Source organism: Bos mutus, chromosome 4 (assembly GCF_027580195.1).
Source record: "Bos mutus isolate GX-2022 chromosome 4, NWIPB_WYAK_1.1, whole genome shotgun sequence".
In the NCBI taxonomy this organism is placed as follows: Eukaryota; Metazoa; Chordata; class Mammalia; order Artiodactyla; family Bovidae; genus Bos; species Bos mutus.
Genome location: NC_091620.1, coordinates 3,831,291 through 3,903,156, shown reverse-complemented (window position 1 = coordinate 3,903,156; position 71,866 = coordinate 3,831,291). Strand labels below are relative to the sequence as shown.

At 48.6% G+C, this 71,866-nt stretch overlaps 1 protein-coding gene across 1 annotated transcript; it reads right to left on the bottom strand.

Moving 5' to 3' along the window:
* Positions 1-53,109: 53,109 nt before the first annotated feature.
* On the bottom strand, positions 53,110-69,488 carry HTR5A (5-hydroxytryptamine receptor 5A). Its single transcript, XM_070368753.1, is given in 4 exon segments — positions 53,110-53,442; positions 68,748-68,940; positions 68,942-69,173; positions 69,176-69,488. Coding segments are annotated over 4 exon segments (1,071 nt in total).
* Between the last annotated feature and the right edge of the window lie 2,378 nt (positions 69,489-71,866).

The following is a 71,866-nucleotide window of genomic DNA, read 5'->3' as shown; positions in this document are numbered from 1 at the left end:
AGGTGGCCAGCACAAAGGACCTTGGACAGCTGCGAGGCTGGCAGCCAGAGACCAAGATGCCGTCAGGGTGGGTCCCAGTGAACCCTCTGTCTTGCATAGCGTTTCCTCATGGTCTGTGCCCTCGGCCTTTCCTCTGCGAGCACTCAGAGAATGTTGCCTTTGTTTAATCACTATGTCGTGTCCGACTAGTTGTGACCCCGTGGACTGTAGCCCACCAGGCTCCTCTGTCCATGGAATGCTCAGGAGTGGGTTGCCATTTCCTTCTCCAGGGGAATCTTAGCTGTCCAGGGATCAAACTCCTGTCTCTTGCATCTCCTGCATTGATTGGCAGGAGGATCCTTTACCACTAGCGCCACCTGGGAAGCCTCTCGCATTCAGAGAATGCTCTGGTGTTTGTGATTTCTTACCAGTGTCCTTCCTTTAACCTGAATTATCAACCCAAAGGCTTCATCTCCAAATGCAGTCACACTGGAGGTTACAGCTTCCACATGGGGATTTTGGAGAACACAGTTCAGCCCGTAACAGTGGCAGTGGCCCCACTTCAGAGCGGCCGAGGTTAAGACTTGCTTGAGCTCACGCAGAGCCAGAAATCGCTGGTTGTCTATCTCCCAAGCTCCCCTTCTCCATGAGCATGATTGGCTTCTTTGTCTCTAACTCCATCCACAAAAGATAGATAAAAACAAAAATAACCAATGGTCAATCTAACAAAAAATGGAAAATTTTGTTAGTAGGAATCAAAGGCTTCTAGACTGGCTGTCCCACTGGTCTGCTCTTGTCCAGGGCATGGCTCCTCTTGTCGTCTCTTCCATGCCTGGAGTTGGACGATCACGACTGAAGCGACTTAGCAGCAGCACCAGCAGCAACAGTAAATGGCTTACATACCACTTCTAATTACCTGCCTTGAAGGAATCCTAGAAGAGTCAGAGTAAAACTCATTCAAAATGCAAACATTCAGACTCCATCCACCCCAGAACTGCCAAGTCAGAACCTCGAGGCAGGGCAGTAATCATATCTGAACAAGCCTGACGGGGACTGACGCTGGGGAACACTCAAGTTTGCACCCTGGCTCCCCAGCGGTCAGACCTGTCCCTGCAGCTGAACTGCCCTGGGGTCTTGACCTTCACTGTGGCCTCTGGTAAGGAGGTGTAGCTGGAGGCTTAGACATAGGTGAGGAAAGTCCTGTGGCCTCTTTCAGGCTGCAGGGCTGCAAAGTCAGGACAGCATGGAACCAATGGGGGGCCTCCTGGCAAGCCCTTGACTCCTTGGGAAACTGGTCAGACCTGGAGCGTGGCGTGTCCAGAAATAGGGTAGTGGTGTGTCCCTAGACACAACTCACATCAGCCAAACATCGGAGACTGATGCATAAAACCAAATACCAGTGGCTATATTATGTTAAAGTGAGAAACAAGTCTCTATAAAAACCAGCCGGCCCTAAAGGCAGGCCCAAATTATCATCAGAAAGTTGTCGACGGCAGCTGGAGTCAGAACTTGGGAGTTCTGGGAACTGAAGATCTAGTGGCATCAAGCATTCGTGCTCAGGGTGGGGGCTCCCTCCCGGCAGGCGGAGGCTGGTGAGCAGAGACTCACCTGGCACAAGGGAGTGAGCGTCTCACTCAGGGTCACACAGCAGGGGGCAGGTCCAGGTCAGGCCCTGGCTGCCCCCCAGAACTCGGGTTGTCAGCCACCATCCTGAAGCCCGAGCTCAGGTCACACGGAGCCCTGCTGCGGCACACCTCCGTGCTTCTCCTCTGCTTCCCGTGTGTGTGTGTGTGTGCGCCTCTGCACCTGCTTGTGCTTTCGTGAGCCTCCCTGTCCCGCTGGCCTGGGCTTCAGCCCTCACTGTGCATCCCCTCCTAATGAGTGTTTCCAGCCTCTGAGCCCCTCCCCATCCCCCGCGCCGTCCCCCAAAGCAGAGACAGGGCCTTCTTCACCTTCCAAGCCCAGGCCTCTCAGTGCCTGGTACAAAGGAGAGAGAAGGAGGAAACCACCCCAGACCTGCAGGAAAACAGCTGCTTATGCTGTTTAATTGCTTAATGTTCGGTACCACACAGAGCTCTTTCTGGTAAACCTGCTAGAACAATCCGGTACCTTGCTGTTCACCCACAAACGCTCATCCCACCCCCTGGAGCATGTGACTGTCATCCTCATCTATCTGATTAGAAATCTACAGGCCCTGGAAGTGCTGAGACTTTACAGGCCTCTGGGGTTAGGTTAACCTGCACACACTGGTTAGTCGCCATTTCGTAGCTCTGGACAGAAGGCAGCCACAGAGCATCCTTAGATCCTGCGGGATGTTACCCGATCAGCCCCTCTGGAGCATCTCTCCAGGCATCCCTTTCTGGGATGACTGTGAATCTCTGGCCCTTAAGTACCACCTGCACCAGCTCTTCTGCCTTCCTGCTTATTCTCTCTTGACAGTGGGAAACTTTATTTTTTTTGACTCATGCTAACAAAATTTATTTGAGAATTTTGAATTAATTGTTGTTTAGTCACTAAGTTGTCTGACTCTTTGTGACCTGACTCTTTGCAACCCACAGACTGCAACACGCCAGGCTTCCTTGTCCATCACCAACTCCTGGAGCCTACTCAAACTCATGCCCATCGAGTCGGTGATGCCATCCAACCATCTCATCCTCTGTTGTCCCCTCTCCTCCTGCCTTCATTCTTTCCCAGCATCAGGATTTTTTCCAATGAGTCGGCTCTTCGCATTAGGTAGCCAAAGTATTGGAGCTTCACAGCAATTCTCTAATTCCTGTTTGTTAGATGTATGACTGAAACGTGAATGAATGTGTTCTTTTTGGGTGGCTTGGTTATCATCAGCCTCCAGGAAAACCTAAAATAGTGACGAGGCCACAGTGACTCATCACCAGGGTGAGTCACTCTATGATGTCCAAAGGGACATCTCTGTGCTGCAGAAAACTGTGATGGCCAGTTTCCTTCCTAAATCCTGGACAGAAGATGCAGCTGCTGAAAAGAGGGGTGACTGTCACGAGATGCCATGAACCCAGGCTTTCCAAGGGGACCCCTGCCTCCCTCAGCCCCACCTGACACTGGGCTGAGGCGGCGAGCAGGGGGTGGGGGAGGTAGGACTTCACCCCATTCTCACATCGGCCTCCTCGGCAGACGAGGGACAGTCAGGCCCTCTGCCTTCACCAGGGAGGCTAGTCTTGCATCAGGACCGCACATCCACGACCCCTGACTTGCTTCTTGGTCCCTGACTGACCCATCCTGGGGCTCCTCTCCCTAAGAGGAAAGGGAAGACTTACTGACGACACCTTCCTGCCAGGCACCCACTCCTGCCTGGCTCCTGGAGGATCACTGATTGAATAAACACACACGTCTCCTAAGAGCAAAGGATAAATTTCAGGGACAATGTGCTGTAAATGCAGTGTTTTTCTTTTTCTTTTTTAAATAAAGAAACATTTTCCAGAAGGAAAGAAGCATTTTTCCAAATGAAACGGTCTTCAGAGACGTGAATAGGCCCATAGCACAGACTTGCATAGTTACAGAGCCGTTTTAGAATTCCTTCATAGGACCTTTATTTCTGGAAGGGAAAAAAAGATCAGTAAACTTGTTTTACCAAATGAGACGTCTAGACAAAAAGATAAAGAATCCATGTCTGGGTTGGAAAAAACGTACTCGTACCTACGTAACATGGCAGTATTCAACCAGCTCCCCCGCTGTTGTTAGCTGTCAACATACCAGCAGCAGCTGCGGCTGGACCGGCCTCAGTCAGCCCACGACATGCAATAGCTTTAATGAACATAATCAGAGTGTCTCCACCTCTGTTTGGGCGCTGAAAAGACACAGCCCTTTCCTTGGAAGAGCAAATACAAAACACGACAATTACAGTAAGGGAGGGCCCAGTCTAGGAGGAGCTGGGTTCTCACAGCAGCACGTGAAGCAGAGATTACATGCATGTTAAAAAATTAAGATAAGAAAAGAAATAGAATCTGTAACTCACTACATGGTTAAAGGAAGCAGAGGAAATAAAGAAAGCATGGTTCTCCCCTCCCTTCTGTAAAAAAAAGGGAAGGAAAAGAAAACCAGAAACATCCGCCCTGCCCAGGGGATGTCTGTGCCTCCCCAGAATCCATGTGCTGAAACATTATGGCCAGAGTGACGGGGCTAGGAGGCGGGGCCTTTGGAAGGTGATGGGTCACGGGGGTGGAGCCCCCTGAGGGCAAGAGTGTCTGTGTGGAAGAGCCCCCGCAGAGCTCCCTGGCACCTTCCGACCTGTGTTACTGTAGCTGTTGCTGTTCAGTCGCTCAGTCGTGTCCGACTCTTTGCAACCCTATGAATCGCAGCACGCCAGGCCTCCCTGTCCTTCACCATCCCCCAGAGTTTGCTTAAACCCATGTCCATCGAGTCGGTGATGCCATCCAACCATCTCATCCTCTGTCGTCCCCTTCTCCTCCTGCCCTCAATCTTTCCCAGCATCAGGGTCTTTTCCAACGAGTCGGCTCTTCTCATCAGGTGGTCAAAGTATTGGAGCTTCAGCTTCAGCCTCAGGCCTCCCTGTGAATATTCAGGGTTGATTTTCTTTAGGGTTGACTAGTTTGATCTCCTTGCAGTCTGAGGAACTATTAAGGGACTCTAACTCTGTTTTGTGAAGCTGGAGCAAAAGATAGCCATCTAGGAAGTGAGCTCTCATCAGACACGGAATCTGCTCGCACCTTATCTTGGGCGTCCCAACCTCCAGAAGAGTGAGAAAGAAATTCCTGTTGCTTATAGCCCACCAAGTCTCTGGTACTTCATGATAGCACCCTGAACAGACTACGACCCCCTAGAAAACTTGTCCTATCTTGTCCAAGAGGTGGAGTGTCTCCTTTAGGTCCACCCAAGCTGCGTTTACTGCCCTGCAGTGACCAGGTGGTATTTAAATAGCCCCTGCTGGTAAGTTTTGTTCTCGGAATTTAGCCAGGGTTTCCCTTAGAAGGGGCCTGCACAGAAAAGCTTGCGTGTGTTCTCCAGCGATTCCTACTAGAAAGCCAGCGCCACCTATGGAGAAGAGCCTCAGTTCGCAGAGCCTTCATTCACTGATGTGTGCAGATGGGGAGATTCCCTGTGCTCAGTTTAATGGATCTGCTACAGGCCAGGACTTGAACGTGCATTTTTAGCTCACCTACACCATTATTCTTCAGCTCCAAGGGCCCCGCTGGCCTGTGTGTGTGACGGGGGCCCAGCTTGTGTGACAACGACGCTTTAGCAGAGTCTTACTGGTTCCCCCAGGTGACAGCTGGCACAGGTCCCCCGGGGCCGAGGCCTCTGAACCCCGGCCGTGTGCGTGCCTCCGTGCCCATCCTCGGGCCTGAGGCTGGCACCCTCCCCCAGGACTGGACTGGGGAATGGCGACCCTCTGACCCTCCAACCATGTCCCATCCTTCGTCCATCCCTGACGTCACCCTGGCACCACACCCGCCATACGGCTGGGCCCCGAGGGGTGACAGAGAACCTTGTCGAGCGCATCTGGGGAAGGAGAGGATCCGGCATCCGTGCCAGCTGAGGGTGGTGGCACCCGGCAAGCGTCTGGTGGTCCTTCCTGGGGCCAGTGGTCCCTGAAGTCCCCTGACAGTGCGACCTGCAGCTGCTCTAACAAAGGACCACGAACTGGGGGGTGGGTGGGGGGGCTTCAAGCACAACGCTTACTCTCCCTCACTTCCAGATCCAGAAGTTCAGGGTCAAGGTGTCGGCAGGGCCGGGCCCCTCTGGAGGCTGGAGTGGCGGCAGGGAGTCTGTCTGGGCCCCTCTCCTGGCTTCTGGTGGATCTGGCAGGCTTGGCGCTCACTGATCTGGAGACCCGCTGCCCAGGGCTCCGCCTCCATGGTCACAGGACCATCCTTCCTGTGCGTGTGCCCTATTCTCTCCTCGGTCAGGACACCCCCTGCCCTCCACGCCAGGATGATCTCATCTCGAGAGCCTTAACTAAATTACATCTGCCAAGACCCTTTTTCCGATTAGGGTCCCATTTGTAGATTCCCAGCAGATGTATATCCTGGGAGACACCTCTCCACCCACGGCACCCTGTCAGCACAAGCGATGGAACAGTGAACCCCTTGCCCGGGGCTACAGTGTCCTTAAACACCGTGCTGCAATGACAAGAGCTTAATTTTTCCTGCTTCCAGGCCTGCAGTTGGACTGGCTCCACAACCCCTCCGGGCTGTGGGTTGGGCTCAGGTCTGCCCCACGTGATGGTGGATGGTTGGAGCTCAAGAGGTGAAGACAGAACACTCAGGCACATCTGAGGTCTCTGCTGCTGTCCTGTCCCTCAAACCTGCCACCTGGATGAGCCAGAGTGGGGTATGCACGCCTCCGCTTTGGTGGGGAGTGGTGAGGTGACAGGGTGTGAATATGCAATCCCACTGCGGGGGGAGGAATGGGACCAGGCACCCCACTTTCCAGAGGGTGCACTCAGGAGTGTCACGGCTGGGTCGCAGGGTGTGCAGACCCCGCTGACCAAGCAATGCCAGGTGACCCCCAGTCCCGCGTCCACCAGGGCCGCAGGGGGCCCTACATGGCCATGGACCGGCCGACGCTTGGCACCTCCAAATCTCCAGCTTGTGCCAATCAAATGGGTATGAGGTGATATCACGATGTTTTAATTTGTGTTTATCTGATGAGCTGTGGCATGAACGTTTCTTTATTTGCTTAATGTCTCTTTGGATTTCCTTTATGTAATTAGCCTAAAACTCTTCATCCATCTTTCTGTTGTCATCTTTTCCTAGTTGGCACAAGAATGCTTTTTAATTGTTTGTCAGTTTTGGACATTACACTGTCTTCCTCCAGCCCTGCTGTCTATTCCTCATAGTTTTTTTTCTTTTTCTGGTATTTTATTTTAAATTTATATGTAATTTCCTTTTATCATGCCTCATAGTCCTTTATTTAGAAGTTTCATTTAAGAAGTCCTTCTCTGCTTTCAAGGTCACAGAGACATTTATCTGAATTTTCCACCATGAACATTATAGTTTCATCTCTCACACTGAGGTTTTCCTTTTACCCAAGTCCATCTTCCTGTGTAGGGTCTGGTAGGGATCCAGTTTTAATTTTCTTTTCTCCAGGAGAATCAATTTTAATTCATGAAGTTCCTTACACTTTAATTTCTCAATTTATTCCTAAGGAGAGTTTTTTTTCCCTTCTAATAGATGCAGTTATCGTTTTTCTCCTGGAAAAAGACTGGTATGATTTGTACAGAAAATCAGAGCTCTCAGCTGGTAGCTACAATTTCTTGTGAAAATACAGGGTGTCTACTGGTGACCTAGCTGTGGCACCATAAATGAGTTTTAAAAATTGATTTCTAGCTTAGCAGTTGGAGGAATCATTAAACTTGACATTTTGTTTGAAGTTGGAGCCCTTATAAGAACTAAAAATAATTCCAATTTATCCTGTGTCCTGGAAGGGTGATTTCATGGCCTATATACTAAACATAATGAGAGTGAGGCATTTCCAACTCTAATTGCAAAAACTTAATTTCATCACAATAGTGACTGGGGATGTAGTCACTGCTTTCTTTTTGTGTCTTGGTTTTGTTGCTTTCAGTAAAAATGCTGATTTCTCATTCCCCGCCCCCCTTTCTCTGTTTTCTTTTGGATTCACACACCAACTTCCTCCTTTTTTCTCTTTTAATTTGTAGTTTATTGTGAAAAATGCAGAAATGTGAGTAAGCAAATATCTGAGTAAATTCACCTTTCTCCTTTTTCTTTACTGACTTTAGTTGAAATATAACCATATACAGAAAAATGCACAAGTCATAAATGTACAGCAGTATGAATTTCACAAAGTGTACACATTACATAACCACCTCCTGGATCAAGAAACAAAAATTACTGCCCAAGACGGGCCTTGGTCTCTTTCAGTAGTTACCCGCCCTCGCCAGGGGTGGCGCTGTTGTGACTTGCGCGCGCGCGCGCGTGTGTGTGTGTGTGTGTGTGTGTACACGCGCGCGCGTGCGCACGTGCTCAGTCCTGTCTGACTCTGCAAACCCAAGGACTGTAGCCCACCAGGCTCCTCTATCCATGTGGAGTCTCCAGGCAAGAATACTGGAGTGGGTAGCTGTGCCCTCCTCCAGGGGATCTTCCCAGCCCAGGGATTGAACCCAGGTCTCCTGCACTGGCAGGTAGGTTCTTTCCCACTACGCCGCCTTCAGCAGAAAGATTTTGTGAAACTCACCCACATTGTGTTGCGGGTCAGGACTTCACCCATTTGCATTCCTGTGTGGTGGTCCATTGCTCAGATGTACCACAATTTATTTATCCATGTGATGCCTGTAATGTCTGCTACTGTTACCGACATTCATTTATTTCTGCTTGGGCTTGTGGGGGATGCTGCTGCTGTGACATTTTCACTTGTGTCTTTTGGTGTAAGAGTGAGCTTCCCTGTTGGGTATATACTCTGGGAGTGAAACTTCTGGGAGACAGCATGTGTGTGTATATCCTGCCAGACAGTTTTCTGAATGACTGTACCAGTTCACACCCACTAATGTGCGTGCTGCATGCTAAGTCGCTTCATCATGTATGACTCTTTGCGACTCTGTCCATGGGATCCTCCAGGCAAAAATCCTGGAGTGGGTCGCCATGAGTGCATATTCTGAAGTCTTCATATCGGTGCTAACATTTGTCCTGTCTTTTTCATTGTGTCCTCCTTTTGGGTGGGAATTTAATTGGTGTGGTTTTCATTTGTTCTTCTTTGATGACTAACAAAGTGGAGCACTTTTTCATGTATGTTGGCCATTCACCCTCTTTTGTAAAGTTCCTATTTTTCTATTATTTATTGGTTTGGCTGTCATTTCCTCATTGATTTATGAATTGCTAAAAAATATGTTTTCATAATATCAGTTCTTTAGGCATTACATACATCTCCCTCACTTTGTGGCTTGCCTTTTTCTTCTCTCTTAATAGTATCTTTTTATGACTATTATAGAAGTTTCTAGTTTTGATACAGTTCAGTTTTTCGTCTTTCTTCTTTATGATTAGTACTTTGTGGGTCTTGTTTAAGAAAAACATGCCTGTTTCAAAAGCTTGAAGGTATCCTCCTAGGTTTTCTTCTGAAAAACCTTATTTTTTTTTCATATTTTGATCCACATCACTCCTGGAACTGATTTCTCTGAGTGAGTCGTTTGTAACATAGGTATCAAGATGCATTTTGCTTTGTATTTGGATATTTATCAATATTTAACTATCATCATTTATTGAAAAGACTATCCTTTTGGTTAGCATCACTGACTCAATGGAAGTGAATTTGAGCGAACTCCAGGAGACAGTGGAGAACAGAGGAGCCTGGCGTGCTGCCGTCGATGGGGCACAAAGAGCCGGACACCACCGACTAGTGGACAACAACGACGTCCTTTCCCCACTGTGTACTGGGGTCGCTTTGGCTCAAAGAGGTGAGCACATCTGCATGTGCCAATGGCAGACACTTCATCCAGCAAGAGGGCGAGGCTGTGTCCCTGCTTCCCACGCCTTGACTCCGAGCAGGCCTTGCGCCCCATCCTGACAAGAGAATATGGTGGGCCCAGCTGCGCCAGTTGTGGGCTCAGCCCCGAGACACCTGGCACATCTACCCTCATGCCTGGGGAGGCCAGCTGCTGTGTAAAAAGTCTGACTGCTGAGACCGCCATGCTGGAAGAGCGCTCAAGCGAGCCACTCGGAGACCACAGTGGGGGAATGGATGCCCATGGCCAAGGGCCAGAGCTCAGGCCTGGCTAGATGGCCATGGCCAGCTGTTCTGGCCAGTTCCATGGAGTCTGGGTTGCTCCAGCTGAGCCCCAGTCATTGTGGGGCAGAGTGAGCCGCTCGCTGTGCTCTGGCTGAAATTCCTGACGACGACCACTGGGGAGCCTGCCCCACAGTGAGGCCTCTGAAGCAGCTCTGCGTCCTGGTCTGCGGGTCTAATTCCCCTGTGACAGCACCTCAGCATCTTAGTCACTGCCGGTCTACGTGAGGCCCTGGAGTCTGCTTACATGGGTCCTCCAGCGTCCTTCTTCAAGACTGCCGCGGCCATTTCTGGTCTTCTACATTTTACGATATATTTTAGAATTAGTTTGTCACCTTCAAGAAACCCACTGCCAGGGCTTTATTGACACCTCATTGAATTTCAATCCATATTGGGAGCTGTTTGTAATACTGAGCCTTCCATTCTATGAACATGAAGTACGTCTCTAGTCATTAGGTCTGTGATGTCGGACAGTTTTCAGAGCAGATCGTCAGATTTACTCACAGGTATTTGAAGTTTCTGATGCATGTGTGTGTGTGTTTTACATTTATTCACTACTTTTTGCTAGTATATAAAAATACAATTAATTTTTGTATGTTAGCCTTGTATTTAGTGACCTTGAAAAATTTGATTGTTGATTCTAATAGATGAGATTCTTTTGAATCTTCTGCATATAAAATCATATTATTTGTGAATAATAATATTGTATTTCTTGTGTTCCACTTGTATGCTTTTTATTGCCTCTTCTTGCCTTATTGCACTGGCAAGAACCTCCAGCACAATGTTAATAGGAATGGTGATGGCGAGCAGTGAATATCTTTACCTAGTCTCTGATTTCTGAGGGAAAGCTCTCATACTTTGTCACAAGTATTTTGTAGCTATTCTTTATCAGATTAAGGACATTCTCTTTTTTTTCTAATTATAAGAGGTTTTATTTTTAATCATGAAAGGATATTGAATTGGACATTTTGCCATGTTCAAACAGCTTTTGATCAGGGTAAGTTTATACTAGAGAGATACAAGCCAGTAATTATCATTAAAGGTCGCTGTTGGGGACCAACAGGAGAGCTGGGGATCAGGAAAGCCCAGCAGGCTGGGACTAACAGGACGCCCCACGATTTCCACAGGTGGGTTTCATTTACTCATCCACTCAAACAGTGTCATTGAAGGTCTACTGCTGCTAGTTACTGGGATGGCTTCCCTGGTGGCTCAATGGTAAAGAATCCACCTGCCAACGCAGGAGATACAAGAGACATGGGTTCGATCCCTGGGTCAGGAAGATCCCCTGAAAGAAGGCATGGCAACCCACTCTAGTATTCTTGCCTGGAGAATCCCATGGACAGAGGAGCCTGGCAGACTATGGTCTATGGGGTCATAAAAGAGTCAGACATGACTTAGTGGCTAAAAACCACAAAACAAGTTACTGGGGTACGATAGTGCATGGTAAGGAATTGACACTTGTCCAAAACAGGTCACTGGATTCCTGGTGGCTCAGTCAGGTCATTGCCCTTGGCGCCTGGGATCTAGTCTCAGAGCCCCTGGAACGTCCTGCCTGCTAGGAGCACCTGTTTGCCCAGGACCTTGGTCACACTGGACAGTCTGACAACATCCTTAGATGGGCTTTGGCCAAGTAGTGCTGGTAGATCCCCACGGAGACTGGAGACTGGAATTAGCCACGTGTCAATAAAGTCATCCACGTGGCTCAGTCAGTAAAGAATCCGCCTGCCAGTGCAAGAGATACAGGTTCAATCCCTGGGTGGGAAAGATCCCCTGGAGAAGGGAATGGCAACCCACTCCAGTATTCTTGTCTGGAGAATCCCATGGGCAGAAGAGACCCTGCCAGGCTACAGTCCATGGGGTCATAAGAGCCGGACCCGACCTAGTGACTAATGCACCGCCATGTGACGGAGCCCCGTGAAAGCTCTGAAGCTGGGCATGGCTGGCTTCCCTGGTGGCTGTGTTCCATGAACTCTGCTGCCCGCTGATGCTGTGAGGGTCACCCTGTCCTGACTTCACGGGGGAGAACGGTGGATGCTCTGCGTTTGGGCCCCTCCCGGACTTTTCCTTGGTTGATTTTATCTGCAGCTTCTCCCTGTAACACATGGTAACTGTGGGTATAACAGCTTTTATGAGTTCTCTGAGTCCTTCTAGCGAGTTATTACATTTGTGGGTGATTTGGGGAACCTCAAAGTTTGCAACTGATGTCAGAAGCAAGGTACCTTCTGTGGATTGTTCTCTCTAACTGATCAGTTGGCTAACTCTTCACCAACAGTGAGAGTATACGAGTTCCTGCCCTCAGCAGTAGATGGTCTAGTGGGGATGCTTATCCTTCAGGGTCACACTCCCCAAACTGTGTCCAGATGAGGGCCAATGAAACAAGATTTGAAGGTCAGGTAAATTGCCACATCCCTCGTCCTCCACTTGAAGAATCATACCAGTGGTTTCAAACCAAAGCCCCTGAAAAATAGGTGTTAGAGAAGCTGGTTGATATTTTTAGCTAGCTTTCCCAAACATGTCTTTATCTCACGGCATTCTTTATCTTTCTTGATCTGATGCCTGGTAATTTATTGGGGAACAATGTGCTTTGGAAAATGCTGTCCCAGGAGACGATGACAGATAGTGTGTCCTGGGAGCTTCCCAGGTGGCTCAGCGGTAAAGCGTCTGCCTGCAAATGTGGGAGACCCAGTTCCATCCCTGGGTTGGCAAGACTCCTGGAGGAGGGTATGGCAAGCCACTCCAGTATTCTGCCTGGAGAATCCCATGGACAGAGGAGCCTGGCGGGCTGCAGTCCGTGGGGGTGCAGAGAGTCAGACATGACTGAAGCGAGCAAGCAGCAGCTGCAGCAGTGTGTATCTGAGCTCTTCCTGTGTGCTGCGTGCCTTGCAGAATGACCTCATTTAATCTTTACTACATCCCTGAAAGCGTGTTGCACCCCTGTTTGACAAATAAGGAAACCAACCTGCAGCAAGAATAAATATTTCCTACAGAACCGCAGTTTGAAAGGTGGGGCTCAGGTTGGCCTGCCCCTGGAGCCCTCTCCTCCATACAGGATGACGGCCAGCAGACCCCCAGGTGTCCTCAGGGTGGGGAGGAGGGGAGTTTTGTAGGTAGAGGGTCCACGGCTTTATGCAGACATCCTAAATCTTCCATCCCGAGAATCTTGTAAGATGGAAAGCTACAGCCATCAGGGTGTGAGGTGCCCTTCTGCAAACGGACATTTTAGGATTGGGGGCAGAACTGTTCCCATTGACAGGATGCGTCCTTTTCAGGGACACTTCTAAAGAGGAGCCAGAACTTTTACTCCCTTCCTTCCCCCTCGAGCACAGAGCAAATGGTCAGCCTGTGTGACGTCCAGGGCTGAGTGGTGTGGACCCAGCCCTGGGCGTGGGAGGATGTGGAGGTCAGGGTTTGGGGTGGACAGTCCCCAAGGACTGTTCTTGTCAGCAAGGGCTCGGGAGAGGGCTTGGAAAGCAGCGCAGGGGCGTTTGCACAGGTAGATGCAGGGCGAGAAGCCTTGCGGGGGGTGTTTCGTGTGTCTGGTTCACACACAGCTTCTGGTGATTCAGTCCTTTGTCCCCAGGGGAGTCCACCCCAAGGGAGGACCCCTGAGCCCTGCAGCACACGTGGCTGCTATGGGACACACACCTTAAACTCTTCTCTCATCCATCCTCTCAACCGCCTTCTGAAGAAAAAACTGCTGTTGCTAATATTTTCCAGGTGAAGACCTAGCCTCAGAGGGGACAAACGGCTTGCTCAAGGTCACCCGGACGGTGAGGGGATGTCTGGGGTTGGAAGCAGGCTGCCTCCGGTCTGCTGATAATGAGCCGGAGGCCCCGGGGCCCCAGGAGGGTCGCGTCATTCTCTGGAATCCCTGGAGTCAGGTTCTGTTTCTCCTTTTTCCATCTGTTGGCTCCAGCAGCTTTGGCCATATGGTGACGTCAACTCCCAGGCAGGTTCATTTTCTTCTCAGGAAGGGGTGCTAAGATGCCGGGTGTTGCAAACCGCAGAGGCAAAGGGGAGGGAGACACCTGGGGCGATGCTGCGTGGACACAGAAGCTCAGAGGAGGGGCATGCTGGGCATCTCGGTGGGCACGTGGCGTGCCACAAAGAAGCGAGATCCAAGCAGTTCCCACGTGGTCCAGTGGTTAAGACTCCGCATGTCCACTGCAGGGGCAAGGGTTCGATCCTGCATGCCACCGTGTGGCATGAACGAAAAAAAAAAAAAACAAAACCCTGTCAATTCAGAGACATCTAGGATGGGATGGTGAAGCAGGACCCTGACCGAACCAAGGACCAGGCTCACGAGTCTTTATTCAGAGCTCTTTTCACTAGACACTGGCGCGATCTGCAGGACCAGGACTCAGAGAACCCCAAGCACCTGTGTAGAGAGAGACCCCCTTCCCTGCAAAGCAGCACACTCGTCAGCCACACTCTTAATATAATAGAAAACCGGAGCCCTTCTTGCTGCCCAGCGGCAGCCCCAGGGCGCCATCAGCCTGAGTCCATTTTTCATACCTTTGAATCCACCTTCCAGGACTCTGGAAGCTGGGAGTCCAAAGGTCTGGGGTGTTCTTACTTGGAAAATTGCCATTTTTAATGATTTGTTTGAATCTTATGAAATGGCCGTTTTGTAGGTCAGCTTGGCCGCATGTCAAAACTTCACTCGGGTCCAGCGAATAATGAGAGCGTGAATGGTGGAAGGACGTCTGTGATGTGCGAGAGGGCTGGTGGAGAGTGGACGAGCAGGGGGCTGGAGGGGCAGCTGCTCTCCGCGGGCGGAGGGGCTGCTGGAGTGGGTGCTCCCAGGCACGGCGGCAGGGAGGGTGAAGGCGGGGGTCAGAGCTGCGGAGCTGGCGCTGGGGCTTCAGAGAGTGGGTGCCAGTCACGGAGGCCAGGGTGCCTGGCTGACAGTGGCAGATCCCGGAGCAAGGGCGGCAGAGGTGGTCCTGGCTCTCAGGGCTGGGGCTCTGGCCGTTGTTAGATGGGCACGAGGCGGGTGCCGTCAGCACTCCCATCTTCCTGAGGCCAGAAGCGTTTACGGATGTTTAAGGCACTTGTGTGTGTGGACAAGTGCGTGTGTGTGCATGCCAAGTCGCTTCAGTCATTTCCGACTCTTTGCCATCCTATGGGCTGTAGCCCGCCAGGCTCCTCTGTCCATGGGATTTTCCAGGCAAGAATACTGGAGTGGCTTGCCACGCCCTCCTCTAAGGGACCTTCCCGACCCAGGGATGGAGCCCGTATCTCTTATGTCTCCTGCACTGGTGTTTGGGTTCTTTACCACTCGTGCCACTTGGGAAGCCCAAGCATAAGCTAATGTTATTTTAAAACTGCTGTCAGCAAGTCATTTCTACCTTTCCACATTCTGTGTTTCCTTCACATTCTGACTCTTTCAACAAGACTCGACCCCTGAGGGCGCCCTGGCGCTGACCCTTCCTTGACTCGAACTGGAAACATTGAGGTAAATAGAGATACTTTCTATTGTCTGCTTCAGCCTCTGTCTAGGGTCGCTGGCTTGTTCTCGCCTGCTCATTTCCCACCATAGTCAGGGCAGGACTGAGCTCCCGCTAAGTGCAGCGTTAGGACATCACTGGTGCTGAGAACATGAGGCCAAGCTTGACCCAGAGGAACGAGCTAGATTCAGGCCAGAGTGGGGTCCACCCAGACCTCTGGGGTCTTGAGTAAAGACCGGAAGGAGCTAGGAGTATCCAGCACGGAGGAAGTGATGCTGGAGGGCTCCTCAGACCTGCGTGTGATGGGGCACTGGTCTCTGCTGTGTGAATCCGAGAGAGCCTCCGTGTCTCTACTGGGCAGGGATGGGGCAGGGGAGGTACGGACTTGAAAAGAGAAATCACCATCATCACCGATGGCCACCTCCAGGCTGGCTGGCACGCCCGCTCCTGACTCTCTGGTACGTGCTGAGCCTTTCAGGAGCCTTGGTTCTGAGGGACCTCAGCATTCCATGGGCATCAGGAGCTTTGCGGGGCAACAGTGTGGGTCTCATGATGTTTTTACTTCAAGCCGCAGGTCGGGGAGCAGACAGGATGAGTTTAGGGAAAATGAAGTGTGGGAAGGTGGCAGCCTAAACTTGACTCCACCCCGGGAAAGGGGTCCTCACAGGGACTCCCTCCTCGGTTTCCATGGCTACGCAGCATCCTGAAGGAGGCCCTTTCTCGGTAAAGAACTCCTGCTCAACAGTGTCATTTTGTGTAAAAATGTTCCAGAATGCCAGTTAGAAAGTCAGGTGCAAGAATCACACGGTTTGGGGTCCCAAGTAGTTTCCCTGACCTGCCGGTCACCCCTCCCAGGGACCCTCTGCCTCTGTGACGCATTGAGATGCTGTCCACACTGGTCCCGCCTCCTCCCAGCGAACCCTGAACCGACCTTGGGGGGAATCTCAGCTCTGCATCACCTGGCTTCTCTGCAGAGGCTGCCACTCTCCCAAAGTTCGGTTTTGCAAACTTGTAATGTATTTTACAGAATAATGGCTCTGGATCTCAAATTCTTCCTTTCTGTAACATAAAACATCATTTTGTTATACTTTGAGGATAAATGTTATGTTTATTCAACTGTTCGAAAAGATATGTATGTACATGTGTGTGCGTGGGCACTAAGTTGTCTCAATCGTATCCGACTCTCTGTGACCCCGTGGATTGTAGCCTGCCAGGCTCCTCTGTCCATGGGATCCTCCAGGCAAGAATACTGGAATGGGTTGCTGTGCCCTCCTCCAGGGGATCTTCCTGACCCAGGGATCGAACCCACGCCTCGTGCATCTCCTGCCTTGGCAGGCGGGTTCTTTATCATTAATGCCACCTGGGAAGCCCATGCATGTATACACTAAATATCAATGTAAGTTGCCATTCAATTATAAAAATCAATGATTTATTTATCAGTTACTCATTATATTTTGTAAAGAGAACATACTTAGAATCTTTAATAGTACTTTGTTACTGTTCATCTTCGAAATATCCATACATTTTTCACGATTTTGAAACTAAAATGGTACCAGCACGTATACAGACGCTGCAGCTCACTCCTCCCTTCTCGACCTCCCCACCTCCCAGCCACTGCCAGTCCACTTATTTTTCCCCCCAGGTTTTCTTCATGAGTCTCCTTGGTGGGGACCTCCTCGTCTTTGTTAATAAAGCTTTATTGGAACACAGGTGGCCCACCTGTTCACATTTGTCCTGCAGTCCACAGAATTCCAGCCTCAGGCACCAGCCGGCTGGCTGACTCCTCGCCTATATTAGTTTTGCTGGTGATTACCGTAGGTCTTTTGAAGCTGCTCTTGTTCATGTTTGTTTTATTCAACATTTTATTCATTTATTTTTGAGATTTTGTGGTTTTCTCAAGACTGTATTTTTAAACTTTTTCTTTTTTTTTAATGACTGATGTGATTTGACCTCTGCTCTGCATTCTGCTATGTGAACCGTTTAGGGGAAAGCATCTATCTTCTTAAGGCAAGCAGGGATCGAGAGTCCTGCCTCGTGTGCCGTGAGGTCGGCCCACCTTTCTGGCTAACTGGCCGTTTGCAGCACCTTCTCTTACTTGGTCCTTCTGCGTGTCAGCGGGTGTTGATTTTCCCTCCTCCCCCTGGCTACTTCTCACCTTTCCTGGGAATGACACAGTTTCTTGAGTGTATTTCCTGCTTAAACAGATGGAAACAAGTAGACATTCATGCTTCATAAGCTGACAGATAGTATTAATAGAAGAGACAAAACATCCGAACAAGCAAATGTGTCCCGCTCACTAGTATCAATAAAGACTCAGGACCTACACCCCAAGGTAGCACCGCTTCCGTTGCTCTGCACCGCTTCACCATGGGGTGCGTCTCTAAGTCACTATAACTAACCCACATTTCTGTCTGTTGTCTTATTTACCACGTGCTTTCCCTGAGCTAGATGGCAGCTCACCCGCCTCCCGCAGGCCAGGGGTGGTAAGTGGCACAGCACTGGGGTCTGTAAGTATTTCTTGCCCAAGTCAGTGAATGGGAGAGTTTCGGTGGGGTCCTGGGGAGGTCTAACTGTGTTCTAGGGAGCTTGCAGGCGTAGGGGCAGAGCCTGGAGGTGCATGAACTTGGGAGTCCCTGGGCGACGGCTCTCGTAGGTTCACAGGTTACCAGTGTGCCTTGGGAACCTTCAGGAGACCCTCACCTAGGCCAGGCCCCAGACACAGAGCAAGGGGAGGATGGTCGTGACAAGGGAAGGCATACGGGGATTGGGGGCAGGTCTCAGGCTGGGGAGGTGGCTCTCCTGCCACGTGGAAATTCTGAATCCCTGAAACTGAGGGAAATGTGCATGACCCCCACCTCCCACCCCTGAAAGAGTGTTCAGGTTAAGGTCTACCGCGGCTCTGGCAAGCCAGGCTGGCTCTTCCCGACCTCTGCCCTCCCTCCTTCTGGGCTGAAGCCAGCCTGAGCCCTGATGGGCCCCAAGGGCCTGGCTTCACCCTCAGCCGTGCCCGTTTCACCTGGGCCTGCCCGGGACTCTGGGACTGATGCCCAGGAGCCAGACCTCTGCTGTCTCCTCTGTGACATGCCTCTAGGGGAGTCCAGTGGGCACCTCTGCTTATAATCACCTGCCTTAATTACGGAGGGTCTCTACCTGTGCCGGCGGCTGCCGCGTGTGCAATGCACCAGTTGAAAGCACAGGGAAAGGAGAGGTCTTACAGGCGGGAGGGGGAGTCCAGACGGGGCTGCAAGCGTCCGTCACCCGCCTGTCGTCCACCCACCGCGGCCGCCTGGAAGTGGGTGTAATTATTGTGCATTAGATTATAACCTGCAGGTATTTGTGGGCAGTTCAGAGAGAGGCACCCCAAATGACACCCCGTCTAATCAATTCTTTTGAGTTTCTGTTATTTCAAATTGGGCTCTGGTTCCAAATCTTGATATGACCCATGGGCAGGAATTACAACTCCGCACCCCTTCACGGCGGCCGAGCCTGATGTCAACACATAATTGCCTGCCTTTGGCCCATTATTTCCAACAGTCAGTCGAGGGCCCGTGGCTCTCCAGCCTGGACATGTTTTGATGATGTCAGGGCTGCCTGGGAGTTGATGACTTAATTTTCTCTGAAACTGCGACATCATCTGTCACTGCCCAAGACAATGAACATCACAGCGGTGGTGCAGTCACTTCTGATTTGGGGAAGACGGGTGAGGGTGGACACGTCCAGCTCGGTCTGGATCAGCGGAAGGGGAGGGGAGCTGTTTAGCATCCTGGTGAAAATTCTCCTGGTTGGAACGTGGCAAAAAAACCCCACAGTAAACTTCCCCGGGAGGAGCAGGAGCCCTGCTGGCCTTCTCGTGCTTTAGGAAGACAATGTTGATCCTTTCACATCTATTTCTCTCCCTGAAACACACACGCTGGAGAGCTGGGTCACAAAGGCTTGGGACCACAGAGGATGAATCCTCATAGGACTGCGCTGCAGCCGCTGAATCAGGAGGAGAAATCCCAGCAGACAGCGAGGCCTCGACCAGGAGAGCCGTGAGCCCCGCTCCCGTGGTGGTGACAGTGGGGCTGGCGTCCGGCAGGTGTGGGGACACACGCTTACACGATGTCACAGACACTTCTCGTTGTCTCTGGGCCCTCCTTGTCACAGCTTCATTCGCAGGTGGATGTGCTCCACAGGGCGGGAAAGCGGACCACTGGCAGAGCCCGTGGACTCCCACCAGGAGACACTTCGGAATCCCGCCAGGAGACAGTCCCTCTTCCTACGAGGAGCACTCCCAGACTGCAGGCAAGGCTCCGCTGGCCCTGGTGGGGTCGCTTGCTACCCGGAGCCAGTTAGACAATGGGAGGTTGGTGGCGCCAGCCTGAGTCGTGGGTAGAGGGCACCGTGATCGTGTTCTCCCAGGACCATCTTGAGTGGAAAAGCAGTGACACCTGTGTCCCTGAGGTCCCAGCTAGAGCAACGGCACAGAAGAAAACATAACGCATGCACTCCACAAAAACAAGAGCCAGAGGGGACGGTGACATTCCCCCAGGATGGGCAACAGCAGGAAGTGGTTCTACCTGCAGGCCTCCAAGGGGATGGAGTGGTGTCCGAACTGCCCAGGATGGAGGCTGGCCTGGCCCAGCCCAGGCGCCGACAGTGCCGCCCGCTGACGGCAGCCCACAGCGACGCACAGGGGAAGCAGCCGATTACCATCCACTCACCTGCTGTCAGGTACGGTCAGCCTCCCAGAGTCTCTGTGGTGTGGGGAGCAGAGGGCGGAGGATGGACTGGGGTAGGTGGAGACAGTCAACAGAGCACCCCAAGAGAGGCAGTGCTGGGAGGACGAGCTGTTCCCCACAGCTGCAGAGAGGCCGTCTGCAAGGCTGCGGTCATCTCATCACACCGAGCTCCTCACTTGATCATCATCCCTATCTCATCTAATTAACAGGACGTGGATTGTGCCAAGATAACCCGACGAGTGTGAAAGACCCATGAAGACTGGGGAACTGCAAGAAAGGAGACGAGAGGGGCTTGCTCTGCAGCCCAGGGCAGTCCTAGTGGACAGAGAGTGGGAAATCCCGCATGAAGTCCAGGCATCTGGGGTTCCTGCAGTGTCAGCCGCTCAGCAGCTGTCTGAACATGGTTGTGGGGGTGTTCAGTCTCCCCCGCCGGCTGTCCCTGCAGCCAGCACAGCATCTCCACGGCCTCACATCACTGGTGACTAGCTGCCGTGTGCTCCTCGGTGGACACTGCATGCTCCGGCCTCGGCCTGACCGTATGTGCCCTTCCCTCCCACACTAACTGATTGGCAGAACTGAGCAGACCAAAGGGCTGAACGGCAATCACATAAGAGCTTCCTGGAGGCGAGCAGCAGGCAGGAGGTTCCGGGTCCCTGGAGTAAAGCCTCCCCTCAGTTCCCCCGCCCATCCCTCCCTCCTAGGGGCACACAGGGCCTTACTGCCTTAGCTGAGACAGACCTACATACACGGATGCACACTACATGGGCCAAGCCTTTGACCTGTTTCCAGTTAACTTTCAATTTATCTGCTCCTTTCCTGGCACATTAGACCCCAAGAGAGGGCATGCTTCTGAGATGGCCCTGTACCCAGCCATTGTACAGTCAGATTTTTTAAATTAACACTGACTGAGCCCTTTGTACCAGGCTGTGGGCTAGGCATCTAGCATGAAGGTGAATGAAACACTGCTCTGCCTCCAGGTGGGGACCCAGACGGATAAAGAGCAACTGCAGCATCAGGGCACAGCTCTGCACAGGGGAGCTGTGCATGTGTGACTGTGGACACACATGTGAGCAGGTGCAAGCATGTGCACATGCGTGAACAGGTGCAAGCCTGTATACGTTTGTGAACATGTGTGAGCAAGCGCATGTGTGTGAACAGGTGTGAGCATTTGCACATGTGAACAGGTGAAAGTGTGTCTATGTGTGTGAATGGGTGTGAGTGTGTGCATGTGTGAATAGGTATAAGAGTGCACATATGTGAACAGGTGTGAGCGTGTGTACTGTGTGAAGAGGTGTGAGCATGTGAACATGTGTGAGTGTGCACGTCTGAACAGGTGTGAGCGTGTACACGTGTGTGAAGAGGCATGATCCTATACACGTTTGTGAGCGAGTGCACGTGTGTGTGAGCCAGAAGCCCACCCAAGGGGATTACGTCTGCGCTGAGCTCTCAAGGAAAACTAAGGCTTACACGCAAAGGAAGGGGTATCACAGGGACAAGCAGAACGGCTATGAAGACCTGACGAGCGAAAAGAAACGGCGCTCTGGTGGGAGTCACCCTGCTGCTGCTGCTAAGTCGCTTCAGTCGTCTCCGACTCTGTGCAGACGGCAGCCCACCAGGCTCCCCCGTCCCTGGGATTCTCCAGGCAAGAACACTGGAGTGGGTTGCCATTTCCTTCTCTAATGCATGAAAGTGAAAATGAAGTCACTCAGTCGTGTCCATAGCAACCCCAGGGACTGCAGCCCACCAAGCTCCTCCGTCCATGGGATTTTCCAGGCAAGAGTACTGGAGTGGGGTGCCATTGCCTTCTCCGGGGAGTCACCCGGAGCTCCGCAAATCTGGAGATTCACCTTGACACTGAGGGCAGCCCACTTACCCTCTGGACCTGGGACTTGCTTCATCAATACTGACCTGTAACCTGCCTTCACCCACCAAGCTCGCTTTAATTATCTTTACAAACACATGCCTGCCCTCCAAGCCTTAAGAAGTCCAAACAGGTGGATGTCTGTCTCCGCCGTTTCTCAGCACCTTAGAGTCAGCTGAGTGCACCAGGAATTCTGACTGGTTGAGACAGGTTGGGACCCCCATCCTCCCCTGACCCTCTCACTGGGCATGCGCGGTCCTGCCTCCTGACGTCACGGCCGGAAGTTCCGCCGGAAGGCCAGGGCGCCGCCATTTCCAAAGACCGCCTGCTAAGGACCTGGAGTTCGGGGTCGCGAGCAGAGAACGACTATTCGCTGGGTTCGTTCCTCTTTCCAGTCATATTTCGCGGCCCCCCAGCCTCCCGCCACCCTGTTTGTCCGTCCCGAAAACATCCCGGCCCCTGCCGTTCCCCAGGAGGCCTATTCTCTGGGCTTCCTTCCTCGGGCAAACCTCGGTTTCAAAAGGGGGCTCACAGAGTGTAGGGCAGAAGGGTTGGTCACCTCTGTGCTGTGCCGCCTGGGGACGCCCAGGTCCCTCCAGGTAGGGGGCCGGCCTGCCACGTGTAGACAGAGCTGCGAGTCCAGAGAGACGGAAGCTGAGGCCCTGGTGAGGTAATGTTGTAGGGGAGGGCGACGCGCTGGGGTCCTGAGAGGAGGCGCGGGAGCAGGCGTGTATGTGTGTGTGTGTGGCGGGGGTGGGGTGGGGGACGCTCACCTGGACACTCAAGTATGTGTGTGGGGGGGCGCTCGCCTGGATACTCACAGATGTGTGTGGGGGGAGGAACGCTCATCTGGACACTCACGTATGTGGGGGGCTTCGCTTGCCTGGACACTCTCGTGTGTGTGTGTGTACGCTCGCCTGGACACTCATAGGTGTGTGTGTGGCAGGAGGAACGCTTACCTGGACACTCACTGGTGTGTGTGTGTGCGTGGATGCTCGCTGGGACACTAATGGGTGTGGGTGTGGACACTCACTTGGACACTCACAGGTGTGTGTTGGGGGGAGGAACGCTCACCTGGATGCTCACTGGTGTGTGTGTGTGTGTGTATGCTCGCCGGGATGCTAATGGGTGTGGGTGTGGATGCTCGCCTGGACACTCACGGGTGTGGGTGTGGGTGTGGACACTCAACCTGGACATTCACGGGTATGTGTGTGTAGGGGAACGCTCGCTGGACACTCATGGGTGTGGGTGTGAACGCTTGCCTGGACATTCATGGATGTGTGTGTGCAGGGTGGGATGCTCGCCTGGACACTCAACGTGTGTGTGTGTGGGGGCACTTGCCTTGACACACTCGTGTGTCTGTGTGTGTGTGTGTACGCTCTCCTGGACACTCACAGGTGTTGGGGGGGGTGGCGCTCACCTGGACACTCACGGCGGGTGGGGGGTGGTGCGGTGTGTGTGTGTGTGGATGCTGGCCTGGACACTCATGGGTGTGGGTGTAGGGGGAGACACTTGCCTGGACATTCACAGGTGTGTGTGTGGGGAGGGGGCACTCGCCTCAACACCCTCGTGTGTGTGTGTGTGTGTGTGTGTGGGGAGGGAGGGACGCTCACCTGGACCGTCACGGGTGTGTGTGTGGGTGGGTGGATGCTCACCTGGACACTCAACAGGTTGTGTGTGTGTGTGTGTGGACGCTCACCTGGACACTCACGGGTGTGTGTGTGTGGGGTGATTGCTCACCTGGACACTCACGGGTGTTGGTGGGGGGATGCTTGCCTGAACACTCACTGGTGTGTGGGTGGGGGATGCTCACCTGGATACTCATGGGTGTGTGTGGGTGTGGACACTCACCTGGACATTCACGGGTCTGTGTGTGTGTGTGTAGGGGGACGCTCGCCTGCACACTCTCGTGTGTGGGGCACTCGCCTCAACACTCACAGGTGTGTGTGTGGTGGGGACGCTTGCCTGGATACTCACAGGTGTGTGTGTGGGGGTGGATGCTTTCCTGGACACTCACAGGTGTGTGTTGGGGGGTGGACGCTTGCTTGGATACTCATGGGTGTGTGTGGGTGGGGTAAGCTCACCTGGACACTCATGGGTGTATGTGTGTGGGTGGACGCTTGCCTGGACACTCACAGGTGTGTGTATGTGGGTGGACACTCGCCTGGACACTCACAGGTGTGTGTGTGTAGGGGGGACGCTGGTGTGCTGGTGTGTGTGTGTTTGTGTGTGTGTGGTGGGGACACTCGTGTGCTGGCCTGGATGTGGCACGGTGGGAGGAGGAAAGGCCCAGGGGAAGTGAACTTCAGGGAAGCAGGAGGAGGGGTAGTGGTAAGGAGAGGGTGAAGGTGGGAGAGGAACCAGGAGCCACTCCTGCGGGAGCCCAGTATGGATTCCGCACTCGGGGAGGCCCTCCCTGCCCCTGTCCCCATCATCTGCCGGTCCCTCAGCTTCCTCTCGTGCTCACCTGCGTTTCTGTCCTCTGCAGCTTCCCCTGCACTTGCTAGAAGGAGGCCGGATTCCTTTTGCCACTTAGCAGGACTTCTCTGTTGAAACGAGGTGTTCCTTTGTTCGTTCTCTCCTTGGCTGTGATCAGGCAGGGCTACCATCAAAATCATTTTGACCATTGGTGGGCACGTGACCCAAGTAGGCCAACAGGATACTTGTCGTGCAGTTTGCAGCGGGAACACAGTGAGAACAGAGTGACCAAAACACAGTTGGTGTTGATGTATACACTGCAGCATGGAGACCCTGGGAAGCCTATTCACCCGCCGCGCCCGGGGGCGTTCCTCCTTCCCACCTGGTTCTCTAGAATTGCTCTCAATTCTGCATCCTCTCTAGGTCCTTCCCTTAAGTGTCTTCCTGCCTAATGTGCCTGGTTTCACTGTTTTATTTTGTTGGCTTCGCTGTGAGGCTTGCAGGATTTTGTTCCCCGACCAGGCCTTGAACCCAGGCCAGGAACCCAGGCCACATCTGTGAAAGCCGGAGTCCTCACCATTAGATCTCTGGGGAACTCCCAGGGACCCACTGTTCATTGCTGAAGGGGCAACAGGAACCCTGACTGAGTCCTGACCAGTTTGGGAACACCTCCCCACCCCTTCCATCTCTTTCTCTTTGCTCCCCTTCACCTTGCATTTCTAACTGTAAACTTGTTCTGAAATGAAGAGAGTCCTTTGAGAGCAGGCCCAAGAGCTTGTTCTGGGTCATGTGGGGACCCCCTCCTCAAAGTAGGGGCTTGTCTCACTCCCCCAGCAGGAAGAGCTGCCCTGGAACAGACACTGGGCCATGCTTCAGGCCTGGGCATGCAACTTTTATGAACCCTGACCCCAGGCCTTGGGATGCCCCAAGCCTCTACCTCTAGGGCAGGCACCCCCAGCACCTGCTGCCTGGCATCTTGATGTGCTTCCCATGGACAGAGCAGCCTTCTCATGCTTGCCCCATGCAAAGGTCACCAGCAGGAGCAGTGCTCCTGTTCTGCCACTGGCACCCGACCTGGGGCCCAACAGAGCCCCACCCAGCACACCATTCTTGGGGAGCACATTGAAGGAGGAGGCCATTGCTGACAGTCTTTGGTTTTCACTTTCCCAGTGAAGATTAATTTCTCACGCTATTCTGTGAGACACACTGGAGTTCACTCTGAAGACCGAGGCTTCACTACCCTTGTTTTCAGATGCTGTTCCAGCATGGTTCTTGCTGTCCTTTGTCTTAAAAGTGTCTTGGTTTGGACGGTAAGTTACAGCCATTCCACTCAAAAGGGGCACAACACAGATGAGACGATGCCCTGCTGGAATTCCCTCATGGTTCCCAGTGCAAATGTGCTGTGTTAAATCTCATCTGTGTGCGTGAGTCCAGTGCTAACTTAACAGTTACCTCTAAAAATTTAACAGTGATAGCAGTTCTGTTGAGTTAGACATGTGAGAATGTCATTTCTAAAAAGTGCTGCCTGCCACCTGGACTTGAGCATTTACAGAAGCAAAATCACCCTGCAGCATTTGTGTTGTGGTAGAAGGCTATGATTGTGATCGGGTGCCCCTGACCTTGTATGTTGAGAGTGGCAGTTTATCTCATTTCTCCCCACATCTACAAGCAGGGCAGGAACGGGATGAATATTGTAGTTGTTTTTAAAGAGAACTAGGGATACACTGAAGACTCCTCTACCGAAGGGCAAAGGGAACAGTCAACAGAGTGAAAATACAGCCTGCTGAATGGGAGAAAATATCTGTGCATCATATGTCTGTTAAGGGGTCACTTTCCAAAACATGAAAGGAAGTCCTACAGCTGAACACTAGAGAAACTGACAGCCTGATTTTAAAAAGGAGAAGACTTGAGTAGACATTTCTCCAAAGAAGACATGAAAAAGGCCAACTGGTAATATGGAAAAGGGCAGGATGTCACTAGGCATCAGAGAAGTGCAAATCAAAGCCATAATGAGATACCACCTCGTACCTGTCAGGATACCTGTTATCAAAAAAGTAAAAAGTGTCAGCAAGGATGTGGAGAAATTGAAACCATTAGACACTGTTGGTGGGAATGTAAAATGGTGCCACTACTATGAAAAACAGTATGGAGATTCCCCAAGAAGTTAAAAATGAAACTTCCATATGATGCAGCAGTTCCACTTCTAGGTATTCATCCAAAAGAATCAAAACTAGGATATCAACAGACACTTGTACATTTGTGTTCGTGGAGGCACCATTCCCAAGTGGAAGCACCCAAATATCATAGGGAAGTTCTGCATCAGTGCAAACCAGTGAGTGAACATACTGCTGATCCAGGGGAATTCCCCATTGGTGCAGACCAGTGAGTGATCATGCTGCTGAGCCAGCGGAATTCCCACATAGCGCAAACCAGCGAGTGAACACACTGCTGACCCAGGGCTCTTCTCCAGAGGGCACACTGAACACACTGACTTGCTAGGTAGATATCACTTGATAACAAAGATTTCTGATCATGCCTGTCCTAAGGGAAACATCGGCTAAACTCTGTGGATAAAAAACACTGTTCATGTTCATCAGTACCTGCTGTTCAAACACCAGGTAGTCATAGCAGGTCTGTAAAAGCTGCAGCCTTGGAACTTCTACAGTGTTAGTGATCATCTTTTGCTTCTGGTGGAAGCACTTCATACCTTGAAAGTATATTCTGGCCTTTCTCACTAATCAAGGATTGAAGAAAGGATCAATGATGGTTGGCTGGGTTGGTGGATGTCCCCAGCATCTGCACCCTTTTCACGCAGCTGGGGCCTGTCTCTGGACCAGGAGTTACCTGCCGCCTCCACAGAGATGGCTGAGGCCACATCTTCTTCCCTTCACCAGGAAGACCCTGTGCCACAGTGGTGGAACCAGGCTGAGAACCTAGTTGTCAGGCCCCCTTTATTTCCTACATTGTATTGTTTTGAGATGATCGCTGATGCAGTGAATCAGAAGAAGTCCTGAATTAAAAATCACTTATGGGTATCTTTGAGAAGATTTAGGGTGAGGCTAAAAAAAGCAGTAAAGCACAGTTCTGGATATATTTTCTAAGAAGTCATCAAGGGACGTCTCTTTAACCTGACAAAAATAGGTTCATCTCAACCACAGAACCAGTATAAAGTTGGTTATTATTTTAGGTTCTATAACTGAAAAATCCAAGACAAGAATCCAAGCCCCAAACCAAAAAAGTTAATGAGAAATAAGCTTAAAGAATTGACAAAATTCATGCAAGGGGTGTTTTTAAATACTCCTGAGGGATACAAAAGACAGTTCAGCAGACTGAAAGTTGTACCATGGTCTTGGGTAGGAAGACCCAATGTCTGTGTGCATCCAGCCCAGATCTCCCTCTCAGGACTAAGGCACTTACTTGCTGAGCTTCTAGGAGTATTGTCCTCAGAAGCTGCCCTTGGCCTCACCCGAGAGTAGCTCTCTCCCTGAGGACAGCTGTCCTTGCCAATGAGTGGCTGATCTCGGGTATAAGGGCTGAGCCCCGCTTGCCTCATTCGAGCGTGTCTCTGAAGGGCTATCCCAGCTTCAGAGCTCGCCGTGGGATGGCTGAGCTCTCTGCAGCAGTTCAGCTCTCTGCACAGTCTGTTCTGTATGTTGATCTGAGAGGAGTCCATCACTCTCTCAAAGATGCTGATCCAAAGAACAGTTCAGTCGCTCACTTGTGTCTGACTCTCCACGACCCCATGAACCGCAGCATGCCAGGCCTCCCTGTCCATCACCAACTCCCAGATTTCACCCAAACTCATGTCCATCGAATTGGTGATGCCATCCAGCCACCTCATCCTCTGTCGTCCCCTTCTCCTCCTGCCCCCAATCCCTCCCAGCATCAGGATCTTTTCCAATGAGTCAGCTCTTCGCATGAAGTGGCCAAAGTATTGGAGTTTGAACTTCAACATCAGTCCTTCCAATGAACACCCAGGACTGATGTCCTTTAGGATGGACTGGTTGGATCTCCTTGCAGTCTAAGGGACTCAAGAGTCTTCTCCAACACCACAGTTCAAAAGCATCAATTCTTTGGCACTCAGCTTTCTTCACAGTCCAACTCTCACACCCATACATGACCAGTGGAAAAATCATAGCCTTGACTAGATGGACCTTTGTTGGCAAAGTAATATCTCTGCTTTTGAAAATGCTATCTAGGTTGGTCATAACTTTTCTTCGAAGGAGTAAGCGTGTTTTAATTTCATGGCTGCAGTCACTATCTGCAGTGATTTTGGAGACCCAAAAAATAAAGTCTGACACTGTTTCCACTGTTTCCCCACCTATTTGCCATGAAGTGATGGGACCAGATGCCATGATCTTCGTTTTCTGAATGTTGAGCTTTAAGCCAACTTTTTCACTCTCCTCTTTCATTTTCATCAAGAGGCTTTTTAGTTCCTCTTCACTTTCTGCCATAAGGGTGGTGTCATCTGCATATCTGAGGTTATTGATATTTCTCCCTACAAACTTGATTCCAGCTTGTGCTTCTTCCAGCCCAGTGTTTCTCATAATGTACTCTGCATATAAGTTAAATAAGCAGGGTGACAATATGCAGCCTTGGCATACTCCTTTTCCTATTTGGAACCAGTCTGTTGCTCCATGTCCAGTTCTAACTGTTGCTTCCTGACCTGCATATAGGTTTCTCAAGAGGCAGGTCAGGTGGTATGGTATTCCCATCTCTTTCAGAATTTCCCATAGTTTATGGTGATCCACACAGTCAAAGGCTTTGGCATGGTCAATAAAGCAGAAATAGATGTTTTTCTGGAACTCTCTTGCTTTTTCCACGATCCAGAAGATGTTGGCAATTTGATCTCTGGTTCCTCTGCCCTTTCTAAAACTGGCTTGAACATCTGGAAGTTCACGGTTCACGTATTGCTGAAGCCTGTCTTGGAGAATTTTAAGCATTACTAGCGTGTGAGATGAGTGCAATTGTGCGGTAGTTTGAGCATTCTTTGGCATTGCCTGCCTTTGGGATTGGAAAGAAAACTGACCTTTTCCAGTCCTGTGGCCACTGCTGTTTTCCAAATTTGCTGGCATATTGAGTGCAGCACTTTAACAGCATCATCTTTCAGGATTTGAAATAGCTCAACTGGAATTCCATCACCTCCACTACCCTAAAATTTTTTCCCATTCAGATCTTCATCTCAGAATGTTCCCTGGGGAGACTGGATTACACAGTGTCATCCGATTTTATGTAATTTCTCCCTAACAATTTATAAAGTAATCACAGTAATCATAATTTTGAAATTAATGAAAGGTGGTTGCAAGAAGTGTCCTATACCAAACTTAAAGCCTTTTATGGTTAAATTAGACCAATGGAATCGATCAATAGAACATAAGGGAAAATTCAGACTAGACCCACATTCATTCATATAGAAACGGTGTTAAAAAAAAAAATGCCATCTCAAATTAGCGGGGAGAGTAGATTGTTCAATAAATGGTGTGTTATATGTGTTAGCTTTCTGTTGCTGCAGAGCAGCTCATCCCCCAAGTTTGTGTCTTAAAACACCACGGTACACAGGCAGTAAGTATCTCACATGAATTCTTGGGTCAAGAATTCGCCGGTGACTCAGCTGAGTGGTTCTGGCTTAATGTCTCCTCTGAGGCTCAGTGCAGCTCTTGGCTAGGGCTTCAACTGAAGGCTGGGGCTGGGGCATCTGTTTCCATGGTGCTTGTCCACACGTGTGTGTGTTGAATGCTGGCCATCAACCGGAGACCTCAGTTCCTCCCCATGTGACTTCTCCACGGGGCTGCTTGAGTGTCCTCACAGCCTGGCATCTTGTGCCCCCAGAGCAATACCCAAGAGAGAGCTATGCAGAAGCTGCAGTCTCCTCCATGACCTGGTCTCAGAGGCCATAAACCTTCACTTCTGCCACATTCTCTTACTTAAAAGTGAGTCTTTAAGTCTGACCTTCACTCAAGGTGAAAGAAATTAGCCTCACCCTTTGAAGGGAGGAGGGTCAAAGAATTTAAAACAACCACAGTGGCTGCAACGGCGCACATACCGTGGCCGAGAGGAGCTACCCACCCCTCGAAGCCAGGGGCGGCGGTCGGGAGGGGCTACTCCATGCCTGAGGCCAGGGGCGGCGGCCAGGAGGAGCTACCCCGCGTCCAAGGAGCAGTGGCTGCGTGGGCGCAGGAGGGCCTAGAGGAGCTATTCCACATTCAAGGTCAGGAGGGGTGGTGGTGAGGAGATACCCCTCATCCAAGGTAAGGAGCAGCAGCTGCGCTTTGCTGGAGCAGCCGTGAAGAGATACCCCACGTCCAAGGTAAGAGAAACCCAAGTAAGACTGTAGGTGTTGCAAGAGGGCATGAGAGGGCAGACACACTGAAACCATAATCACAGAAAACTAGTCAATCTAATCACACTAGGACCACAGCCTTGTCTAACTCAATGAAACTAAGCCATGCCCGTGGGGCCACCCAAGATGGGCGGGTCATGGTGGAGAGATCTGACAGAATGTGGTCCACTGGAGAAGGGAATGGCAAACCACTTCAGTATTCTTGCCTTGAGAACCGCATGAACAGTATGAAAAGGCAAAATGATAGAATATTGAAAGAGGAACTCCCCAGGTCAGTAGGTGTCCAATATGCTACTGGAGATCAGTGGAGAAATAACTCCAGAAAGAATGAAGGGATGGAGCCAAAGCAAAAACAATACCCAGTTGTGGATGTGACTGGTGATAGAAGCAAGGTCCAATGCTGTAAAGAGCAATATTGCATAGGAACCTGGAATGTCAGGTCCATGAATCAAGACAAATTGGAAGTGGTCAAACAGGAGATGGCAAGAGTGAATGTCAACCTTCTAGGAATCAGTGAACTAAAATGGACTGGAATGGGTGAATTTAACTCAGATGACCATTATATCTACTACTGGGGGCAGGAATCCCTTAGAAGAAATGGAGTAGTCATCATGGTCAACAAAAGAGTCTGAAATGCAGTACTTGGATGCAATCTCAAAAACAACAGAATGATCTCTGTTCATTTCCAAGACAAACCATTCAATATTACAGTAATCTAAGTCTATGCCCCAACCAATAATGCTGAAGAAGCTGAAGTTGAACAGTTCTATGAAGACCTACAAGACCTTTTAGAACTAACACCCAAAAAAGATGTCCTTTGCATTATAGGGGACTGGAATGCAAAAGTAGGAAGTCAAGAAACAGCTGGAGTAACAGGCAAATTTGACCTTGGAATATGGAATGAAGCAGGGCAAAGACTAATAGAGTTTGGCCAAGAAAATGCAGTGGTCATAGCAAACACCCTATTCCAACAACACAAGAGAAGACTCTACACATGGACATCACCAGATGGTCAACACTGAAATCAGATTGATTATATTCTTTGCAGCCAAAGATGGAGAAGCTCTATACAGTCAACAAAAACAAGACCAGGAGCTGACTGTGGCTCAGATCATGAACTCCTTATTGCCAAATTCAGACTGAAATTGAAGAAAGTAGGGAAAACCACTAGACCATTCAGCTATGACCTAAATCAAATCCCTTATGATTATACAGTGGAAGTGAGAAATAGATTTAAGGGACTAGATCTGATAGATAGAGTGCCTGATGAACTATGGAATGAGGTTCATGACATTGTACAGGAGACAGGGATCAAGACCATCCCCATGGAAAAGAAATGCAAAAAAGCAAAATGTCTGGCTGAGGAGGCCTTACAAATAGTTGTGAAGAGAAGCGAAAAGCAAAGGAGAAAAGAAAAGATATAAGCATCTGAATGCAGAGTTCCAAAGAATAGCAAGAAGAGATAAGAAAGCCTTCCTCAGTGATCAATGCAAAGAAATAGAGGAAAACAACAGAATGGGAAAGACTAGAGATCTCTTCAAGAAAATTAGAGATACCAAGGGAACATTTCATGCAAAGATGGGCTCGATAAAGGACAGAAATGGTACAGACCTAACAGAAGCAGAAGATATTAAGAAGAGGTGGCAGGAATACACAGAAGAACTGTACAAAAAAGATCTTCACGACACAGATAATCACGATGGTGTGATCACTGACCTAGAGCCAGACATCCTGGAATGTGAAGTCAAGTGGGCCTTAGAAAACATCACTATGAACAAAGCTAGTGGAGGTGATGGAATTCCAGTTGAGCTATTTCAAATCCTGAAAGATGATGCTGTTAAAGTGCTGCACTCAATATGCCAGCAAATTTGGAAAACAGCAGTGGCCACAGGACTGGAAAAGGTCAGTTTTCTTTCCAATCCCAAAGGCAGGCAATGCCAAAGAATGCTCAAACTACCGCACAATTGCACTCATCTCACACGCTAGTAAAGTAATGCTTAAAATTCTCCAAGACAGGCTTCAACAATACGTGAACCGTGAACTTCCAGATGTTCAAGCCGGTTTTAGAAAGGGCAGAGGAACCAGAGATCAAATTGCCAACATCTTCTGGATCATGGAAAAAGCAAGAGAGTTCCAGAAAAACATCTATTTCTGCTTTATTGACCATGCCAAAGCCTTTGACTGTATGGATCACCATAAACTGTGGGAAATTCTGAAAGAGATGGGAATACCAGACCACCTGACCTGCCTCTTGAGAACCTATATGCAGGTCAGGAAACAACAGTTAGAACTGGACATGGAGCAACAGACTGGTTCCAAATAGGAAAAGGAGTATGCCAAGGCTGTATATTGTCACTCTGCTTATTTAACTTATATGCAGAGTACATCATGAGAAATACTGGGCTGGAAGAAGCACAAGCTGGAATCAAGTTTGCAGGGAGAAATATCAATAACCTCAGATATGCAGATGACACCACCCTTATGGCAGAAAGTGAAGAGGAACTAAAAAGCCTCTTGATGAAAGTGAAAGAGGATAGTGAAAAAGTTGGCTTAAAGCTCAACATTCAGAAAATGAAGATCATGGCATCTGGTCCCATCACTTCATGGGGAATAGATGGGGAAACAGTGGAAACAGTGTCAGATTTTATTTTTTGGGTCTCCAAAATCACTGCAGATGGTGACTGCAGCCGTGAAATTAAAAGACGCTTACTCCTTGGAAAGTTATGACCAACCTAGACAACATATTAAAAAGCAGAGACATTACTTTGTCAACAAAGATCCATCTAGTCAAAGCTATGGTTTTTCCAGTGGTCATGTATGGATGTGAGAGTTGGACTGTGAAGAAGGCTGAGCACTGAAGAATTGATGCTTTTGAACTGTGGTGTTGGATAAGACTCCTGAGAGTCCCTTAGACTGCAAGGAGATCCAACCAGTCCATTCTGAAGATCAGCCCTGGGATTTCTTTGGAAGGAGTGATGCTAAAGCTGAAACTCCAGTACTTTGGCCACCTCATGCGAAGAGTTGACTCATCGGAGAAGACTCTGATGCTGGGAGGGATTGGGGGCAGGAGGAGAAGGGGACGACAGAGGATGAGATGGCTGGATGGCATCACTGACTCGATGGACGTGAGTCTGAGTGAACTCCGGGAGTTGGTGAGGGACAGGGGGGCCTGGCGTGCTTCGATTCATGGGGTCGCAAAGAGTCGGACATGACTGAGCGACTGAACTGAACTGACAGTGGGAAAATGGATCAACAGCTGTTGAACAATTGACACCAGGATAAATTCCAAATGGATTAGAAACCTAGAGGCAAGAATGATAGAACCCCTAAGTACCAGGAGAATCAGCGGGAGAGTTCTTTCCTGGTCTGAAGCTCCAAGGCCTAAGAACATAAAACATAGAAGCCATGAAATTAATCTGACCACTTATGGTGCTTTTGCCATACAGAAATTTGTGTGTTTGTATACAGTCAAAATATCAGGTGGGAAGAACACTTGGCTAATAACATCTCAGAAAAGGGGTTGATTTTCATGGTATATGAAGAATGTCCACAAGTTGCTGTAAAGACTCATGTCTCTACAGGAAAGTGAGAAAATGAGGAAATAAAGAAGGCTCATAAAATTGGAAAACATGCTCAACTTAAGATAGCAAATGCAAATAGAACTATTTTCTGATTCCATTTTTTACCCTCTGATATTGGCACAGATTTGAATGTTTGATAACATTGGTTAAAGTAGGGAAAGAGGTGCCTGCTTGCCATCTGTAAATAGATACAGCTGTGGAGGTCAAGCTAGTAATGCTTATTAAAACTCATACTCCTTGACCAAATAATTCTCCTAGGAATTGTAGATAATTTATTGTATAAATGGGCTTCCCTGTTGGCACAGGCAGTAGAGAATCTGCCTGCAATGTGGGAGACCTGGGTTCGATCTCTGGGTCAGGAATATCCCCTGGAGAAGGCAATGGCAACCCACTCCAGTATTCTTGCCTGGAGAATTCCATGGACTATACAGTCCATGGGGTAACAAAGAGTTGGACATGACTGAGTGACTTGCACTATTGTATAAATATCTACCAGTAGAATGAATGACATGTAGTACAGAGCCCCTGCCCCCCGCCCCGCCCCAGTGCATGCGTGCGTGCATGTGCTGTCACACACACACACACACAAAGATGGAATTCCTCTCATGCTGATATGGAAAGAACACCGCAATATATTAAAAAGGGGAGAAAGGTAGATGTCAGTATAAATTGACCATTTTTGTTTTGTATGTGTAAAGGATATTATTACCTGCTAAGAGTGTGAAACTCTAGGTATGTGTTCACTTACCAAGTCAGCCTGATTATATTGAGACGTATCCCTGTCCACTTCTCATGTGTAAATCACCATTCATATTCTGTGTCGCCTCTATTTCTGGCAAGTAGATTGTCATAAGAATTGTTTAAGAGGCATTACCCCTCCCACTTGAGGCCCACAAAACTCACTTCAGGACAAAGGTTTAATAAAGAAATGTGTTTATATCTGTATCACTAGTGTTCAGACTTTGCTACAGTGCCAGATGCAGCAGTGGGCTCCATAGAAGCCAGCTAGATGGTATTTTTAAAAAGCATATGCTCCTGGACAGAGGAAAGGGCAGAAAACGAAAAAACAGTGATGCAGGTGGCTCCTGAATTGTGCTTGGGGAGATTGCATGAGCCATCGGACAAAAAACAAAAGCCCCAGCAGGTGCTGTCTGCCCAAGCCTGGGCTCCTGGAACCTGGACAGATGTGTGCAAACTTCACAGATGCTGGAATGGGAGCCATGCTTCTCTCCCTCGTTTTCCCGGCAGGGCTAATATTCAGCCTCATGTCATCATTGGACCCAGATAAAACATCTCTCATCTGAACCCTGAGAATGGTGGCCCAGGCTCAGAACTGTCCTGAAAGTTGGGAAGAGGCATTTGCTCTGGAGCGTGCCACTGGAGACTGATGTTGGTTAGTCCTGAAAAGCTGGCCTGGGGGCTTTCTCTCCCCTGTGCTGTGATGGAGCACAGGTTGACTCAGACAAAGGCTGAGACTCAGTAGAGGCCAGCAGAGGATGAGGGGCGTCCCTGGTGCCACAGCTGGAGCTCTCTGGGGACAGATTCTGCGATGGAGGCGAACGTGCAGGGCAGTCCCTGGGATGTGCCCTTGGGTGCATCCTTGCAGGGGAGCAAGGGAAGCAGGGCTGGGCAGAGGGACAAGGGGACCTAAAGGCGGTCCCCACAGAGGTTCAACAACAAAAAAAACTGCCTTGCCCTGGAGTCGGTAGCGTTTCCACAGAGCGCACACTCATGAAGTTGGAGAATTGCCAGTGAAGTCTGTTGAGCTGAGCTACCGGAGCAGGTCCCGAGGCATGTGCGTCTCCTTGCCCTCACTGTGATGGAGGATGGCACCTTTCCTTAAGAGAAAGGGAGCTAGCCTGTGTCAGTTTTGCCAGCACCAGGAGGATGCCCCTCTGGAATTTTAATTGCTCCCTCAGGAGTGAGCAGCAGCTCCCAGAAATGTCACTGAGTCCTAAATGGCCACAGGAATAACTAATATTGTCAATTTCCCTTCCAGTCATGAGAGAAGCCCTTTATTCTTTAGGAGAAAGCAAAAATAGACTGGTTTCACAGACTGAGCCCAGAGAGAATGCACACCGAAGACTGAATAATTATAAATGCAGTTGTCAGTCCCTCACTAAACGTGGCACTGGATTAAGAATTTGTACCGTGAATCCAGAGCTCTGGTTACTGTGGTAGTATAAATACCAGCAGACTAGACGGGGCGATACTCGCATTGAATTGGGCATCAGGTCGTGCATGATTAGAGGACGAGGCGGTCAGTGTGAAATATCACAGCTCTAAACAAGCAGAACCTTCTAGATTGAGTCTCTGTATGCACGCAGAAATAAGGTGATCACTCCATGAAAAGGTCACAAAGATAACCCGAGGTACCAGGTGCTGCCCACCTGCCCCTCCCCCACGCTGGTTTTGCAGGGTGCAGCTTCCTGGGTGTGGAGGTGTGCCCCTGCTCTTTCAGCCTGATGTCCAGGTGCTCACCTTCCTCCACGTCTAGCCGCTGCTTGGATCAGTGGCTCCTCTGGCTCCAGAGCTATTTCCCAGCTTCCTCTGCGTCTCCGCGGTCACAGAGCAGCAGCCCAGCCCAGATCTCCCATGCTCACCGCCCTGTTTCCTTTCTGCAGGGTGGAGCCAGTGCCCACCAGGCCTGCCTCATAATTCTGAAATGAGAGCCTGCAGGGGAACTGTAACGTATTTTGCAACTGTAAAGCAATGTTAATGTCGTGTAGTCGTTTTATAAATCAGTTCTTCGCTAATTCCGGCTGGGGACTTCGAACCTGGGCAGCGAACTCGTTTGTAGGGAATTGGAGGAAACCCATCTGGATGGTGCAACTCACATACTGTGACCAGAGAACAGCATGTGATGCGAGACGGTGGCCCAGGTCAGTAGCCATGCCCTCGGGTCTAATGAAGGAGTTGTTCAGTGATGACAGCCTCAGAACCTGCAGGAGCCGCAGCCAAACCCATGCTCGTTGCCTCAAGGGAAAAATGTGTTTGTGCTGAAAGCAGACAGCGCCCCTGAGTCTTCCATGCTTGACTCCAGAGGCCTGATTCCACAGGCACTGGGCATGAACAGGTTGTCTTTGCCAGAACTTTAGCACGAAACTGTCCCACCCCAAGACTGGAAAAATTTTTCCATGATGGGGATGGGATTGGGGGAGACTACAAATGTATGGGGTAGAAATGGAAGGAATTTACCTGTCAGGTTCCTGCTAAACCCCACGAGTGGGGACACACAGCAGGCCTGTTAGTGGTCAGTGATGCGTTCGTCTGGCTGCATGCAAGAACTTCCTGGGAGCAGCTTTATAAGAGTGAGTATACAAGCTGTTGGACATACGGACATGATGCCATGTCCATATGCAAAAATAAGCTCAATGGTACCTCATATGATATAAAAAAAACAACTAAAAATAGATCAAAAACCTAAATATAAGAACTGAAATTATGAAAATCAGAATAAAACGGTTTTATCTTTATGACCTTAAATTTCTCGATGGATTCTTAGATATGACACAGAAGAACAAATGATGGAAGCAAAAATAGATAAATTGGACTTCATTAACATTAAAAGCTTTTGTGTAGCAAAGGACGTTATCAAGGAAGTGAAAAGACAACCAGCAGATTGGGAGGAAATACTTGCAGATCATATGTCTGAAAAGGGTCAAGTGTATAGAATTTATAAACAACTGTTACATCTCACAATAAAAAGACAACCCCATTAAGTTGGCAAAGGAGTTGAACAGACATTTTTCCAAAGAAGATGTGCAGGTGGCCAGTAAGCACGTGGAAGGATGCCCCACGCCCCGAGGCATTAGAGAAACATTAGTCAAAACCACAGTGGGTGTGAGGTTCCACTTTGCATCTACTGGGTTGGCAAGAATAACAAGAAACAAAACAGAAAGTACTGGTAAGGATGTGGAGAAACAGGAGCCCTTCCATGTGGCTACTGAGACTGTAAACCAGTCCATCCTTATAGAAACGGTTTAGCTGTTTCTCAGGAAGTTAAACAAGGTTACCATATGATTCAGCACTTTCACTGCCATGTATATACTCCAAAGAACTGGAAATGGGGACTCAGACAAACACCTGTTACTGGATGTTCAAAGCAACGCTATTCCCAGTGCCCCAAAGATGGAAACAACCCAAGTGGCCATTAGCAGACACATGGATGAACAAATTATGGTGTCCACAGACGTTGGAATATTATTCAGCCACACAAAGAATCAAGTATGGATACGTGGGGAGATGAACCTCAAAAACCTTATGCTGAAAGTGAAAGAAGCTAGGCAAAAGAGTCAAAGTCATATACTGTGTACTTCCGTTTGTAAGGAATGTGCAGAACAGGGAAATCCAGAGAAGCCGAAAGCAGGTTGGTTGCTGTGGGGAGGGAAAATGGCAGTTCACCACTTGATGAGTACAGGGTTTTATTTTGGGGAGATGAAATGTTTTGAAATTCTATGAGGGTGATTCTTACACTTGGTGTTGCTAAGTTGTTTGCTTTAGCTAATTTTGTGTTATGTGAGTTTCACCTCAATAAAAACAAGTTCACTCTCAAGACCAGTTGAACTCAGAGGAACAGGGTCAGGCATCAGTATTTTTATTTTTTTAAGTTCTCCAGGCAGCAAGAACTTGTAGTTGTGGCTGAGACCTGCAGATCTAGATGGAAACAAATGTTGCTGCCCATGTTCCAGGGATGTCACCGGAGGGGGAAGGGCTGCTGCACCCCCAGGGCACGCTGTCTCACTGATCACCACAGGGACCCTGGCTGCAGCCACCCTGGCAGGCTCCTTCCCCTTCTTACGGCGCTGGCTAAGATTCTAGAGTTGCACTGTAGCTTGGCAGTCGAAGGGCGCCACCCACCTAGAGGAAAAAGGAATTGAACTGTAATGAAAGTGATAATTTGAGCAAGCTCAAGTTTGTGGGTTGACCTTAAGTGCTGTATGTTTTTGTACGTTTTATTTCTACACATGCTTCCTTACACTGTAAGGTTCTGCAGGGTGTTCCTGAGGGGAATGGAAGTCAGCTGCCATTCAGTTAACACGTGTATTGAGCGTCTACTGAATGCTGGACAGACACTGTTCCAAACACGAGTTAAAACAGCTCGCAGATGATCACCCTTTTACACTCTAGTGGGCACGCGCCTGGGACCTTTGTCCGTATTCTGATTGCCTGCAGCCCATGTGACCACTCTGTGTTTAGTTGAAGGAGTCTCTGTCCTACCTTCGGTTTCCCTCTGGTAGATGAGATAACCTCAAGGTTACTGTTTAATTGCCCTGTCAGCCTTTAACCAGCTTGTGACACTTTTGTGTAATAATCTCTAAAACAGCCCTCCAGAGTAAGGTTGGCAAACTTTTGCTAAAGAGCCAGATTAGTAAATATTAAAGCCTTCATGGATAGAGAGGCAAAACTGAGGGTATTGGGGTGGTGCTTAGAGGATCCTGTAAAATGTGAACATTTACAAATGTAAAAGCCATTGTTGGCTCATAGCCCTGTGCCAAGCTATGGGCTCTGGAGGGTCTTCTTGCCAGAAAGTGGATGTGGCAGCTTAAATAACAGCCTCCAGCCCTACTCTAACCTTTGTCTTAGAACAAGTTTGGGGTCCTTGTAGCGGGCCTGGCTGCCACAGGAAAGCAGTTAATAATTCCTTGTTGGGAAGGGTGGGGGCCTGCACATGTTACCAGCATCCCTGGACTCTGCCCACTAGATGTCAGTAGAGCACCCCTTCCCCCCACCAGCCCCCATTTTTAACAACAACCGAGACCTGTCTCCAGGCACCCCACAAATTCCCTAGGGCAGAATTCCCTGATGGAGTCTTAAGAGATTCAGAGTGCAGGCTTCTGTAGGTTTTTTCCAGAAAGTATTACTCAGTATTTCTTAAAACTTATTTGGCTCTAGATACGGAGCACGTATGTTCACATAGTAGCTATTAACATCCCTTGGAATTAGCGTTGTATGAAACACCTTGAAAAGGGCTTCTTGGGCTTTCCTGGTGGTGCAGTTGGTAAAGAGTCTGTTTGCAATGCAGGAGACCCAGGTTCGATCCCTGGGTTGGGGAGATCCCCTGGGGAAGGAAATGGCAACCCACTCCAGTATCCTTGCCTGGAGAATCCCATGGACAGAGGAGCCTGGTGGGCTACAGTCCTTGGGGTCGCAAGAGTCGGACATGACTGAACAACTAAACCTACCTACCTATCCCCATCCATAAGGGTTATGGCGGAGGGCCATATGGCTGGTGCACAATACTGCCAAGTGTTACTTGGAGAGAAGGCAGCAGAGGACTTTCCTGAAGCAGGTGCAGTGAGGGGCATGGCTCATCTCCCCAAGCTTGCTTCCCTTCAGACCTGGGAATTCTGTACTCCTGCGGGTGAGTGTGAAAGAGTAGGTGTGTCTGGAGACTGGGCACATTGATATTGGGACGGTTTTCATTCTCTTCCTGAGGTGGAAGACTGTAGGAAGAAATCCTGTCTGTGTCCTCCTGGGACCCCCATCCCCCACGCAGCACCCAGATGCTCTCCCCTAACTGCAAACCCCTTGGGAACACTTTTCTTTTCCTTTTTCTACTTCTGAGGCTTCAGCTGGTGTCTTAGAGGCCATATTTCACTGTAGAAAAATGTGGGGTGATTCCCCTTCCCATCCCAAATGCCAAGAACAGCCTCGAATCTGCTAAGCGGAACACGGCTGAAGGTGTTTGTTAGCAGCATCTTATCCCAGTGAAAGCCTGCACATGGACTCACATGCCCACGTGTCTCAGCTGGACTTCATGTGAAGTGTCAGAACCTGCTTTTCTGCTGTAGATCTTGGGCCCAGGCAGGAAGAGTTGTGGGGTTGACAAGTTGTTTTACTCCATACAAATGTACTATTTCTGCCCTACACAGGGCATCAGAGAAACCAGATGTATCCCCTTGAATATTTATGGTCGCACAGCTTCTTCCATGAATAATTCATCCCGCACAGCACTGTCTACCCATCAGCAAGGCTGCCCAGGCGAGGAGCAGAACAGAAAGGCTCACTCCTCCCCTCCCTGGAAGTCCCAGCGCCCGAAGCAGACAGATGGGGAGCCACACGCCTTGCTTGGATCACCCTGTGACAGATAATAAAACACACTTTGTTGGAATTTTCTACAACAAGCCTTTATTACTTTAATAAATCACGGGGGGCAATCATCAGGAAAAGAGCTGTGCTTTTCCAGCCAGACTTCTAAGAGGAACATTTGGCTTCTTTTGTTATTATGGGGCCAAATATTGTTGCTAAATTAGTCTGTTTTGAATACTAAGGAATCTTTCTCCCTCCTAGAAGTGAGCTCTGTCTCTGGCTGAAAAGCTCTCAAAATTACACCTTTGTTTTTAATTTGAATTATTATCACTGCCAGAGTGTTAGAAGATATTTTAAAAGTTAGGATGAAAAAGTCACTGGTAATCCTAATACCTGGAGGAAAAATATCCTTTATGTCTTGCTCTATGACTTTCTGGGATGTACAACCTTACATATATAAATGTGTACTTAAAAGTAGTGTTAATATTATATTGTTGGTTCTTATAAATATCGTTCAGTAGAAATATATTGTCCTCACTTCCTGTAATTTACACAGACACAGTTTAGGGACTCCATGGCCTTCCATTGTATATATTTTTCTGTGAGGTTTTGTCAGATTCCCTGCTGATTAATAGTCATGTTGGTCCTACTGTTTTCCTATTGTTAAGATGTTGCCCTGTCTTGTGAGGACTTCCTTTTGTCCCCCTACCCCATCGTGATGGGGGAATGTCTGTGTCCACAGATGTAACCTTGTCCCGCTTCACTCCAGTGAATGTGGACCAGCAGGTTATGGTGTTTTGATCACTACACCTGAATTTTGTAGTTTTTCCCCCACTGGGAGACCCAGAAGCAGAAACAGTAAGAAGGGACCACAGGATAACCATGCCCAGGCCAACTCCCTGTGGGCTTGGTGTCCTGTTCAAAGAAGTGGTTGGGAAATTAGTCACATGATCACTCTGGGGAGCTCAGCCTCTGTGATGGGATTTTTTGAACTGCAGATGTGAGCACTTTGGACCCTAACCTATGAACACTGGATTTTGATGTTGTAATACGTTTTCCTGGTGTTGATGGCTTTCCAGATTGTCTTCTTAATGACTTACAACAAAGAGTGTCAGAGCTTTCAGTAACAGATGTGAGTGGAACAGGGTCACAGGCCAGGAGAGGCCTCTGAGCGTGAACTCCACTGGCAGTCCCGCTGTCCTGACTGCTGCTTCCTGCTGCTGCTCTGCGTCCCCTGCTGCCCCCAGCACGTGCTGACCTCCTGGGATGCCTCAAGGCCAAACCCCCTCCAGTGCGGGCTCATCAAGACTCTTTGAAGACACTGCTTCCCTCCAGTGTTACTGAACTCAGGTCCAGCTGCTTGCCACTCAGAAGCCCGTGCTTAAGAGGCAAGTGCTGGTGGAAAGGAAAGGTTGCTTTATTTCAGAGGTTGGCAACTGGAGGAGAAGGCAGACTTGTGTTTGAAGACCAGCTCCCCACATACAAGCAGTAGGCAAAAGCTGTTAAAAAAAAAAAAATATATATATATATATATATATATATATATATATATATAATTTGGCTGTGTCGAGTCTTAGTTGCAGCACCCGGATCTTTGGGCTTCTCTCTAGTTGTTGCACTTGGGCTCCAGCATGCACAGACTCAGTAGCCCTGTGGTATGTGGGATCTTAGTTCTGGGACCAGGGATCAAACCTGTGTCCCCTGCATTGGAAGGTGGAGTCCCAAGGGCAAAAACTTTTAAAGGGGAGTTTTAGGGGTGCACAAGTGGAGGGATGGGGCTACATATGGAAACAGCACAGGCAGCTCTGATAGTCATCTTGAAATTGATCATAGTAGTTTGATCAATGTCATCTTGATTAAACAGTTAATCTTCATTTTCAGGTTGGTTGGTTCCCAGTTCTTTGAGTCCATTTCTCAGGACTGTGGCATCTTGTGTCATGGCTATAGACTGCTCATCATGTGGTTAGCTTCTCCCACTTGGAGGGGTTTCAGTATCTACCAAATAGCTCACAAGATAAGCTCAGAATATTATGTATAGCCTTGAGGAGGAACTAAAGGTCCTTGACTGTGTTTAATGACCATTATTAGTTGGTTTTGTTTGACTGATTTTCCTTTGTTTTTGTATTTTCCCATTTCTCTGCTTAAGTTTATTTCTCAACTAAATCTTTTCTGCACTCAAAAGGCAGGCAGAGGACATGAGGATGTGAGAGAGGCCTCACAGCTCCAATCCACCAATGTAATTCTCTTGAAAATTAGATCACATCACTGCTAGAGTGCGCTGGCAGTGTGCCTTCAGACATGGGACTCCTGATGGAGACAAACCCCAACTTGTTTCCACAGTTTAGAGGCTTGATCATAAAACAGGCGTCTCAGTCAGCAAGTCTCATCCACCCCTTCCATTCCTTCCCAAAGACTCAACCAAAGACTCTTTCCAGAGAAAAGATCCCCTCTCCCTATGCAAAATTCATTTTCATCTTCCAAAAATACTGCAGAAAAATGAACAGGGAAACCAAGAAATAACTTCCTGAGGAGGTCAGTACTTCTGGGTCAGATTCTTAGCTGGACTTAAGAGCAGGTACTCAAGCACAAGCACCACCTTCTCAGAAATGTCTTCTTTTCGGAATAGAAAGCTTTTCCTTACTTCCTGGGAACTCATCTCCAATGTGGCAGTGGGAAGAACAAGTAGAATATACACATTTTCAAGCATTTCTTAAATATTCAAGCATTTGTTAAATAGAATATTCAAGCATTTGTTGAATAAAACCAAATGGACCTTCAAAAATGCTGAGGCAATTCTTCACCCTCACCAACTGGGAATGAGGGTGCTTATAACCATCCCAGCACTGAGCATGGCTCAAAGATGTTACCATTCTTTCAACTTGCTGATTCTTTTATTGGAGTTTCTCTCATGGCTCAGATGGTAAAGAATCTGCCTGCAGTGCAAGAGATCCGGGTTCAATCCCTGGGTCAGGAAGATCCCCTGGAGGAGGGCATGGCTAGAGACTCCAGTATTCTTACCTGAAGAATTCCATGGACGGAGTTTAGCATATTGAATACTATTTAACAATATGTTTACTATTTTTAGTATACAACATAGTATTGGTGATATGTACCTTTTTTGAGTTACCTCCTTATATTCTCAGCTCAGTTTTCTATTCAGATGTTTCTCTGGTATAAGACACTTAGCTAATGCAAAACCATGACAATCAAATGTCATTATATATATAATGTAATTATATATAATTAAATGAGAAGATAAGGTCAGTTCAGTTCAGTTCAGTCGCTCAGTCGTGTCTGACTCTTTGCGACCCCATGAATCGCAGCACTCCAGGCCTCCCTATCCATCACCAACTCCTGGAGTTCACTCAGACTCACGACCATTGAGTCAGTGATGCCATCCAGCCATCTCATCCTCTGGCATCCCCTTCTCCTCCTGCCCCCAATCCCTCCCAGCATCAGAGCCTTTTCCAATGAGTCAACTCTTCGCATGAGGTGGCCAAAGTACTGGAGTTTCAGCTTCAGCATCATTCCCTCCAAAGAAATCCCAGGGCTGATCTCCTTCAGAATGGACTGGTTGGATCTCCTTGCAGTCCAAGGGACTCTCAAGAGTCTTCTCCAACACCACAGTTCAAAAGCATCAATTCTTTGGCGCTCAGCCTTCTTCACAGTCCAACTCTCACATCCATACATGACCACAGGAAAAACCATAGCCTTGACTAGATGAACCTTTGTTGGCAAAGTAATGTCTCTGCTTTTGAAAATGCTGTCTAGGTTGGTCATAACTTTCCTTCCAAGGAGCAAGCATCTTCTAATTTCATGGCTGCAGTCACCATCTGCAGTGATTTTGGAGCCCAGAAAAATAAAGTCTAACACTGTTTCCACTGTTTCCCCATCTATTTCCCATGAAGTGATGGGACCGGATGCCATGATCTTCATTTTCTGAATGTTGAGCTTTAAGCCAACTTTTTCACTCTCCTCTTTCACTTTCATCAAGAGGCTTTTTAGTTCCTCTTCACTTTCTGCCATAAGGGTGGTGTCGTCTGCATATCTGAGGTTATTGATATTTCTCCCGGCAATCTTGATTCCAACTTGTGTTTCTTCCAGTCCAGCGTTTCTCATGATGTACTCTGCATATAAGTTAAATAAGCAGGTTAATAATATACAGCCTTGGCATACTCCTTTTCCTATTTGGAACCAGTCTGTTGTTCCGTATCCAGTTCTAACTGTTGCTTCCTGACCTGCATACGGATTTCTCAAGAGGCAGGTCAGGTGGTCTGGTATCCCCATCTCTTTCAGAATTTTCCACAGTTTATTGTGATCCACACAGTCAAAGGCTTTGGCATAGTCACCGTGAGTCAAAAACTCAAACTCAACCAAAGCATTAAGGCATGAAGTGAGCACTGATCAAACGCAGAAAAGCTACAGAAGAAAAAAACAAAGTTAATTCAAAAGTGAATACTAAATTACAGAAATAAACAATGGAAATTATATAGAACCAAAAGCACAGTAAGGAACATAATGGAGAAACATAAGAAATGCCAAGGAGAAAAAAATGATCAGAGAGTTCATGGTACTGAATACTAGCAAGGAGCATCCCACATACAAATGAGTTCCCTAGAAAACAAAACAGTGGAAGACATTATCTAGGATTTAATTCAAGGAAGGTTTTCTGGAAAAAAAAAGATGAACTGAATATACACATTGAAAGGTCCTACTACTGTATAGCTGGGAAAATTGAAATATAACCTAGTGAAACATGGCCTCCTGGCCAAAAGGAGAATAAAGAAAATGAGTTTGGCATCAGACTCCCAACAGCAGCACACATAGGAAGGAAGAGTAGTGTAACATTTCTTGAAAGTTAAGGACAAAATGCAAGCTTTTATTAAAAGGTTACAACGGAACAATTGAGACGACTGTTCTTCAGGAAGCAAGACATTTAAAGACTTAAAAGATTAATAGTGTAGAAAGTTAATCTGTGGGCCAAATTTGTCACCTACTCTTGTGTGATACACTGGTTAACTGGTTTTTTTTTTTTTAGCATGGTTGGAAAAATATGAAAATAATACTTTATGAAACTATATGAAATCCAGAGTTCAATGTCTATAAGTAAAGTGTTGTTAGAACACGGCTACTCTTACTGACCTCTGTGTTGTGTATGACTGCCCTGGTGCCACAGTGGCAGAGTTAATAGTTACGGCAGGGACTGTATGATCTGCAGAGCCTGAAATGTGTGCTTTCTGGCTCTTTATAGAGAAAGTTTACCAGCACTTGATGTAGAATGATGACGGTTCAGTCTGAGTCCAGTGTTGCTCTGAGATTCCTCGCTGCACCGTCTTTCAGAAGGTCTGCAGAAGCTGAGGGCCATGGGCAGCGAGCTTGGAGTCGCTGTTTGGAACCATTGTTGGGGCGGTGTGGACTTAGAGGATTAGGGAGGAGCAAGCTGCCTCACGGATTGGGGAGCCATCTCGTCCTTTGCATGTTTTGCAGTGTGCAGTCCACTTAAACTTAGGTGTCTTCCGCAGTATATTGAGTACTTGTTTGGGTGACTCAGCCTCTTGAGATACATGCCCATGGTCTCAGCACGTGTTCCTCTCACCCTCTACTCCACAAAACAAGGCATTCCTGGTGAGGGATGAGCTCACAGTCTAGGATGTAGCGTCTGGATCCACAGTTGTGTTGGTTCTGAAATAGCTAGTCAGGCTTTCTTCCTGGACAATTGACCTCTGACTTGAGATGTTCCCATCTTTCGAGATTACGTGCTGAAACCTGGCGCTAACCCTTGGGCCTGCCATCTCAGCCGTTTACCTCTTAGTTTATGATCCCCACCTGTGGCCTCTATCAGTTCATCATCTTTCTGGACACCTGTATGTTGTCTCAAAACAGCACAACAGGCTGTCCCACCCATCCAGCCATGACTCTGTTACTCTTCACTAGTATCATTATGGAAGAGAATTCATGCATCTCTTCTCTGTGGGCACCAAGTCTCTGTCACTCTGGCTCCACGTTGGACCTACGGCTGAGCTCATACCTGATGCTCCAGTGCAAAGATACCAAGGACACTGCTTCCTCAGTCCCCCACATGTTGGCCGAATCTTTCTAAAGCATCTCAGAAAGGACTGAGAAGTGAGGGCTGTGGTGCTTCACCTCACTGCATTACATCCAAGTCCACTCTTCATAATTCCTCCAGTGGGAAAGGCAGGGTTTACACTTTGACTTTCATTCAGAAAACATTTGAGAGCTTACTATTGTTCCAGCACTGATACATCACTAACATTGTTATGGAAGAGAATCCGTAATAATGCATCTCTTCTCTGTGGGCACCAACTCTCATACCTTAGCAGCTGTAGACAAGAGAGTTAGCCTCTGGGCTCATGAGTTTTATGCAGCATCTGTTCCCTGATATTTGGCTAAATATTATTCTCGGTGTTTCTGAAGGTATTTTTAAAATAAATTTTTAAAATTAATTTTTATTTGAGTATAGTTGATTTGCAATGTTGTATTAGTTTCTGCTGTATAGCAAACAATCAATTATACATATATACATACCACTCTTTTTTCGATTCTTCTCCATATAGATTATTACAGACTGTTGAATAGAGTCCCCTGTGTTGTAAGTAGGTTCTTATCTGGTTTATATACAGTGGTGTGTGTATGTCAGCTCCAGCCTCCCAACTCATCCCTTTTACCTCCCTTGCTTGGTAGCCATAAGTTTGTTTTCTACATCGGTGACTCGATTTCTGTGCTGTAAATAAGTTCATTTCTACCATTTTTTCAGGTTCTACACACAGGCCCTATCATATGTTTGTCTTTCTCTGTCTGACTGACTTCCCTCAGTATGACAATCTAGGTCCGTCTGTGTCTCTCCAGATGGCATTATTGCATTCTTTTTATGGCCAAGTAATATTCCATTATATGTATGTACCACACCTTCTTTATCCATTCATCCATCGATGGACATGTAGTTTGTTTTTGTGTCCTGGCTATTGTGCAGGTATTTTTTAGATGAGACTAACATTTGAATCAGTAGACTTGGCATAAAACAGATTACCCTCCATAATATAGGTGGGCCTCATCCAGTCAGTTAAAGGCCTTCCTTAGGAGGGAAAGACTGAGATGCCCTGAGGTCAGAAGGCCCTTGGGTCCCAGCTGCAAATCAACTGTTTCCTGGGTCTCCAGCCTGCTAGCTGATGCTGTAGATTCTAGATTTTAGACTTGCCAGCCTCCACAATCACCTGAGCAACTCCTTAAACACCCTTTCTCTCCCTTCCTCTTCCTCCCTCTTCCTCTCTCTCTGTCACTACACATGTATACACCCTTCTGTGGATTTCATTTCTCTGGAGAACCCTGACTAACATAAACTCTCTACACAAACCTAATTCTAATACCTAGAAAATCTGTTCCTCTCAGAGTTTTCAAGGCCAGTGTCGTCTTCTCAGAATGCCTGTGCAAAGCTGGATGGATCTACCCAGTCCTTCTGTAACAGCTTTAATTTATAGTCCTGGTGGATTGGATACCTGTCATGACCAGGGAGAAATCTTACTTGCCTAGAAATGTATGAGAACAAGGCATGTGAGTATTTTCTTTAAAAAGTATCCAGTTCCTCCTGCATTTTCATTTTGAGCAAGTGACGCTGGTTGAATTAGCTCAGGCTACCATAGCAAATACCATAGACTGAGTGGGTCATACAACAGAAATGTGTTTTCTCACAGTCCTGAAGGACTCCTGGGGAGGCCAAAGTCCAAGGTCAGGGTTCCAGCCGATTGTGTGTCTGGTAAGAGCTCTCTTTCTGGCCTGCAGATGGTCGCCTTCCCACTGTGTTCACATGGTCTCTTCTTTGTGTGCATGGAGAGAGAGAGGGCAAGCTCTCTGGTGTGTCTTCTGATGAGGGCACTAATCCCATCATGGGGCCCCACCCTCGTGACCTCATCTAAACCTAATCACCTTCCATCTCCCAGTACCATCACACTGGAATCAGGGCTTCAGTGTTTGAATTTATGTGTGTGTGTGGGACATTCAGTCTGTAATGGGTTTGCAGCTTAGGAGAAAAGTTTGAAAACAAAATTTGCATAGACTAGAAGTTTTAGATAATAGATGAAATCAAGGGAAATGTTTAGTTGGGTGAAGTTTGATTTTGTCTTTCCTTGGCACCAGCTCCAGTGACCACTATAGAGACTGGTTTTCAATTTGTTGTTGAAATATCAGAGATTGTTTTTTTTCCTTCACTTTTTGAAAAGTCATTTTACCTTATTCCAAAGACCCATGTGCAAATGTGACTAGCTGAAAACAACAAACCCATCATTTATAAAGCAAAGATTCTATGTGGCTGAGTCCCATTATTTCTGCAAGCTCTGTGAATAGGGCCACTGGTAAGCAGTTTGTTCAAACAGGATCTGTAAACTGAATTCTGTCATTAGGGCCTGAGCGAGCAAGGCGCCTTCCATGTTTGGAGACAGTTATCTAAGGTCCGTGCTTTGGGCGTAAACATGACTTAAAGTCTATTGATCGTTGCCCACGGAGCTGCAGGAGGACCCTCAGAACACGGAAGAGTCTGGCTCTGGTGACTCCCGAGGAGGAGGAGGTTAGCTCGTTTATCTACACCAGGGCTGGAGACTGGCATCTGTCGTCACAAGGAATATAGAATTAGAGTTCATTAAGACCAAAATGAATGTCTCAGAGGCATTCACACCAGTGTGGGCTCAGTCTGGGTGCCAACATCTCCATGTTATTAACAATGTAAAGGGCAGCACCCACAAAATAACAAGGTCAGAGGGGTTTGGGCTGTGTATAGGGTTTGCTTTATGCCTCTAACTTTATTCTCTTTGTGTTTGGTGGGCTAGGGGTGAGTTATCAGGCTTCTTGGAATTTATGGAGAGAAGCAATTGAAGGTGAACACTTTGTATACTTCCAGAAAACCAATTTCTCCCCGTTGGCATTCTGCTAAGTCTTCTGAAGAGCTTACAGGTTTTATTAGAACAATTATTTTATTGTCTGGCTTTATTATAAGCTGCCTCAGAATGTTCCAGGGACCAAGGAGGGAGATAGTGATTTTTCTTTTTTTTTTTTTTTGCTAACTTAACACTTCAATTAGAGCACAGAAGCATAGCTTGGAAGTGGTGAATGAAATATGTGTATTATTTACGTCATTGGTTTTCACCAGGGAGAAGATACTAGTTCAGGCTAGTTCTTCTCTTCCCAAGATGTTCATATCTGAAACCTACTTTATTGTGTATCTGGAGAGAGGAAACATGTGATTTTTAGAACCCCATCACCTCAGAGAGGTCTCCATTGGGATTTTAGCCACACAGACCAAGGAACAAGTGCAGTGTTAGTGAGGCAGTAACTGAATCCGCCTGCTGTGCAGCTCCTTGTCATCCAGCGAAGGGAGAAGGACGAAACTGCCCGAACCACACAGCATCCAGTTTCTTCTGTGAGGAGTCTCCCAGAGAATGCATGCGCTTGATGAAAGGGTCCTGTTGCTAAATCAGCTTGAAAGCCGGTCACATGAGCATCTCTGCCCCGCAGCATCACACAGAGCCATCTGGGAAATAAAAGCCACCTACCCTGGGGTGGGAGCCCCCTGCACCCCAATCCTCCCCTCCACGTCTCACCCAGCCTGGTTTTAAGGAAAGCTGGGATGGAGCCCTGTAGTCAGACAGAACTTAATTATAATCATCACTTCTTGCTCCTTTCTGACCATAGGGTACAACTGCAGAGGGTCTTCTTTTAAATGGCCTTTCCTTTCCATGTATGTAAACGGGCACCGCTCTGCTCCCATTCCCAGCCTGAGCCTCCCTAAGTGTCAAGGCTCATGTATCTTCTGAGGCAGGGCTCCAGATGTTCTCCAGTGATCCCGCAAGAATGAAGTCTTGACACCCTTTGCTTCTCTTCCCCTGCCAGGGACTTCAGGCCCAGTCCCAGGTGGGGTCCCTGCAGCGTGGCCCTGATAGGTGGGGGCAGGGCATGCATAGGGTGGTGATGTGGATATCGTTACCCACGCGGTGGGAGATGCGACTCCCAGGCCTCCCCTACAGGAATTGCCCTCCTGATTTCTAAATAAATTCAGTCTGGTCCATGTGTCAAGTCCTACTATCTACTGCTGCCATGGAACTTGGTGCTGACTGAGGCGTCAGAGCCATCCTTGCAGTGAACGCAAAACCAAACTTCAAACCAAGACCACAAGTGCACATCAGTTCAGTCGCTCAGTTGTGTCTGACTCTTTGCGACCCCATGGACTGCAGCACATCAGGCCTCCCTGTCCTTCACCAACTCCCAGAGCTTACTCAAACTCATGTCCATTGAGTCGGTGATGCCATCCAGCCATCTCATCCTCTGTTGTCCCCTTCTCTTCCCACCTTCAATCTTTCCCAGCATCGGTGTTTTTTCTAGTGAGTCACTTCTTTGCATCAGGTGGCCAAAGTATTGGAGCTTCAGCTTCAGCATCAGTCCTTCCAATGAATATTCATTACTTATTTCTTTAGGACTGACTGGTTGGATCTCCTTGTAGTCCAAGGGGCTCCCAAGAGTCTTCTCCAACACCACAGTTCAAAAGCATCAATTCTTCAGCACTCAGCTTTCTTTATAGTCCAGCTCTCACATCCATACATGACCACTGGAAAAACCATAGCCTTGACTAGATGGACCTTTCTTGGCAAAGTAATGTCTGCTTTTTAACATGCTGCCTAGCTTGATCATAGCTTTCCTTCCAAGGAGCAAGTGTTAAAACAAATGGACATAGATTTCCTATTTTTAATATGTTAATTAATATGATTTAGTATGTACAAAATAATACATATAACAATATATCTGTATTGTAATAATTCAGACATGTAATTTTTAAACGCATGCATTCAGAGAATCAGGACACAGCAAACCACAGGCAGTTTTATTGTCCAAGACCTTTTTAAAGTTTTGTCTGATCACATAAACACTGCATCATCACCTTATTGTCTTGCCTCACCAGTTACATTGACGTGTCCACTAAAGTGTTCCCACTTTTCTGCTCTCATCGTTGCCAGTACCGGTCTCACAGTGGGTATGTACATGCCAGTGCGCAGCAGCAGCTAACAGATCAATCACCCATCACCCTAAAGTGCCCCTTTTGGTGAAGAAGCCTTCATAGCCCTTAGTGATGAAACTATGTTTAAGAAGTCAACAACGTTGTGACAGTTTTGTTATTCTAATCTCAGGATCCGAGGCTACAAATCTTTGTTTGGCAACATTTGAATAAACTGTATACAAGTGGAACCCATAATAATAAGCAAATTTGACAGATTCTACAGAGCTAGTAGATATCTCCGTGTTGTGGACAGTTGCTTCAAAACGGAAGGTGGTATTTGATTTGACTTTCAGTTCCAGTTCCAAGCTCTTGGGTTGCATTTTAGAATAAAGTGGCCAGTGGGAACACTTGCCTCTTCCATAGGTTCGGTGTGCATGTGTGTGGGGCCATATTGACTGGTCTTGCAGATGTGCCTGCGTACTTTGATATGTTCAGAGAGAATGTTTCATGGGCAAATATTGGGACGTGGTAAGTACTAGGGTGAACTTTCTGGAACCACGGAATGGAGCCCTGGAAGTGGGGACTGTTCCGGGAAACTCGCAGTTGTGGTTTCCTTCCCCCTAGATGTCCCCGTTGTGACTCCTTGTTCATCACTTCCTGTCCTCATCCTGCCTGGACTGATCTGTTTCCTCCCTCCCCTCTGGCTGGTTTGACTTTTCTGGGATGACGCTAAACCATGCTGCGGTGGACTCTGGAGAGGAAAGGGCACTTGGTGGGCCAAATCCGTGGCTGTTCAGTGCGGAGTGAAGACAAGCAGATAAATGGGATAAAATGAGGTCCCGGGAACTGCCCGTGGAGACTCGCCTTCCTGCCGGGAGTGGGGCAGTGAGCCAGTTGGCTCTGGGAGCCACCCTGGGGACCTCGAAGGCCTGTCTCTGGCAGGTGGTTGCCGGGTGGGGATGGGGAGATGGGCGAGTACCCCCTGCCTTGCCAGCCTCGCGCTCAGCGGTGCCTAGAGAAGAAGTTCTTGAAGGCGCTGTTGTAGTTCTTGTTGAAGGCCGTGTAGATGAGGGGGTTGAAAAAGGAGTTGGAGTAGCCGAGCCACAGGAAGACGCTCTTCCAGGTGGCGGGGACGTCGCAGGCGCACAGGGGCCTGAGGAGCTCGGCGGTGAAGAACGGGATCCAGCAGAGCACGAACACCCCGATGAGGATGCCCACCATGAGGGCGGCGCGCTGCTCCTTCTGCTCGCGCCACGCGTCCCCGTCGGCCTGGAAGGTGACCTTGGCGCGGCGCGCCGCGAGGACCATCTCAGGCCGCTGAGCCGCGCCCTTCCCCTGGAGGAGGCAAACAGAAGCGTCAGGAGGAGCCGCTCCCCTCCTCACGCCCGGGCGGGCTGACCCGAGTCACGGGTTGGCCGTTTCCCGCACTTGCACTTCAAGAGAAAGCTTTTACTTGTCCGTCGCAGGGACCCTCTAGGGTCCCCCCACCCCGGGGCCGACAGAGCTGGGTGTTTGCTCACATTTTGACATCTTACCTCTTTGTGATCTCCTTCTGGTTTGTCCCCTGCCCCGACTTTTATGGAAAACAAGAGATGCTAAACTCAGATTCCCTCCACCTTGGCTTGCCCAAGTCCCCTGGAAGGCAGTTTCTCCAGCTTCACGACCCTTCTCTAAGGAAGCGGAATTCCTAGGAAAGGAGGCTCTTTCCTCCATTCCAGCTTTTTAATTTTTTTTTTTCTCCAGATCTTTGGAGAACTGGAATAAGATGTGTCTGATGACAAGGCCCCTGAAACAGGAGGAAATGATGATGGGCTGATGTGCTAAATGAGCAAGTTAGTTGACCCCGTCACAATGTGGGGCAGTTTCTGGGTCGATCCATCATTCACTAGTGGAGAGACTACCCTGACATCAAAGTCTGTCCTCTGCAACTCCAGCCTTCTGTGATCCCAGGACACTTGACCTGGAGAGGTACCCAGTCACGCTCCAGGAGCGCACAACCTTCTAGGCAGTGGGCTAGGTCACAGGGTCTGTCCTTCTAACCCACGTAACCAGTTCATGGCTGCATCTACAAATTGTAGTCAAGAGGAACTATTTATAACTTATCATATAGAATAATGGAGCTGAAAATAGGAACACTGTAGTTAAGGGAATGTTAGTTCATGTGTGAATTACTAAATTTATATGATAACCTTCCTGTCGTCTATTTGAAAGACAGCAAAACCCCAGCATTATACAGTTAAACATAAGATTCATAAATACGGAAACAAGTAGTTCATTATTCTTCAGCTCTTAAAAGCATATATAAAATAAGTGACATTGATACTTTCACCTGTGTCTTTCCAGAGCCTCACTTCTGGGTGGAACCACAGTTATCTTTCTTCTTTTATTAGTGTCTATCACGGAATGCATTTCAGGGAGCTAATTGATAGAAATGCAAGCACAGTATTCAGTTTCATTTTTCAGCATAAAGAAAATAGGAAAAGTCACTAATTCCCTTAGTAAAACTCAACCTCAGAATGTCATCAAGGAAGGCATTTCCCCCCATTTCCCCAAGGTGGCAATGAAACAGTAATTCCAGTCCTGACTCTTGAGTCCTTGAGAAGTTCTGTTTCCTTTCAGACTTTTTCATGGGCGACGCTGGCCGCTCAGGGTTTTGAGGCCATCGTGACCAACCCTTAACTCTCTGTAGCACACTTGGTGTAAAGGTGGAGCGTGTAAACCAGACTCCAAGCTCTGGGGTAACGGCAGAAATGAATACAGCAACACATAGCTAGATACGGTAGCTTCTGAACCACGACCCCCTCTCGGGAACCTCTCCACCCCCACCCCATCCCCACTCACTGCCTGCCTGCCCCCTTGGTGGTAACTGCCGCTCCAGGTCAACTCCAGAAGACCATCTTAGCCCTTCAGATACTCAGATTCCAGTTGTGAGACGCTGTGAGCCCTACAGTGAGACTGCCTCTGTGAGGCCAGCCTTTGGTGAGGGATGAGATACACTCCCAGTGCTCTGCTTTTTATCTGTGGGAGTTTTCTACTGCATAATGGGAAGAGTTACACAGCTTCCATTCTGAGGGGCCACCTTCTGTCCTATTGACTGAGACACTGCTGGGACATTCAGACCCAGTCCTGACCTGAATCCAAAGGGAATCCACGTCAGAATACAACACAGTACTTCGTTCGTATAACACAGTACTTCGTTCGTACAACACAGTACTTCGTTCGTCTGAGAGACGAGGGATCACAGGGCTGTGTTGTCCAGGTGTGTGCCATACATCAGGTGTAGGGTGTGGGTATGTCTATAAAGGTGAGCATCAGGGAAGGGGACCCAAGTGCCATAAGACAGTTTCACGGCAGCCCATCCCTTCAGGTCATCGTCCTCGTGGAGAAACATTAAATGCCATACACGGGCCTGCTTGCGCAGGTGTGTGGCAGTTGTACTATGAAATCCTGAATGTTTTGGCTACCTGATGCAAAGAGCCGACTCGTTAGCAAAGATCCTGGTGCTGGGAAAGATTGAGGGCAGGAGGAGAAGGGGGCAACAGAGGATGAAATGGTTGGATGGCATCATCAACTCAATGGACATGAGTTGAGCAAGCTCTGGGAGATGGTGAAGGATGGGGAAGCCTGGCGTGCTGCAGTCCATGCAGTCGCAAAGAGACACTACTGAGCAGCTGAACAACAACTATAAAATCCTAGATTCTTCCAGCATACTGTACCTAGGTTCTTTTGAATTTGAACTGTTCCCATGCACAGCATGTGTTCACTGAATTTGTGAGAATTCCCCACTGAAAATTGATGTGCAAGTGTCTCTTAAAGGTTTCCCAGTTTTTTATTCCTAAGCTTGTCTTCAGGAGGGTTTCTCTTGTCAGTGGGACCCACAGATCCATGATCACTTTCTCTGAGTTCTTAGCACAGCAGGTGGGAAGCACATTCGTGGGGCCCCTTTACAGCAGAGAACCTAAATTCATTTTTAACAATTCTTTTCCTATTCCATGCGGTCTTCTCCCACTTCTTAGAATTCTAGTTTGAATTCAAGTTAAACTTTTTTTCCTAAATACATTGTTTTTATGGTTTGTTTTGAGTCGGGAATTTTTATAGGTTAGAGAACTTGTTTCTCAGAAAAGCACGCTCTCTACGGCTTTGATGAGAGATGTAGATCATTTTGGGAGTCATTCAACACCAGCTCACCTGGTGAGCGTGCCATTGGTCTATAATGGCTCCGCTGGAGGAGGGGCTTTGCTGTTGGGGAGTTTCAGCTCCTGGTGTTAGCAGATGGTTGACTTGGTTGCTTACCCTGTGGCTTTCTGACTAAAGGACTCCTTAGCTCTGCTTGTCAACGATCGCAATAAAGTACTTAATCACGTCTGGTGTATAGACTCTATTGATTACTCTGTCAGTTACTCAGCATGGTTGTTAGTAGATTCACAGAAAGAGAGGTAATGGGGTAAAAATGAGTGAACGCATTCGAGCCAAGCTTCACTTTTCCCATTTATCTTTGTAGTGTTGTATCATTTCTAAAGCACAAGCCTCACAAGTTAAGACTCCCGTGGAAAAAATTTTATAAGTGAACAGTTGGCCTTGTATCTCCAAACAAATGAATTATTTGGGGGACATGTGCCTATGATTTAGACTTCTCACTCTTGCCTGGAAAATCCCATGGATGGAGGAGCCTGGAGGGCTGCAGTCCAAGGGGTCGCTGAGGGTCGGACATGACTTCACTTTCACTTTCACTTTTCACTTTCACGCATTGGAGAAGGAAACGGCAACCCACTCCAGTGTTCTTGCCTGGAGAATCCCAGGGACGGGGGAGCCTGTTGGGCTGCCGTCTATGGGGTCGCACAGAGTGGACACGACTGAAGTGACTTAGCATATTCTTCCAAAACGATTATGTGTTCAACAGTGACCTACTATATAGCACATGGAGCTCTGCTCAACGTTACGTGGCAGCCTGGATGTGTGTGTTGGGGGGGAGATTTGGGGGGAGAATGGATACGTGTATACGTGTATGACTGAGTCCCTTATTGTTCACCTGAACTATCGCAACAGTGCTAACTGACTACACCCCAGTACAAAATTAAAAGTTTTTTAAAAACTGAAACTTAAAAAAAATGAAGATGGTTATATGTTAAGATAACTTGTTGTTATCTAAACCAGTCAATCCTAAAGGAAATCAGTTCTGAATATTCAATGGAAGGATTGATGCTGAAGCTAAACTCCAACCAACTCATTGGAAAAGATGCTGATGCTGGGAAAGATTGAATACAGGAGGAGAAGGGGACAACAGAGGATGAGATGGTTGGATGGCATCACCGACTCAATGGACATGAGTTTGAGCAGGCTCTGGGAGTTGGTGATGGACAGGGAGGCCTGGTGTGCTGCAGACCACGGGGTCACAAAGAGTCGGACACGACTGAGCGACTGAACTGAAGTTGTTGTTTAGTCACTAAGTTGTGTCCAACTCTATTGCAACCCCATGGACTGTAGCCCACCAGGCTCCTCTGTCCATGGGGTTTCCCAGGCTCAAATAATAAAGTAGGTTGTCCTTTCCTTCTCCAGGAGATCTTTCTGACCCAGGGATCAAACCCTTGTCTCCTGCATTGCAGGCAAATTCTTTACCACTGCGCCACCTGGGAAGCCTAGTTAAATAACAATTCACTAGTTAATCATAAATCTAGCATGTCCTTTTATTCCCTCAAACTATTCTGCTTCACCTCCCTTTATCACAGATAATCAATAGATTATCATCAATAGTGGGTATTGCAATTAAGGGATGAAGGCTCTCACCTGGTAAGTGTGGCTTCGGTGATTGCAGGTAAGACCAGACCATTGTCACATGCAGGATGTACCAGTGAGTTGGGACGTTTAATCTGGGAACGATCCTACCCACCTAGGGAGGGCTTTACAAGGGTCAGAATAAGAACATTTCCACAAGCTTAGGAAAAGACCGTCTGTCCTGTAGTTGTGGTAACACAGAGCCTTGCTGCTTGTTTAAACCCCTCCAGTGAACCCAGGACGGTCCAGCTCTGTGAACAGGCATCGGCAGACCAGCTGCTCAGTGTCGGCCCTCACATCTGACAGCCAGCTGGGGCGAGGCGCACCCTAGTGCGTGCGTCCCTGGGCAGCAGTGAACCAACGGTGGCCTCACTGAGTCACCCCCTGTGTGGGGGAAGTCCGATCAGCGTCCCTCTCAACGCCCTCCCACCCCCGAGCTCAACACTGTCTCCATCGATGATGGGTGTTCTGCTCTACTCCGGGAGATGGTGCCAGACAAGCGTAGCTTTTCTCAATCTGTAGCAAGCCGTGTTTTTATTTCAGGTGCTATGTGGTGGTTGTATCATCTTCGGGCAGTTCTAGAGGTTCCATGGATATCATTTTGAGGACCCTCGACAGGATACTTGGACTACAGGTGCATTCACAGAACCCTGGACTCCAGCCGCCTTTGGATCTGCAGACGCACACCAGTCTCAATGAGCTGAGTGCCAGCCCGCTCCACCGGGCTCTTCTCACTCTGTTTTGTTATCCAAGGCTTTGCAACCAAGTGTGTCTTTGAATGGGCTTCCCCGATGGCTGAGAGTGTAAAGAATCTGCCTGCGATGCAGGAGACACAGGTGATGCGGGTTCAACTCTTGGGTCAGAAAGATTCCCTGGAGAAGGGGATGGCAAGCCACTCCAGTATTCTTTCTAAAAAATCCCGTGGGCAGAGGAACCTGGCAGGCTGCAGTCCATGGGGTCACAAAGAGTCAGACATGACCAAGTGACGAAGCATGCACGCACACATGTGTATTTGAATAAGTTCATTCAGCTTAGGCCTTTGTATCAAATAACTGGACCTTTATTAGAAAGGTGCACCATTTGGAAGTCGACTTACATCTTATAAAGCTGTTAGGTCTCTTGCTGGAGGTATACCATTGAGCAAAAATGTCATGCCATAACTTACTTATTATATTGCTGTTTTCTTTGTTTTGGCTGTCGTTTGTCTAAATATGCAAACTCTTATTTTCATAGATTTTTTTGGTTTATTTTTTGTCCTGGAATACCTTTTATTTTTCTGTTGAATATAAAAAGGATTGTTCTATAAGGTGCTGGCTTTATAAGCTTCTAATCTTTTCCAAGCCAGACCTGAGGACTAATGATTTGCAGACCATTAGACTTAATAACCAATTTGTCAGAAAGCAGTTGATCAGACTTTGCTTCAAGTTTTTCACAAAACTTAAGTGGGGGCATTCCCTGTCTTGTCAGTGTATGGAATAAATATCACCTGGTGTGGTTGGCATTCCAGCTCATTGATGATTGGGTTGGTCATCATATGGCCCCTTCTTGGCCTCTGGTCAAGGATCTGAGAAACCATTCACAAGCACAGACTGTTGGCCAACCCTGGTGGCCTTTTTCTTATTTGTCGTGCTTTGTTTTAGTCAGAGTCTCAGCCTTCTTCTTGGTGAACTTCTATTTTAAACTGCGCTATAATCCTAACTCTCACTCTTTTCTTGATAAATGTGAAAAAAAGTTTTTCACGTAATAATCTCTGAAAGTCAAAATCAATAAATTAACATATTTAAGTTAGAAGACAAACACTAAACAGTTGAGAATCAGCTTTTTTAGTTGTTCTGCTAAAGCCTTAAAGTCTAACTCTGAGTTGGTCCTAAAGATTTTATAACTTTCCAAAACCTCCCCTCAACAGGAGACTGTTGGATCCCACCAAAAAAAGATACCCCACATCCAAGGGCAAAGGAGAAGCCCCAACAAGATAGGTAGGAGGGGCAAAATTGTGTTTAGAATCAAACCCCTACCCATCTGAGATGCTTGGAGGGCTCAAACAAAACCTTGTGCACACCAGGACCCAGGGGCCCCACAGAGACTGAGCCAGACCTGCCTTTGAGTGTCTGAGTGTCTCCTGCGGAGGCTGGGTCAGCGGTGACCTGCGCGGCGACAGGGACTCTGGCTGCAGCAGGCCTGGGAGGTGTGGCGTGTGGCGTAAGCCCTCCTGGAGGAGGTCACCACTAGCCCCACCATAGAGCCACCGAGCGGATGACCCACAGACTGGAGAACAATTATACCAAAGACATTCTTGCACTGTTGCAAAAGTTCTAGGACCCACAACAGTATTCCCAACCTGGAGATCCGGCAAAGGGACTGAGAACCCAGGGAATTTGACTTTGAATTCCAGTGGGATTTGCTACAGAACTTCCGCAGGAAACGGGCACTTGGAGGGCACAAAGAAAACCTTGTGCACACCAGGACCCAGGAGAAAGGGCAGGAACCCGAGACACTGAGCCAGACTTGCCAGTGAGTGTTTGGGAGTCTGGTGGAGGTGTGGGTCGACAGTGGCCTGCACTGGAGACAACAGTCCTGGCATAAGTCCTTTTGAGGGAGATGCCATTGCCCCTACCACATTTTGGCCTCAGGTCAAACTACAGGAGGGAACATAGCCCCACCCAAAACCAGAAAATTGGATTAAAGATTCGATGAGCATGGCCCCACCCATCAAAGCAAGACCCAGATTCCCCCACAGCCAGTCCCTCCCATCAGGAAGCTTCCACAAGCCTCTTATCCTCCATCAGAGGGCTGCTGCTGCTGCTAAGTCACTTCAGTCATGTCCGACTCTGTGTGACCCCATACACGGCAGCCCACCAGGCTCCCTTGTCCCTGGGATTCTCCAGGCAAGAACACTGGAGTGGGTTGCCATTTCCTTCTCCAATGCATGAAAGTGAAAAGTGAAAGTGAAGTCACTCAGTCGTGTCTGACCCTCAGCGACCCCATGGACTGCAGCCTTCCAGGCTCCTCTGTCCATGGGATTCTCCAGGCAACAGTACTGGAGTGGGGTGCCATTGGGAAAGGGCACCCGGGTGGAAGGCAGTAGGGTAAGGGAACCCAGGAGAACTGCTCTGGCTCACAGTCTTGGGTTTTATGGTGATGGGATTAGTTCCCGGGTGGTCTTTGGCCAATCATTCTAATTCAGAGTCTTTCCTGGTGGAGCTCGCATCGCTCAGCCAAGATGGATGCTAGCAAGAGGGATTCTGGGAAATGGACAGACACGCGGTGTCTCCTTTCGACCTTTCCCAAACTCTTCTGGTTGGTGGTGGCTTATTAGTTCCGTACTCCTTATCAGGATCTCCTGTCATAAAACAACTCATGCAAATGGTTACTATAGTGCCTGGCCAGGGTGGGTGGTTTCAATCAGTGTGCTTCCCCTAACAACTCCCCCCTGAGAGACTTCATACTCAAGATACTTCTTGGGAATTGGGGCGGAGGTCTCTTTCTTCTGTAACTTCTTCCTGCTGCCTAGCAGAACAGAAGTCTCTCTCTACCAGATCTAAGTCAAGGTATTTTTTTTTTTTTTGCCTGAAACCAGCATTCATCCTTATAATAACAGCAATTTAGTTTGGAACTGTTGGCCCCTCTCAGAGATGAAATAGACAGGGGCCAAACAGAAGACCTAACAGGATGGTCATCTGTGGTCCCCAGAAACAGAAGGCAACATTTGGGGTGAGGATTGCAGGGTTTGTGACCCTTTTGATTGGTTGGTGCTGAGGGAACAGAGCTGTGCTCCAGGAATCTTGTGTTCTGTCTGAAGTTACCATCCTCCACCTGGGTGGGGGCTCAAAGACATTGTTATGCATATTTCTTTGAGTAGGAACCAGGACTCTGTCTGGAGGCAGAGGGCAGACAGATTGAAAACCACAATCACAGAGAACTAACAAAACTGATCCCATGGACCACAGCCTTGTCTAACTCAGTGCAACTATGAGCCATGCTGTGTAGGGCCACCCAAGACAGACGGGTCATGGTGGAGAGTTCTGACAAAATGTGGCCCACTGGAGAAGGGAACAGCAAACCACTTCAGTATTCTTGCCTTGAGAACCCCATGAACAGTCAGTTCAGTCGCTCAGTCATATCTGACTCCTTGTACAGGGGGCGGTGATCAAAACCATCCCCAAGTAGAAGAAATACAAAAAGGCAAAATGGTTGTCTGAGGAGGCCTTACAAATAGCTGATAAAAGAAGAGAAGCTAAAGGCAAAGGAGAAAAGGAAAGATATACTCATCTGAATACAGAGTTCCAAAGAAAAGCAAGTAAAGAAAAGAAAGCCTTCCTCAGTGATCAGTGCAAAGAAATAGAAGAAAACAGTAGAATGGGAAAGAATAGACATCTCTTCAAGAAAATTAGAGATTCCAAGGGAACATTTCATGCAAAGATGGGCACAATAAAGGTCAGAAACGGTATGGGCCTAACAGAAGCAGAAGATATTAAGAGGTGGCAAGAATACACAGAAGAACTATACAAAAGAGATCTTAATGACCCAGATAACCACGATGGTATGATCACTCACCTAGAGCCAGACATCCTGGAGTGCAAAGTCAGGTTGGCTTTAGGAAGCACTGAACAAAGCTAGTGGAGGTGGTGGAATTCCAGTTGAGCTATTTCAAGTCCTAAAAGATGATGCTGTGAAAGTGCTACACTCAGTATGCCAGCAAATTTGGAAAACTCAGCAGTGGCCACAGGACTGGAAAAGGTCAGTTTTCATTCCAATCCCAAAGAAAGACAATGCCAAAGAATGTTCAAATTACTGAACAATTGCACTCATCTCACACACTAGCAAGGTAATGCTCAAAATTCTCCAAGTGAGGCTTCAACAGTATGTGAACCGAGAACTTCCAGATGTTCAAACTGGATTTAGAAAAGGCAGAGGAACCAGAGATCAAATTGCCAACATCCACTGGATCATAGAAAAAGCAAGAGAATTCCAGGAAAACATCTACTTCTACTTTATTGACTACACCAAAGCCTTTGACTGTGTGGATCAAAATTCAGTTCAGTTCAGTTGCTTAGTCGTGTCCGGCTCTTCAGTTCAGTTGCTTAGTCATGTCCAACTTTTTGCAACCCTATGGACTGCAGCACACCAGGCCTCCCTGTCCATCATTAAAATAAACCGTGGAAAATTCTTAAAGAAATGGGAATACCAGACCACCTTACCTACCTCCTGAGAAATCTGTATGAAGGTCAAGAAGCAACAGTTAGAACCAGACATGGAACAATGGACTGGTTCCAAATCGAGAAAGGAGTATGTCAAGGCTGTATATTGTCACCCTGCTTATTTAACTTCTCTGCAGAGTACATCCTGTGAAATGTCAGGCTGGATGAAGCACAGGCTGGAATCAAGATTGCCAGGAGAAATATCACAACCTCAGATGATGCCACCCTCATGGCAGAAAATGAAGAGGAACTAAAGAGCCTCTTGATGAAGGTGAAAGAGGAGAGTGAAAAAGCTGTCTTAAAACTCAGCATTCAAAACACAAAGACCATGGCATCTGGTCCCATCACTTCATGGCAAATAGATGAGGAAACAATGGAAACAGTGCCAGACTTTATTTTCTTGGGTTTCAAAATCACTGCAGATGGTGACTGCAGACATGAAATTAAAAGATGCTTGCTCCTTGGAATAAAATCTATGACCAACCCAGACAGCATATTAAAAAGCAGACATTGCTTTGCTGACAAAGGTCCATCTAGTCAAAGCTATGGTTTTTCCAGTAGTCATGTATAGACATGTGAGAGTTGGACCATAAAGAAAGCTGAGGACCAAAGAATTGATGCTTTTGAAGTGTGGTGTTAGAGAAGACTCTTGAGAGTCCCTTGGACTGCCAGGAGATCAAACCAGTCAATCCTAAAGGAAATCAACCCTGAATTTCCATTGAAGGACTGATGCTGAAGCTGAAACTCCAATACTTTGGCCACCTGATGCTAAAAACTGACTCATTGGAAATGACCCTGATGCTGGGAAAGATTGAAGGCAGGAGGAGAAGGGGATGACAGAGGATGAGATGGTTGGATGGTATCACCGACTCAATGGGCATGAGTTTGAGCAAGCTCTGGGAGTTGCTGATGGAATGAAAAGCCTGATGTGCTGCAGTCCATGGGGTCACAAAGAGTTGGACAAGACTGAGCGACTGAACTGACTGAAAACCTCCCACCTTACACATCCACACCCCCCATATTTCTACTCAGCTTTTCTGAACTTCCTAAATGAACTATCTTTTCCACAGGGGTTTCCTCAGTAAAACAAAATCACATTGTAAAATTGCCAGGCAAGAAGTCAAACACAGAATGTCAGTTAAAACCTTGATTGAGAGCTGAGATACAGGCTATAAGGAAGAATTTTTCTAAAGTGAAAGCCACTCAATCATGTCCGACTCTTTGTAATCCCATGGACTGTAGCCCGCAAGGCCCCTCTGTCCATGGGGATTCTCCAAGCAAGAATACTGGAGTGGGTAGCCATTCTCTTTTCCAAGGGATCTTTCCAACCCAGGGATCGAACCCAGGTCTCGCACATTGCTGGTGGATTCTTTACCACCTGAGCCACCAGGGAAGCTGCTAAACTTTAGGGAGAAGGGCAAAAAACTGTTGTAGAATTTAGAATTTTTAAAGAGTACTGAACAAAATCCTTACTGTCCTAGACTGCAGATCAGCAGCACCTAGTGAAATTAATTAAACTTTCCCTTAGATGAGGAAAAATATTTATAACTAGAAGGATAGAAGAGAGAAGAGCCATATAACATGGCTATGCAAATTTACAATGCAAACTAAAACAATTTCAGAAGCCATTTTTTTAGAGAAGATTGAGGATTCTAAATTGTAAACTATATAGAAAATTTAAAAGCAGTATTCTGATATAAACCCAACAGCTGACGTATGGTCTTGTCCTAAATGGGCTCAAATCTGAATTAGGGAACTTAATAAGAAAAAAATAAATTTAAATGTGAAATTGCCAATTTAGAAAATACCCAGTATGGGGCTAGACACTTCCAGAACGTAGGTAATAAGGGGTCGGAGGGAGTGGGAGGTAGGAGAGAGGTTCAGGAGGGAGCGGACGTGTGTAAACCTATGGCTGATTCACGTTGATGCATGGTAGAAACCAACCCAACGTTGTAAAACAATTATCCTCAGCTAAAAATAAATTTAAAAAGAAAGCAGATAATCAATACAAGATATGGCTCTCTAGATAAAACATCAAGAAGCACGTCTGTTTTAAAAGATCTGGGTGCCTAGATAAGGCCCACAGTAAATGTAAACAGCAGAAGTAACCTTGAAAGCAGCAATATCCCCTTTTGGCTAAAAAAACGACAACCGTCTAAAATCTGCCCAGTGAAGTCATCCCAAGGGAGATATTATCACCAACAACTTCCTGTCCTTCCAAACTTCTAGGGGGAATTGCCTTTAATTGTGGATGTACAACAGTACAGCTTTCTTGTTTATGGTGTGGCTTTTGAAAAGGCTCGAGGGAAAAAACCTAAGTTAATGGAAGAATTCAGTGAGAATCTTGAATAATCCTGTGTGCCAACTTGTAGCTGATATTTCAGGATCCTTATGAGAATCCTTTGATTTCGGTAACACAACTACACATTTAGTAAGCAGAATGTGCCTCCAGATAAAATATACTGCTGTCCTTCAACATTCTCAGATTATAACCGGTCTGTTTGTGAGAGTATCTGCACTGTGCGTAATTCAGGACATCACTGGAGAAATAGCAGTGGTCCTAGAGTTCTTGCGGACAAGAGACACCACAGACAGACTGATGAGAGCAGGACTGAGCATGAGAGCTCAGATGGACTCTCCCTGGTTTGTCATGATTTTGCCACTCTGTCCCGGCGTGAACGTGCTGGGGCACACTCCAGGTGGGCTAATCCAGCCACATGACACCTGTCCAAGAACTATTGCCTGTTGAAGCCCACCCCTCGATTCAGTGATCAAGGCTTTTCCTCCATGCCTTGGAGACATTACTCTCATCAATTAAACTAGTCAACCCATCTTCAGAAGTTTTCTTTTTTTTAATTAAACCTTTAAACCTTATGTTACCACGCGCAGTAAATCCCCATTGCTAACTGAGACCGCCCAGCATTTTTCTGCTGGTTGGTTAACCTGGTCTAGTGTCCGTCACCCAGAGCTTTGACTGCTGCTGCCCAGCGCTGTGCTGACAAGTGACTGAGCACGTTGATTGAGGTGCAGTCTGAACATCAGCTCTCCACGGATGAAACTTCAAGGAGAACCAGCAACAGAGCTGAGAAGCTGAGAAACGGTCTCTCCAGAGTGAGGACCAAGAGCTGGAGGGTGAGAACCACGTGCTCCTCAAACTTGGGGCGAGTCCATGTGTTCTGCGGCCCGGAACCAGCCTTCGATGTACTGTCAGTCAAGGACATTTTGTCTCGGTGGGCTTGCTTTTACAAGCCCTCCTGCCGGGTCAGCCCCTCACTTTTGGAAGTTAGGCAGCCAGGCCTGGATTCACTCCAGCAACGCCCGACCAGCAGAGCTGCTCATACAGCTGATGTCAGCCCGCTGAGAACCCAGAAAGCCCCCCAGGCCCTTACAGGCTGGAAATCCAGCTGTGTCTTCACGTCAGAGCCTCAGTCGCGGTTTCATCAGACTTTGTCAAGGGCAAGGCCTCTCTCTCTTATGTTTCCAGCTTTCATCTCCGTGCCTGACAGCGGTTAGGCTTTCAGTGCGCATCTGAGGCAAACTCAGAAGGTAAAGAAGCAGGGAAGAAGTGTTGTGTTTCCCTAGGCAACAGGGCTCGTTGGCGGTAGAACTGTATTTAGAAACTTTGGCACCTGCTACCACCAAGAAATCAGGAAGCCTGACTTTTAATCCACCCTCCACGGTCACGTGAGAACAAGGCCAGCTCCACATTTCAGGTGGAGCCCTGGATGGCTTAGAGGCCTTGCAAAGCCATGAGACCCATTTTTGAGTTACCTGGCAGAGAAAGAACATGAAGCAGTGCTTTGCTTCTGCTGTCTCCAGACCTGAGTAGTGATAGCCCCTTTTCCTTCTGCTCCAAACCCTCCAGGACACAAGGACAGTTGCCGTTCCCTTTTAAAGCCGTTTGGTGTTGATCACAAATTGTGTTTACCTGGGTGAGCATCCCGGCAGAAGAGGATCTGTGTAAGGAGGGCTGTGGTGGGCCGTCTGCCAGCCCCCTTGTTCCTGACCCGGAACTGTTCCTGACCCGGAACTGCGGGGGCGCACACACACGGACACTCCGGCTAGTTTGGAGGCACGCCTACTTGTCGGCACTTCTTGTCCAGTTTAGAAGTCTCATGGGCCAGGGTTTCCCGGATCTGTCCCTGTTGACATTAATTTGTCACGAATTGTCTGTTGTTCCGGCTGTGCTGTGTGTCCCACCGCGCTTGGCATCCCAGGCTCTGCATGCCAGGTGCAGCTGCACCCTGTCCCACGTGTGGATAATCAGAAACAGTATCAGATAACCAGACATTCCGAATGTTTCCTAGGGTAGGGGAGGGTCATTTGGGTGAGACTGTTGTTGTAGATAAAAGGACAGAGGGCCTCTCACCCCCTTTTCCTTCTTTCTTCTAGAATGATGCCCTTCCCCTTCTCCCCTGCCTTCACCTCTGGCTCCTGTAAGCTTGATTGACTGGTTATGCTTGGAATTAGCTGCTGACTCTTGAAAACCACAATCATATCGCAGTGCTCACAACACATGCCTCTCTGCCTGTGTCAGACTCTTCCTAGGCAAAGATGATGTCTTTATCATCCTCTTACCTCCAGCAGCCAGCCCGTAGTACTCACTCAGTGTGCTCATTGAATTGATTTTGTTGTCCCAGAGCTGGTAACAGAGATGGGTGCTGCGTGGATTTCTGGTCTAACTTACACATGTGAATTAGGTTCAAAGGGTCACCCTTGGCAATGAGTGGGAGGGGTTGAACTCTGGTGGTTCCTGAATCTTGCATCACAGGGTCAGATTACTAAGAGTTAACAAAAAGCAGGAAAGTGCGGGTGGAGAGAAGATGGGGACTGAGCCCTCCCGGGTGCTGGAGCAGTTGCTGGGCCTTAAATGCTCCTTGCACGGAGCTGGGGAATTGTCTGCCTTAGGTTTTAATTTCCTCCCTCAGCTTTCCTCCTGTGCCAGGAGGCAAGCCAGTGGTCCCCAGCATGTGTGGTCTGACTGGGGGTGGGGCTGAGGCTCTGAGGGGTAGCCCCAGAAAGTAGCACCATGGCCCATGGGAGCAGATCACAGATGCAGGCTCTGAGACAGGCATGTGAGCAACATCTCTGATCTTGCATCAGGAGAGGAGGATGCTGAGAATGATGGTAATCCATGAGATACCACACTTTTGCAAAATTAATTGCTATAATTTGCAAAGAAAAAATTAGATGGGGTTGAAACACTAATGTGCTTTGCCTGGTATATTCCTGCCAAGTCTTCCTGCCAAGTCAGATCACCGCCCCCCTTCCCACCCCGTTAAACACCCCCTCTTAAGCACAGGAGTCTGCACGTTTCTCATTTATCTGGTGCAGCCCTGGACACCAGCTTCTTCAGACATTCTAAAGGCGGTTACAGATCCACAGAATTTTCAAGCCTAGTGGAACCCTGTAGAATTCTATAGTTCAGACCCTCATACATATGAGGAAATTAATAATGCATGAGTGATGGCATGCTCTGTGAGCAGAGCAAGTCAGAGCAGAGTGGGTGATGCTTTCTCTCTCCCACTTGACCCCCTTCCCTCCCTCCCCTCCCTTGCCCCAAAATACTAAAAATTTTCCACTTCCCACAAACGTGGGGGAAGGTGTGCCGGAGAAGAGGCCTGTGCAAATGCAAGCAAAGTGTTTTTTAAGGGTCCCTTTAACACCCACCTGCACGGTTTCGGATATGGGTGAGACGCTGTTGGTCTTCCGGGGGCCCACGCGGAGTTTGGCGGCCTTGTAGATCTTCCAGTACACAAAGAGCACCACGCCCAGCGGCAGGTAGAAGGCGCCCACGGTGGAGAACACGGTGTAGGAGGGCTCGCGGCTCACCTGGCACTCCTCGCTGCCCTCTGAGTAGGTCTCCCCAGCCGAAGAGCAGTGGGGCCAAGGAGATGACGGCGGAGAGCGCCCAGGTGAGCGCGATCATGACGTTGGAGACGCGCCTGCGGGCGCGGAGTGTGTATTCCAGGTGACGGGTGATGGACCAGTAGCGGTCCAGCGCGATGGCCGTCACGTTCCAGATGCTGGCCGTGCAGCAGAGCACATCGCACGCGATCCACAGCTGGCACAGCCGCCGGCCCAGCTGCCAGCGGCGCCGGACAGCTCGTGCACCAGGCTCAGCGGCATGACCAGAGCGGCTACCAGCACGTCCGAGATGGCCATGGACGCCATCAGGTTGTGCGGAACGCGGTGGAACGTGCGCACGCGGAGAATGGTCGCCAGCACCAGCAGGTTCCAGGCGAATGTGGCCGCCACCAGGAAGCCCAGCAAGGTCAGGACAAGCACCCCGAAGACGGAGAGCAGGGGCAGTCTGGGGCGCGGGTCTGCTGCGTCGAAGCTGCTGCGGTTGGCCTCCCCAGGGGCGGGGGTGGAGAGGGTGAAGTAGCTGAGGTTCGCAGGCGGGTCCATCTCTGGGTCAGGAGGCCGGCTCCGTGGTGTGTAGGAAAGGGGCGCTCAGGAGAACGCACGGTGGCCACTGTGCTGGAAGCCACTCCCGAGGCTTGTCCCCTCTGGCCAGTGGCAGGGTTTCTGGGGAGCGACTATGAAACGGGCCGATCTCCTGCATCCGTGGGAGACGTGTGGCGGAGGGGCGGGCGCTGGGCTGCAAGCCGGCGGCAGATCTGAAGTCCTCGGAAGCTGGGGGCTGCGTCTCTTAGCCAGGGCCCGCCTAAAGGTCGCACTCCCAAGGCGCTTCGCCTCGGCGGAGACGCAGCAGTTTGTTTGCCTAGAGTCGAGCGTCCCCCAAGTGTCGGGGACAAGCTGCGCGGCCCCGGGGCGTGTGGCCGCCGAGAGGGCTGGTGCGTCAGCGCAGTAGCTCTCGCCGCGTGGCCTCCCCGCCCGCCCCTTTCTCTCCGCAGCGGCCGCGGGCTGCAGCCGCAACTCCGCGATGGGGGAAGTCCGGCAGGGACCTGCCTTCTGCTCGGCCCTGGCCCCTTCCCGCCCCGTGTGGGGCCGCGGCCCCGCAGAGCCAGTGCTGGCGCGCCCACCCGGACCCGCCTTATCAAACTGGGGAGCCAACCTACGTAAAGCATCAGCTGATGAGGCCGCCTCTCGGCCCTGAGCGCGCCGCGCTGGCGCTGTCCCGGGTGCTGCCGGCTGTCCCCTCCCCGGCCCGCGCGCGGGGAGCTTGCTGCTGTCCATGGTGCTGCCGCTTCTTCCCGAAATGAGCGCCCCTCGTGGAACGAGTTTACTAAAGAACTTTCCTTGAAATATTCCCCTAAGCACTCCACACCCATGGCCTTTCTAGGGGTGGTCTCGATACCTTGAGAGGGTTCTTCGCTTTCCACAGGTCTTACTTTTAATACCTGTCTTTCGAGTTAAGCTTCCGAGTAAAAAGCTTCCTTGGCAGCTCACACAGTAAAGCGTCTGCTTGCAATGCGGGAGACCCGGGTTCAATCCCTGGGTCGGGAAGATCCGCTGGAGAAGGAAATGGCAACCCACTCCAGTACTCTTACCTGGAAAATTGCATGGACAGGGGAACCTGGCGGGATGCAGTCCATGGGGTCGCAAGGAGTCCAACACGACTGAGCGACCTCACTTTCCGAGTTAAGGGTCTAATGTGATTTCACTGGCTTTTCGGCTCTGAGAGGTTTCCGTGCCTGATCGCATGCTTCTTACGCAACACCTGGCACTTCCCTTAGAGGGTTGTTTTCCTTTAAGGAGGAAGAGCAGGAAAGCCGTTGGCTGCTGTCCCAGAGGTGCTGAGGGATTGGAGGTAGCATGTTTAGACCATTTTCTCCAAGTCATAGAGAAGTTGCACAGTCTCCAGTGAGCTCTACCACATTTGCTTCTTGTGAAGGGAAAAAACGGATGCAAGTTGTTATAAAAGCTCCATCTCACTCACAAAAAGGAGGAGGGCACTTTTAACTCTTTCCCCACACACACTCACATAGCCACACACACAAACCCACAGTAACTGAGAAAATATCGAAGTTCCTATACAGAAGGCATGACTTAAAGCACTCACAGATAGACACATGATATAGCAAGATAAAATAACTTAAAATCAGGAAAGTGAGATGACAGAAAAGTAAGATGGCATTAAGCTTTCTGTTTTTATAAAGTGCATACAATGGGTGTCATTGAAACCTATTCATTCACAAGTGGTTGTCCACAAATGTGGTTGGAAACTTTTTAGCTATTTGAAAATGAGAAAAAGGTAGGCTTCCCAGGTGGCACTACTGGTAAAGAACTTGCCTGCTAATGCAGGAGGCATAAGAGACACAGTTTTGATCCCTGGGTGGGGAAGAGCCCCTGGAGGAGGGCATGGCAACCCACTCCAGTATTCTTGCCTGGAGAATCCCATTGACAGAGGAGCCTGGCGGGCTACAGTCCATGGGGTTGCAGAGAGTCAGACACGACTGAAGTGACTGAGCACACACACACACCAGATTCTGCTTCTAAGGGAGTGAAACAAGCCCCAGGAGACTGCTCTGAGAAGAGAGAAGTCCCCCCTCCCCGTGAGCTCAGAGGAGAGGACACAGCTAGGGAATGCTGATGAGAATGTTGTTCATTAAATAAAGGTTATTTGCAGAGCTGCTTCCCCAAATGTCTCCTGGAAACAGCTGACGGTGGCTGCCTTGCGCACTGCTACTCTCCATGGCTCTAGTCATGGGGCAGACGTGGTTGTTTAGAGAACGTCACGTTTTTGGAGTCACAGAGCTAGTTAGAAGGATATGTAGACAGTCTCCTTCTTTGGAAAAAAAAAAGTGCTCTGAACAGTTCTGCCTTCTGTTTCAGGGGTCCATGGTTGAGTGGAATGACTGAGCTGTACTTATGGTTAAGGA